Source organism: Wolffia australiana, chromosome 12 (assembly GCF_029677425.1).
Source record: "Wolffia australiana isolate 7733 chromosome 12, ASM2967742v1".
Lineage (NCBI taxonomy): Eukaryota > Viridiplantae > Streptophyta > Magnoliopsida > Alismatales > Araceae > Wolffia > Wolffia australiana.
This window is the reverse complement of record NC_135846.1, coordinates 2,716,652-2,780,559: the sequence shown is the minus strand read 5'-3', so window position 1 is coordinate 2,780,559 and position 63,908 is coordinate 2,716,652. Positions and strand designations below refer to the sequence as shown.

The window sequence follows — 63,908 nt, the reverse complement described above, 5'->3', positions numbered from 1 at the left end:
CTTCAAATAATTCAAGATTGTTATTTAAAAATAACCATAATGTGCATAAATAAGAATTTATAGCTTATGCATAAATATTTAGTTAATCGAATAATAACATGATAAATTTCCAATAAATAACACCAAAATCATCTAATATGTATGCAATTAACCATTTATTTTGTCATGTTATCATTTTTACATTTTGTGAAGCAATCACACCAAGTCAGACTGCGATTAATTTCATAAGACAGCTGAGGTCCGTACATCTCTTCTGATGTTATGTATATAAGAACCTTATTATTTGAAAATCTGAATTTAATGATTATAGATAAAAATTTAATTGAGTTAATCAAACTTAAACTTAATATTATTTCATTAAGCTTTAATTTTTAGGGAAATTTTTTGAGAGGGGAAACTAAAATTAATTTATTTTATCCAAAAAAAATATATAAGTATTGAATTTATATAAATTGGGTTAAATTTTAATTTAAAATTTTTAACAGCTCCTAGTTTGAATCTCTTAAAACTCAATCGCATGAATTTTTCGAGGCTATTTAATGGAGGTCAGATGGCCAAAGTAAGTTGTGGTCTTCTCCTTCCTCGATTATAACTATTCAAACACAAACTTAGGATTCACAATCCCAGGTCAGATTGGTTCAGGATAAGGGGATCCTTTTCGATCAGATAGGAAGGTGTGTTGCACAAAATATAATTCAAATTTAAATTATTTTGAAATATATATTTGAGTTTTCCAGAAAAAAATGTCTTTTGGAACAGGTAAATTTAATTCACACATATTTTTCTTAAATTTTACAGCATATTTTAAAATTCAAAGGACTTCAATAAAATACAATGTAATGTCAATTAAGTCTCAAAAATTAAGAAATATATAAATCTGACTTAGTGAGTTAAAAAAACCAAAATTTGTGTTATTCAATGTAATTTACTACCAATAAAAAATAGATAATGTCATCTTTCTCAATATTTAATTAAATTAATTTTAAATAAAAATATATACTGCTAATGAACTCCTAAAATTAGGAAAGGCATATCTTTTACTTATTTATGAAATAATTTAGAGGTTAAATTATGCAGTTTTAAATAACATACGTTGTATCATTATAAAGTATTAAAATGAGTATTTTGTGATGTTTTAGCATGATTCTAAATTTTATTTTTAGCAAAAAATTTTCATTGGATTTTTCTTTCTTTAAGAATTTAAAATTATTTAAAATAGTTAATGTTATTCTATGGCATTTTCGATGCAGTGAAAACCTAAAAACCTTGATGGATTAATCCAGGATTACTGAGGTATAGTTGACCAATGTAAATTTGTATCGGGATTGTATATTTTTATTATAAATCATAGTTAATATATAAAGTTACATATAAAACCTAAAGTGACATTTGATTATATCCAATGCATGATTTTGTTGTATAGATAATCATATCCTTGGTTAAGTCACATTTCAATAAAAGATATTGCATAGGCCTTACCCTGAAAGAGAAAAAAATATTAAATAAGCTCAAATAAAATTTGAGCGATAATGCATTTGGTACAAACTTAAGGATCAGCACTCCAAATTTAGAGTATTAGGATCCTATAACATTAAGTTGGTATTGTTTTGCTACCACAAGGCCTGCTTACTTGGGAGGAGGAACTTGGGATATGAAAGTCATTTTAGATCATTGATTGACTTAGAAATGTATACACAAAATAATTACCCCACGGGTTGTTGCATCTAAGTTAATATTGTTTTAAATCCCTTGATTAGGGACTCATAGATTATATTCAAAATAAAGACATTCATCCACATCATGTCCAAGGTCTCTCAGGTTTAAGGACAGCATGCACACTGTGACATTAATTGACCTGGTTGATACTTACGTTTAAACAATATGGGTATTCATTGCTACGAATCCACTAAAATCTTTCCAAAAAGAGCACCATCTATCTCTCTTGAGAATCCTTACACAAATGGCTATGAAATTGATCATTCCCCTCATACGAGAAAGAGTAGATATTGTTATTCTATTTGAATATTTTATGTCCTATTTCTCAAACATCCTATATATATGAATTTATATAACACGAATAACAGTGAACATGATTTTTATTAATGAGTTTAAATGAGATGTGTATGTGAAATTGGCGTTCAGGAAAATACAATTTAATCAATCTTCTACTTGGAAAAAATACAATAAATTCTAGCGAATAAGGTCACATGTTTTCATGTTGTGTTAAAACATATTGTGATAATTGAATTTTTGAGATCTGTTAAGAATTTTGTTCATAGAACTCTTTCCATTGTAAGGCCTGCTCTAGAAATGATCTCATAATAAATTAAATGTTTATCATAATGTAATACACATTCTGATGACAGCAGTATTTTTTTTGCTTCTAATGTGTATAGGAATACAATAATGAATTATATCAAGATTTGTGATAAACTCATTCAACCATACATTCTCCTTGGTGACATTAGATCTAGCATTATAGTCGGTTTAGCAGTTGAGTTTGTAGAGGTAGTCTGCTTGAAGCCTTTTCCATCAAGTTGTACATCCTTTAACTTAAATCGTAGTAAGCGAGTGATCCTTAAACATCCATACTCCATATATCATTGGTATGAGACTAATCCTAATGATGGTATTTATGTAAATAAATTGGAAAAATACAAGCAACTTCCATTGATTTACATAGATCAATATTCCAAAACTTTATGTTGCTTCTCCCAAAATATCTTTAAAAGAAGCTCTTTGATGGCCATTTATTAGTTAAGTAAAACATTCCTAAACGTTCCCAATGCTTTAATTTCATCTATATAAAGTAGCATGAAATGATTTTATTATGTGAAAAATGATTTTCATTTTTATGTTGTATCATTTACACCTATTGAATAAGACAATCTTAACACCAATTTATCAGATCTGGTAATCATTTTGTGCTTATCAACAATAAAATCTGGTTGACTTTACTATGCCAACAAGAGAAAATATTTTTTCATTGTCAAGTATTTTTTATTCGACCATAACCCTTTTCCACCAAATTTTCCTTGAAAGTTACAGCTGGAGAATTAGTGAAAGTCTTTCATTTAAATATCCAGTTACACCCAATGAGTATCATACCCTCATGAAGGTTTACCAAGTTCCAAACTAGGTTTTTGTGAATGGATGAAACTTCAGGTTGGATGGGTATAGGGTATTTCCTAAAAATAGAAATGTGTGCTTGGCATGGCCAATTGTCTTACATTCCACGACTTCACATGACCTTAGAAAATCATAGCTCATCTAGGACAAAGTATAACATTGAACAATATTTCAGTGATCCTTAAACTTTGATGATATTTGACATCAGTGACTCCCAATTAGTGTTCGCCCGTCCCACCCCAATATCGGATGACGATATTGGGATGGATGCTGAACCAAATCTCATAAATGTGCTTTCCAATATCCATCCATACCAATATCCTGATGATGGATGACAATACTGGATCTTGGTTGCTACAGAACCCATATCTAATACCGTGATATCTCCTGATGTCAGCATCTGTCCTCATCTCAAAGGTTGGATGACGATATCGGCTATCGACGTTGGACATCCGTTTTGTCGATACCTGAAATACTAATCCAAAATATGTTTCAAACAACTTTTCATACTTAACTAAGATACTGCAAGTCAAATATACTATTTCGTTTAGTATTTTATTTTGAGAGGCTTTAATTTAGATTACACATGAAATCACACTTAGTCTGGACTTGTACAAAATGGGTCTGATTTCTGTCACAGCAGACCACATCATAGGCCCATATATTTCAAAAGGGGATGCATCTGGCACATCGCATTAACTTTTTTAACAACTTTTTTACCAAAGTTATTTATACTATCAAAAACTTTTGATTTGTTCCATATGGGACAATATTTCTCTTCGTTTAAACCTATATCCAGATACCATTTTTTCTGTACGGATTTCGATATCTGATATCCAGATAATGATATCCAATCAAATTTAACATCCGGTACCAGCATCCGCCATGTCTGAGCCCCACGATACCTGTATGATATCCGATATCAGAACCACACTGATTTCTACCTGTTATTGGATATAGGTTGTCTAATATCAGATATCGGACCAGCAAATCACTACTCTCAATGTTGGCTCAAGATGAGTGATAACATCAAATAAGTACTAATAATTATGAACTTCTATAATTGATTTCATCATGTATGGTCCATTCTGTATCAATATAGTCGTTATTTACTGTATATGTTTTAACATATGAATTATTTACTAATTCTATTTTTGTATTTATTGAATTGTGGGACGAAGCCAACTTGAATCCGTCCATCAAGTAGAGTAATTGTTGTGTTTTCTTGAGTTTATTTGAAATACAAAAAATCTTAATTGGATTTGTATTCATGGCTTCAAAGTGCAGAAGAAGGGGAGCCCAATCCATGGCATGGATCTAAATAAGAGGCCCAATACTCAACGAGAAGAAAAATCTCAACTTAACCCACATGAGAGAATATATTAAAACAAAACATTTTTTTGTGAAACTAACATTCTAAGCTTCTTTCTTATTTTAGGATGAGTGAGAGAATCTGTATCAAGGATGAATTCACGACATCTCAACCCTTCAATTATTAGGTTATTTGAACTTTGAATGACTGTCTAAAAATAATTTATGCCAAAAAATTGAATTTGATTAAACTATGAACCATGGTAGGCTCACATTATCTTGTGTGAAGTGATTCCAATCTATTTTTTTTCATAGAAAAGTACCTTCCATCTGTTCATGTGTCTGACGTCTATTGGTTTCTACATTGTTTTTTGGAATGATGCATATCTTGCCGAAGTTCTTTAATCATCATTGAAGATCTTCAAATCTTCAAATCTCATCATAAGAGGAGAATCATGATATGGGGAGAATAAAGGGATGGTGCCTTAGGCTACCAGGGATGGGAACCTGAAATGTGTGTCATCTTTTTTATATTTAATTTATAAATTTTCAAAAAACCACTTAAAAAGATTATTTTGTCTACCAATGTCAGTACATATTACGCATGCTACCCTTTTAGCCCATGTATCACACTAGCTAATAAATTTAAGGCATAATAAAATTTATTAACCAACCTAATAAACAACTATTTCATCACAAAAATTAATTAAGCACGGATTGATTAACATAACCAATAGGTTATGTTTCTTCCAGTCGCGTTAGAAGCCACATCTCATGCCCTAGAAGATAAAGATTAGGAAATGAAATATCTCATGGAACTGTTACCATAATTGGATATCTTTTCCCCTGAATAATATAAGTATTATTTATCTTTCATAATTTTTCTAAAATATTTGTCTTGCAGCCTCTCTCTATTTCTGTCTCTTATTCTCATATCACCTCTTCCTACACTCTCACTAAATAATAAATTTCAATTTTTTTTTCTCTCTGTCTATCTTCATTTCCCTCATAAGTCTCCTTTTGGACATCATTTTCATCAAGAAAATCATATTTTAAGTCTCACACATTCTCCAATTTATTTTTCAATGTAATAGGTAGGTGAATTAAGGCAATAAAGTTTCGGTAGCCCTTTCAACGAAATGTGAGGTTAGCCATCTCTTATGACAGTGATGAGACAAAAATGACAATAATTATCTGAGGATGAATCTTAAATTCATATTATAGACATATTTTCCCAAATTCTCTCCCTATCACAACTCTGTATCTCCCTCCCTCCATTGCTGCCTTTCTCCCCCTATATCTCTTGATGTATTTGTCTTTTTGCATTTTTTTGAAGTCTCCCTCCCTTTATCAATATAAATCCAAGTGTATCTTTTACTTTTTCTTCCCTTACACCTCTCCCTCTATCTGTCTCCATCTAATTTTTCTCTATGTATCAGACTACATTTAATTCTCGTTCTGTGTCTTATCTTTTATCTCTAGGTGTATTTATCTATTGGTATGTTTTTTATATCCTTAAACTTACCTTACTCTCTCCTTTTCCTCAATCTCCCTATAGTGGTATTTATTTCACCTCTCGCTTTATCTTCTTAGTTCTTTTGTAATGTCTCTTCATCTTATTATTCAAATTTTGTTTCTTCTGATCATTGCTTTTAGGTATTCTTTGTACTTATAATTGGGTGTTTTTTCTTTTCCTGTTTACTTCTGCAATAGGAATTTTAACCTAGAACTGTTTCCTTTAAATTTCTTAGATTTCTTTCTACAAATAAAGCTTTGCTAAAAAAATGAGTCTTGAAGGCCACACTTTTCAATTGAGCTGTATTTTTCAATTGGCAAAAGCCACATATGAGAAAATAGATGCCGAAAGTATGGCTTAAAAATGATAAATGCGATATCATAAATCTTGAATGATTTATTTCTTGATTTAGTGTGATCTAATGTTGACTTTTGGCACAGTTCATTCTATGTAAAACATTTTGTGCAATTTAATTTCAAATTTTAACTTTGCTCCTTGACCAGGGAAGAAGGTTATTCAGAGATACAAAACTAGACAAGGGGAAGAGCCAAAACCAAGAGACAATCACAGGGGGATATAGATAATCACAGGGGGGGAAGAGAGAGAACAACAAAGATAATATACTTTATACATAAAATGTAGATATATAAGGGGAACGATCTTGATAGACAGATAGCATTTTTTAACTAGGTTATAACAACATCTATTCATTATTACATAGATGTCATTTTAGTATTTTTTAAAGGAAAATCCACATACAAAAGAAAATAATTATCATTATTCCCATCATTCTCCAAACCTAATCTCAATTTAAAGAAAGTCTGACCAAAGTGGCAAATTCACTGAATCCCACTTGTAGTTCTGGATCGTCCAGGACGTGGTCGATGGACGGGAGGGGACAAAGATTGTCTCGTCTGATGTGTGAATATTTCAACTTCCTCCAAACCGTCCCGTCCACGGATTCATCCATCAAAGAGAAAAATCATCTGCGTCCTCACTTTGCCAGTTTCATCCCGTCCGGAGAAAAACCATCCCGTCCCTCGTCCCGGACAAAAAAAAATCACGTTTTAATTTTTAATATACTTTTTCTAAGTTTATCTATTATATTTAATTCTCGTCAAGGAATTGATTAAGCGATGCCACGTGGCAAGATCTCAACTGTCGGAAGCGAATTTGACAGAGTTTTGTCCATCCCTTACCATCCATCATCTGAGACCTCTGAACGGTACGGTTTTTGTCCGACAATACGAAAACCGTCCCATCCGTTTGCCCCGGGACGAATTTCCGTCCATATTTTCGTCCAATCTCAAGGACGGGACGATCTTTTCTTCATGGAACGAAAATACTGTCACGTCCGCGTCCCTGCACGATATTAATGTCCCCACTAAAGGTTAAAATCTCTAATTTATCCTCGCACTCTTCAATATTTGATTTCTGTCCACTAGATTAGGGCATGCCTATGATCCTTGCTATAAATACTCCTTCCAGCTCTCACACTGTCTCTAACTTTCTCTCTCTGTCTCTCACACTCTCTCTCTAAATTAGGGTAACACATTAGAATATTTCTCAATTTCTCCGTTGGTTTTTGGCAATGAGGAAGAAATCTGTGCCGGAAATCTGTGTTCAAAGAGTGCAGTCCGTGATGGTAACACAACCCTCTAAGAAGTTCTGAGCCGACCATGGATTGTTGTTCTTCCTTTCCGTAGATTTATTCTATTCGCGCTTGATTTTCTCATCTTGATCGTTAATATTCTCTTAATTTTCTCACCTTGATTGTTAATACTCTCTTGATTTTCTCATCTTGATCGGTAGTACTCATTGATTTTCTAATCTTGGTTGTTACTATTCTCTTGCATTTCTCATCTTGATTGTTAATATTCTCTTGATTTTCTCATCTTAATTGTTAATATTCTCTTGATTTTCTCACCTTAATTTAATATTCTATTGATTTTCTCATCTTAATTTAATATTCTCATGTTTTTCTCATCGTGACTGTTAATATTCTCTTGATTTTCACATCCGTTCTTCCTGCTCTGTTTCGACGGCGAGATGACGATGAATTCTTTCATTATAGTCTGTCAATCATCTGATGCATATTGATGTTACTTTTGAATCAGTTCTGATCGCCACAGATCGACAAATTCCGATGAAGTTTCTTCCCGATGTTAATAAATAATTTAAGTTTGCTACGTTTCAAGTATAAGTTCGTCGATTATCTTGCGCAGTTCGTGATTCTTTGCAGGATTGTCCGTGTATTTCTATGATTTCTAATAATCTTTTTCATGTCATCACCTCTGATGTTTTTGAGTTTTAACTAACTAATCATGTTTAATTTCTATATTTTTGTACGAAATCCTTATTTAATTGCTTTATTTGTATTCTTTCGATCCACTTTCTTCGATTTTACTGTAGATGTGTTTTAGCTTTAAAATCGATTAGTCGTTCTAATAAACAAAGAAAACAATTCGTTTAAATCCTATTCGGATTATTCTAGCACTCAGGCATATGATAGATTAATGTCCCCCCCCACGACTCGGAAGTCATATATCTTTTTTTATGATGATAAGATTTTACTAGTCTCAAGTGGTTGATATAATTATCTAAGCCTCCAGATTCACATAATAACATAGTAACATTAATTAATAATAAACAATGTACAAAAAACTTAATTGAGACCCTTCTACAAGTGGCGGAAAATGTGAACTAAAATAGGGATGTTAATTTTAGAATGTCAATCCTAATTTCACATACTATCGACTTCATCCTGAGCATTCGCAAATACTATGTACATAATGATTACCAAGAAGTTATAAAAGAGTCCTACCAACATTTTTCTACATAACAAACCAAGATAGACACGAATAAATCAGAGAAATTAGGTGAATATATTACAGAATATTCACTAACCAGTCACTTTCTAAATTTTAAGCAAGATAAACAGTCTCTTAAGATTTCTCTCCACAACAAATCAAGAGAAAGAAAATAGAAAACTAATTTAACTCATCAATTCACCAAAAGTTTCATAAAGAGAGATTACAGAAAATCCATTAAAGATTTTAATCCGTAACAAGAGAGATAAATTGACATGTAGAGAAGATTCTAGAGATATAATTCATTACATCCAAAGTAGCCAACTATTTTAATAAATAAAAATTCCAGAAAAAAACCCATTCAACATTCTTATCGACAACAAAACAAGGGATGAAATCCAGATAGATTACAGAGATTTACTTGATTTTATCCAAACTAACCAAGCCTTTTAATAAATAGAAATTCCAAAAAAATACTCATTCAAGGTTCTAATCCGTATCAAAAGCAAGAGATAGATAGATATCCAGAGAGATTGCAGAGAGCTAGTTGATTTCATCCAAACTAACCAACCTTTTTAAAAAATAGAAATTCCAGGAAAAAAAAACCCATTCAAGATTCTTGTCCACAACAAAGCAACAGAGTGATTAGTAGACATCTAGAGAAATCTATTACACAGTTTAATTAATTACATCCAAACTACCCAACCTTTTTCATAAATAGAAATTACAGGAAAAAAAAACCCATTCAAGATTCTTGTCCACAACAAAGCAACAGAGAGATTAGTAGACATCTAGAGAAATTGATTACACAGTTTAATTAATTACATCCAAACTAACCAACCTTTTTCATAAATAGAAATTACAGGAAAAAAAACCCATTCAAGATTCTTCTCCACAACAAAGCAACAGAGAGAATAGTAGACATCTAGAGAAATTGATTACACAGTTTAATTCATTACATTCAAACTAACCAACCTTTTTAATAAATAGAAATTCCAGAAAAAACACTTCTCAAGATCCATCTCTACAGAGCAAGACAGATATGTAGAAATCTAGCGAGACAAGATGATCTCAAGTTGAGCTTTCTCTTACCCAGTTCTGTTTAACTGCAACCAAGACTTCTTCAACGGAGGAACCGCCATCGAGATAAGTCATCTTCACGGTCCACCGCACCCCGTCAACTATTTTTTTAACTTTATTAATAATTTCAATGGTGTCTCTGATCAGTACTGCGCCCTCGGGCCGCAAAATCCTGTCCATCTCAAGCAGAATGTCCTCTATTTCACACCTGCACAAAGTGAATGGTTGCACAAGGAATTATTTTAATTAGAAAAATGGGTAGGCCTCTTTTTCATATCTATATGGAACAGTTATAAGATAAATTTTAGGGTCCCTGATTTTAGTTCGGCTAGTTAGGGAACAGATTATTCAAATTAAAATTGAAATCTTATTACATGCACAAAGTGAAAGGTTGCACAAGGAATAATTTTAATTAGAAAAATGGGTATGCCTCTTTTCATATCCATAAGGAACAGTTATAAGATAGTTTTCAGGCTCCCTGATTTTAGTTCGGCTAGTCAGTGAACAGATCATTCAAATTAAAATTGAAATCTTATTCAATAATCATGAAAATACTTCCCGCGAATTTTAAAAAATGTCAATATTTTCTAAATTTGAGTGCTCGTTCACAAAGTGGAGGGTTTTGTTGATGCTCGTTAAGAAGGGCGTGTACGGTTGGAGGACCAGTTTGGTCCGTCTTGTAATTCTAGTTTATATTTTATAGTATCAGGTTGATTACCAATCTTGGTTGATCTTCCTTTTTCCGTAAAAAAATTAGTTAACTATTTAGCCATCTTTGAATATTTCAACTGGATGAGCACAAAAAGCAAATGGAAGAGAATAATTTAATTATTTTTTCAGAAAATAAAATAACAAAATACCTGTTTTCATACAAGCTGAAGACGCCATCTGCATGAATGAGATCGTATGTTCTTGGGTAAGTCGAGAATGCTTCACACCTGAATGAACCGCGAAACATCATTAAGAGTTGTATGAATATATTCGATTGAAAAAGCATTGTAAATTCGTCCAAATATTTTTGGTATTTTTGGTTCTCCAAAATAGTAAAACCACTGACAACCCTCGCGACCATACACAAGATGGCGGTTCAAGCAGGTATGTCACATATACGAATAATATGCAGACTATCGGCAAGAAATAAGTAATGTATTGTCTTATGAAAACTTATAGAGGAAGGCCTAGAGAGAGAGAGAGATGGTGGTGCAATTGACCACCTCTAAGGCGATACAATAGCAGAGGAACCTCAGAGAGATATATAGAATTTTATGAGCACAGATGAGAGGGAGGTGATGCATGCTACTATCAACTAAAAAGCAGATTATTAAAAAGGATGAGGATAAGAAAATAAAAATTAAAAGAGTAAGGTCCTTTTGTAAAACCAAGTTAAATAAAAGCTTGGAACTCGTGATTGTTCTTTGGTTCTCAACATAATAAAATGCAGATGAACAAAAAAAAATAAAGAAAGAGAGGGAGAAAATGAGAGGATGGGGGGTACTCATGGTAAGATTAGTAATAAATCTGATGATAGTGAGAAAGATTAACAGCACCCCGACATACCAACAGATGATTCCCCGAGTACAGAGAGATGAAGGGCCAACTAATTATGATAAATGGAGATAAAACATTGCTGATGGATGATGCCGAAGGCATCACAGGAGAGAAAAAAATGTGTTGAGAGAGAAAGACAATGGAAGAGAGATATAGGGCCACCGATATGCATCATTATCAAGATGAGTATGATGGTGAGGATGAGAAAGGCCACCAGCAGAAAATGTACCTAATTTAGAGAGATGATGATGTACATACAGAGAAAGAAGAGAAAGAACAAGGGTGCTACGATCATGATATATGCAGATCAAACCTTGCTCTCAGATGATGCACAAGATATCCATAGGAGAGAGATATTGAGAGGGAGGGCTATCAGAATGCAGCAAAACAGAGAAACCACTAATCCCAAGTCAAAGAGAGCATATATGTGTGTGCGCGTGAGATGTTAGAATCTAAAGTTTTCCATTTGTCTTTGCTTTATAACCCTGATCTTTTTCTTGTAAACCCACGCAACGTCTATTAATGAGTGTCGTATTAACCTAGATTCGGATCTTAGGATCCAAACTACTATAAATCAGGCACTTGCCCAGATGAATTGATTGATGGTTTTATGCCCATGCCGCTTGAGCCCTAAGAACCAAATCAGGTACTTGCCTCTCTCACTCTTCTGTCCTAAGAATCTCTCTCGCACAGTCATCTTCGGCTGCCACTGATTGGTCTCAGGAATTCCATCATGGTATCAGAGCTTCTTCTGCCAGTGCTATTTCTCTAACTCTGTGATCCTCAGCAGCAGCTCGTTTCTCAACGTAGCCTTCATCATTATTTCTTGTTCTTGAGGGAGATCTTCTCTATAGATCCGTAACCCTATAAGTGGTTTGGGAAGAGTTCCAGTATAGAGCCTCAATCCCTTGTTGATTGTGGAACCAACTCTGAAGTGAGCTGTGGACCCACATTCTTAACAAGAAGTTAACGGACAATTGACTCTTATGGCTTCCGATTTACCCCATCTGTCATTACTTCTGGTTCTTCCGCTGTGCATGTAAAAACGTTTTTGAACTTCTTAAAATACCTGAGCTGTACAAGTTAATTAGCTAAAAACTCCTGGAATGGCTGACAATGTGAAGATGATCCTACTCGGTCATCACAAACTCAAACACCTCATTGACCTGAGCAAATCCAACCAGTTACATGACAGTTGATCGGGAAGCTGATGCCCCTTTTAAGGGCTGGCTGTTAGACCCAATCGAACCCATTATAGGTTGTCATCTCTTACAACCTTCCTCCATTAAGAAACTACAGAATCGAGTACATCAGATGCACTCCAACAGTAATGCTAAATCTCTCATCACTTTCCCCGTAATGAAATCGATCAGTTTGACCCAAGGTGATATGAGTGTATTTAAATATGCATCAGCTTTAGAAACTATTAGGAATGAATTGGATCATCATTGACCTGTCAAGAACCCGGGTCTGATGGTAATGCCCATGTATTAGAAGATCGAGTACATAAATTTGTTGCAGGGCCAAACTCACAATTTAACATCTTGTATGGAACAGAGTACTCCCACCTTTCCCAATGCCGTTAATGTGGCACTGCTGGAGGAAAGTAAACTCTGAGTGGCCCTGAAATTACCCTGGCAACCTCAGCTTTTTACTCCAAGTCAGTTGGTCAAAACTGATAAAAACCTTGATCTAGGTTCGTATCGGGAGGAGGTTGGAGGACAAGGTAAGGTAGAAGTTCCCGGGGCAGAGAAGAGAAACGGGAATGGTCGGGGGAAGGCCGAGCAGAGGGGGTAGGGATCGGCCGAGGATGAGCCGCCTGAAGATGCGGTGAGGAGAAGAGGGGAGACAAGCGACTTCTTCTTTCTTCTTGGCTGCCCTCCTAAAGGGAGGGCATCCCTATTTAAAGGGAAATACATAATAGCAAAAGTCTAAAATGCCCCTGTAGGCTAAATGACAAAACTACCCCTAGATAGGTTTTGGATCTTATCGAGGATCCTATAAAAAACCCATCTTGACAAGGCCAAACCTCGTCTCGAATCCAGAACCAGGCCAGAGATCTTCAGTTCCCTCAGGTGGCTTTCAACCTTGTGGACAATCCCAAGGCTAAACTCTGGTACTCCTATTGTCAGAAACCTAGATATGTTAGAGAAGCACGTTGAAAATTACATGGTAAACCTCAACTTGGATAGAGAAAATGCTTCATGACTTATTAATCACTGAGAATGGCCTTGTCTTCTTGTGAGCAAGATGAAAGGCAGCTGGATTGGGTTCGTTGCTGAAGAGAGGCAGCCCCTGTATTATCTGGTGGAACACGAAACCTTGGAGGAGCTACAGCTGACCCAAAAGGCTCTCCACAATACCACACCCAGAAACCAGAGGGCAATTTCGCTACACTGTTGACTTGGTCATCATGCATTTCCAACTTTGCAACGATTGTTTCCTCAGCAGTATCCTATGCTAAAAATTTTGAATTTATTTGAGAGATTTGTTGGAGAGCTAAGCGTACCTGTGGTAGCTACTCCCCTGGATTCCATCGATCTCTTGCACCCGTTATATTATTTCACAATGATATCTAGGATACATCCCAGAAGACAACATGTGGGGGAAAGCAACGTTATTTTCCTTTAATGACTAATGCTCATGAAAGATTTGAGTCTATTTTAATGAACCACAAGTCAGAAATTACATAGATCATAATTAACCTATTTATGGTGATCAAATTACCATTAAATATAGGGATCAGACGCTATAGATCAGACAATGCTAAAGATTAAATGAATAATGACATTTTTCCAAAAAGAAAAACCATTTTTGAGGATAACGGATCATCCGTGAAACATCATGTGTTAACACACTGATAAGGTACTATACATCTCATACAAGAGAAGACCAAGGAAGAAACAGTTAAATGAGAACTTAACTAAGGAGATGACGGTCAACAAGGGGCACAGTGGGGGTCAACCAAGGGCTGACCCAAAGTCTACTGCATAGAAGAGATAGAGGAACGTCATGTGGATCGGCACATGACGACCTAGTAATAAAAAGGGCTAAATCAGGCCCATTAAGGAAGAGGGAAATAATTGCCCATTAGTGAATAATGGCGGGAAGGAAAATAGGATATAAGGTGAAGGGGGGCCTTTGAATAAGGGACACTTCGAAGTAGATCAAGATTCGGTTAGACCTCTCTCCCTACCGGCTCCGGGTTGCATTCGACCAGGCTAAGAAAGAAGCAGCGGAGATCCAGATCTTGAGCTTCATTAGAGGTGGATTTCGTCAGGATCGCCATACAACTGATACAGCTCGGTGTTGAATCACCGTCAAACCAGTTGAGGTACGTACTGTTCTTTGATTGATACATTTTCGAGATATTATTGTATCACACACATACAAAATGGGGTGATCGAGAGGAAAAACCAACAACTCGATCTTACTCGGGCAGTAATGGTTCATAGTCTCCGCTTACCAAGGTTGTGGGCAAGTGACAGGAATCTCTCTATCTGCTTCAGAATTTTGTTTCCCGAGAGAACTTGTCTGGTCAGTATCAGGCATTTCTATCTAAAGGTAGATCTGGTCCACTTCCCACAATGAATCAGAGGCTTTAGACAATTTAAATTGGAAGGTCGCCACGGGCTCGGAGCTCCACCAGTTGGCTATCAAGAATGACTTCCTTCTTGGACATTTAGAGGGAAAAATATATATGCATATTCTCCAAGGATTCAAAAACGACCAAAACCACCTCTTGGACTGGAAGTTAAACAAAGCTTTACATGGGCTCAAAAAGTCAGGGCTTGGTTAGGAGAATTGACCAACACTATGAAGTCTATGGACTATAAACAAACTAATGGGCACCACACTCTATTTATCAAGCATACTTCTAAGGGAATAACCTTGTTATCAGTATATGTTGACGGTATGATTTTGACAAGGGACAATTCGAAGGAAATTCAGGTGGATGAGCACCTGCTATTGAGTTTTGCATCAAAAGGCTGGACAGACTGAAGTATTTTGTTAGGCCTCCCAGTAGACTACACTACTCAAGCCATAGTTCTTTCCAAGCTCAAACACAGATTTGACTTGTCAAAGGAAACAGGCTCGCTAGGGTGTAAACCATCACCTACCCCAGTTGATCGAGACCATAAACTACGTCTTGGCCAGGAAAGAGCCCCAATTGATCAAGGATCAAGGGTGATATTAAAGATTGGTTGGTCAGTTGATACACCTGACTCACTCTAGGCCAGATATATCTTCCGTTATTAGCTTAGCAAGTCAATTCATGCAGGATCCCGGGAAGTACATGAATGTGGAGTCCGTTGCATACTCAGATCTCTGAAGAGAACACTGGGACTGGGCATCCTTTTTGAACCTACAGACTATAACAACCTTCAAGTTTATACCGATGCTGATTATGCAGGTAATACTGTTCACCGACCATCTACTTCACGGTACTATGCATTTCTTGTAGTTATCTCATCTCCTGATAGAGCAAGAAGCAGATAGTGCTGTCCCAATCCAGTGCATAGGCAGAGCTTCAGGCACATGCTCTTGGCATCTATGAATCTTTGTGGATCAAACATCTGCTCGAGGAACTCCCAATCGTTCATACAAGTCCAGTCGTCCACCATAGCGATTGTCCACAATCCAGCTCACCATGACGAGAGAAGGCACGAGGAGGTTTACCAACATTTATAAAATAGAAGTTGGAAGGCGACATGATTTGTACCTCTCATGTCAACTCTGCAGAACAATGTGCAAATATTCTCAAAAAGGGCATGCACAGTCCTTTGTTGAAGTGGCAGCTCTTCTAGCTGGGAATGGAAATCATTCATTCCCTGCTTTAGGAAACGCGATAGATCTGCAGTTTTCTGTTTGTTTTTGCTTTATTACCCTGTTCTTTTTACAATCTTTTTGTATACCCATGTAACATCTAAGGATCTAAGGATCCAAACCCGATATGTACTATAAATCCAGCACTTGCCCTAATGAATTAATTGACAGTTTTATGCTAATGCTACTTGAGCCCTCTCTTGCTCTTCTGCCCTAAGAACCTCCCTCGCATGACCATCTCTTGCAGCTTTTGATCGATCTCTAAAATTCCATAATATAATAATGATGCGCTAGTCATTATAGATGCTGATCAGAGCACATGTATGGAGAGAGAGCGTGAGAGAGAAGAATGACGTACCAATCATGATATATGCCGATCAGACCTCGCTCAAAGACAACCCCCAAGGTATCCTTGGGAGAGACTGTGGGCACAACATTCATAACCCATGAATTGGAGGACTCAATAGCTGCCGCAAAGCTGCCTAACACGGCATTCATGTCCATTATATTCCTGTATCTTCCGGAACCAAATTCCTTGTTGACCTTCTTATAGGCATTGACCCGCTTTTTCCATAGACTGCTGTCTTCTTCAAAGGATCTGGCTGTCACTCCGTCTACATCACCCTCCACTATCCTGGGTGGAACTGAGAATAATCTTTGCGGAAACTTCTTCAGTTTTCCCCCAGATACTTGATCAATACGCTCTACCACTGGAATAGGGGTTCTGCAGAGCTTCATCTTATTGTACCTGAACAATGTATAGAAAGTCAATGACATCTTATGAAGTCAACAAATCTGACAAGATTTTTTATTTCTTTGATCTCAGTTATTTATATTTCTGCTAGATTCACTGTCACAAGTAGGGTTCGGCACATCTATATTATATTTCTGCTGGATTCACGTCAGAAGTAACCATCAGACAGCCAGCCATTTATATTTTATATTTATTTTTAAAGGAGTATTCCATAGTGGTTATTAAATAGCTCCACCTCCATGAGTTTCTTTTATCCAGTTAGCATTAATTTCCTCTAGAAGTTGTGTGTTTTTAAAAACTAATAAATACCAAATGAAGAAAAAATCCTAAAATTGATCAAAATATATTTAAAACCCAAAATCTGTAAAACTTACCAGATATTGCCCTCCTCATCAGCTGGACACATCGTTATTGGCACCACATTGTTTCTCTTCCGGCAAAGATTAGAATTGATTTTCTTCCTCCAAATGGCAACATCTCCCCTCTCGTACTTCTTCTCCCAGCACAAGAGTTCTGCCATTTGCTCAATTCTTTTTTGTTCCTTTTGGAGGTCCTCCTCTGATCGGTTCCAAGTTCTGAAGTACGTCTTCCAATTAATTGGGGGCCCAGATAAAACCCAGTAGCCGCCGGGTCTGAGCACTCGATCAACCTCCATCATGTACATCCCCCCTGCACCAAGAAATTACGCGTAAGGCTCAGGAACAGGAGGGATAAGATCTAAGTTATTACATGAATGAGTTAGAGGTAGCCCTCCTGTAGCTGAGAGACAATCAAAGGAGGCAGGAGATTATGGGGTGTAAAGGGGAGGAGAGAGATGAGAAGAGGAGGACAATCAAAGGAGCTAACCCACACAGGACTTCAACTTCTATTAACATTCTTGGCTGACCTCCTAAGAGAGGGCTATCATCATTTAAGGGGAAACATCCAAGAAGTAAAAGGCTAAAGTACTCATATTTCTGTAAAAAATGACGTGAACACCACTGGACAGTTCTAATACCCTATCAGAATATACCATACTTTGACAATGTGCTTCAAAATTTGAAAGCAAATGAATAATAGAATTTCTCATAATTTGGGATCCCTAACCCATTCTCTAAAGAATTAGATATATATAAAATGCATGATATCAACCTGACTAATATCTAACAAAATCTGATGGAAAAATAAGGATTTCTTTTAAGAGACACATTTCTATTACGAATGTCACAAACATTTTCACGGGTGTTCTTCAAAAATGCAAATGGTGAAGCAGTTCCAAATAATGCATAGTGTTGAAGATATGGGCTAAAAAAGGTGCCGGCAAATTGGGTTTCTCCTCCATTATCGGGCCCTATTAGATCCCCTATCAGGCTCTATCGGGCCCACTAACAACAGCTAACGGCTAGTTAAACTAGCCGTTGGCGGATTAGCCGTTAGACAGCTCCTATAAATCTAACGATGTACGATTGTAATGTTTGATCTTTTTAAGTGCAAGTGTTAACTTTTCTCTAAATCCTTTCTCTCCTCTACCTCTGTCATCCTATCTTGTTGGATCTCCAGAAGTTGTCACATAGCATTTAGGATTGAAGGTCTCAGGGATTCCCTGATACACTCTCAAGAGTAGTTATAATTCAAACGCATGATTACAGCCTGATATAAAATGATAACGTGCTCACCAACTCGTTGGGTGATTGTCCCTTTTAATGTTAAAAAAAAAGATTATAGTGTGCTTCAAACAATATCTTTTCTCACACTAGTATCAGCACACTAGTGTACCGGATCCCATTAGAACTCCGAAGTTAAGCGTGCTTGGGCATGAGCAGTACCAGGATGGGTGACCGCCTGGGAAGTCCTTGTTTGGTGACCACAGCATGGGCATGTAATCACAGTTCAAAATTTCAAAAAAAAAAAACAATATATTTTCTCAATCCCACTAAACTTTTCAAAGACTTGATATGAACACTGCATGTTTTTACAAGACCTGCCAGCCTGGGATCGACCCATTAAGGAGGAGTCCCTTTAAGAGTCAAGTCGACATCATAAATATGAGAAATATCACATCCAAGCAACTGGACAGTTGTGAGTTCCTCCACTCTTGAGCTCTCCCGCTCTCCCTCTTTAACTTTCTTTCCCTTGCATAAGACGTCACATTCCTGCATAAGGCCAGCAATGGCATTCCAGAGACATAGCACTCCGGAGGTTCTTTCAAAAAAAAAAGCGTTCCGGAGGTTGCTCCTCCTTTCCGCTGTGGAGACTTCCCATACCGTAGAGTCATCTATATTCTCTCTCTCTCTTTCCCTTCTCCCTTCTCTCTCATGTGACAATTGAGACAATCATTGAAGAATTCTATGAAATACCTTGGGGGAATTGTTCGGTAGACATCGAAGTCGCACCCTGACTCTTCTCCAAAACGGCAAATAAAGCAGAAGTTCCCAATAAAACATGACATTTACCATTGGAGGTCCAAGGGATCTCCCAGATTACTCATGTGTCCGTATCAAGCATTCATCTCTAAAGTTGGATCAGTCACCATACCTGCCACCTTGACAAAAGCACTTCATGATAGGCATTGGAAGGCGGCCATGGAGGAAGAAATAAAAGCATTAAACAAGAGTAATATTTAGACCCATGTCTCCTTACGTCCGGGAAAGAAACCAGTTGGGTGTTGCTGGGTTTTTACCATTATAAAGCCCAACTAGTAGCTAAAGGGTATCCTTTGGTACACACTACTAATCCTAATTTCTCTGGTTGTTATCAACGAGAGGGCCTTACATCAATTAGAAATAAAGAATGCTTTTATACATGGCACTCTTGAGGAGGAGATATACATGTGCATTCTCCCAGGCTTCAAAAATGACAGGAATCAGAACCTATTGTGCAAACTAAATAAGACCTTATACAGCCTCAAGCAGGCACCACGGGCATGGTTTTGGTGAATTAACTAAATCCATGAAGCGCAGCAGTTATAAACAGAGTAATGGTGATCACACTTTATTCTTAAACCATATGTCTAGTGGAGTAGCCCTCTTGCTTTTCAAAGTATATGATATAATTCTAACAGGCGATGACCAAGTTGGGATACAAAAACTAATGACCAGCCAGGAAAGGATTTTGAGATCAAGAGATTAGGTAAACTTTGATACTTCCTAGGAATATAAGCGGCATACACAAGGGGGAGACAGTATTATCTGAATGAATGATAGGTTTCCTCAGATGAATGACAGCTCAAATATCACAGCCAGGAAAGGATTATCGTCATGTTTCCATGTTTCCTTTCCCTCTATGTTGCCTTTAAATAGCACAGCCCTCCTTTAAGGAGGGCAGACTGAATGTTTGGAGTTTAAGTGATAGTTGGTTTTCCCTTCCCTCTCGTCTCTTCTATATCCATGCTCCATCTCCCTCCACGATCCCCGTCCTCGTGATCGTCTCCGCTTCACCACATCTCCAGGCGGCTCGTCCCTGGCCGATCCCTAACTTCTTCGCTCGGCCCTCCTCCCACCATTGCCGTTCTTCTCTTACTCCTGGGAACATCTCTCCCTCTCTACTCGTCTCAAACGTCAATCTATGGAACGTGAGTCCTACTGAAATACAATTTGGAAGCCGTACATCATGCAAGATCTGTTTTCAAATCGGGACCGTATCAGTGAAGCAGGGATGACTGGCTGCAAACCTGCACCCACACTGTCGATCCTAATTTAAGTTGGGGAAAGGGGCGGATAACTCCCCAACTGACAAAGGAAGATATCAATGTCTAGTCGGTACGCTTATTTATTTGTCGCACACCAGACCTGACATTTCATATGCTTGTCAGCCAATTTATCCAATATCCCAGGGAATTCCATGTGCAGGCCATTCTTTGCATATTCAGATACTTGACGGAGACACGGGACATGGGATTACATTTGATAAAAATACTCATACTAATGTTGAAATTTACACTGATGCTGATTATAAAGGGACATTGTGGACCAACGATCTACCACTGGATATTGCACGTTCCTAGGCAGCAATCATATATCCTGGAGGAGCAAAAAAACAGTCTGTGTCACGGAGCAGTTCAAAGGTGGAGTTCAGAGCCATTGCGCACAGTATCTGTTAAAATCCATCCAGAACTGAAAATCCCATTCAGCTGTGGAGATTGCTCGGATCCTGGTTCAACCTGACAGAACCAAGCATGTGGAAATAGATAGACACTTCATCAAAGAAAAACAGGAGGGTTTAATAAGAACAACTTATGTCAAGTCAGAGGAACAGTGTGCTGACCTGTTAACGAAAGGCCTACACATCCCTACACTTCAAAGGCTCATCTGCAAGCTGGGAATGAAGAATATACACTCTCCAGCTTGAGGGAGGCTGTTGGTGAGAAGAAAATTATTTTATTTAATCTTTACAATTGTATCCTCAAAACTTAAGTAATTACGTAGATGTCCCTGCATTATTTGACCATCATAACTCCAACCTAATGAGATCCAGATCTCTCTAACGGGTAAAGGATCCAATAACGTTGCATAAATTAGGGTTTCATCCGGGAAATGACTTGGGATGTTTCTTTATGTCATTTCCCTCTTTTTCACCTGTCTTCCTCTCTCTCTCCCGAAGCTCCTCTCCTATGGCTATCTAGAGTTCTGAAACTGCTGAAGTATGTAAAGATCCTCTGTGCTATCTAGAGCTCCCTCTTCCTCACGCGACATTTTACATTCTCTCAGTTATATTTCAAACGCATGATGACAGTCTGACTTAAGTCTAACAAAAAATCTCATAAAAATGATGATTTCCTTGAACCGATATGTTTTTGTATCACTGTTACTAAAGTTTTGGCAGAGATTCTTCTCCAAACCGAAAATAGAGCCGCATTTCAAAAGAAAGCATGACATATACTGTTAGTGAGACACTACTCCACATGGGCTAATGGGCCCTAGCCTATAAGCCCATTAGCCCTATTATCATTCTCCTCTCTCTTAGGGTATATATACCCTCACATGTACTCTCTTGGTGTTTATGTCATTACCTTCCTTCTTCCTTCCTTAACATGGTATCAGAGCTCCAGAGCTCTTCCACATGGGGTTTGACATCACCCTCTCGCTGCTCAGCGAACCCCGGAGCGTGACCAACGGATCAGCCACAGCCCGATCATAGCCAGGCCGACGAACCAGCCAAACCCTAGGTTTGGCCAGCCCATCGTCCCTGTGCAGAACGAGCCGTAGCCAGCCCGCGGAGCTCCCGGAGAAACCAGCCGCAGCCGCACGCACAGCCGCAAGCCGCAGCCGCACGCGCCGCCGCAAGCCACAGCCGCAAGCCGCAGCCGCACGTGCAGCCACAAGCCGCAGCAGCACGCGCAACCGCACGTGTAGCCACAAGCCGCAGCCGCACACGCAGCCGCGCGCACAGTCGCAAGCCGCAGCCACGCGCGCAGCCGCAAGCCGCAGCAGCACGCGTAGCCGCAAGCCGCAGCCGCAGCCGCAGCCGCACGCGCAGCAGCAGCCGCAGCCGCAGCACCAGCCGCAGCGCCAGCCGCAGCGCCAGCCGCAGCGCCAGCCGCAGCGCCAGCCGCAGCGCCAGCCGCAGCACCAGCCGCAGCCGCAACGAGAGCGCCAGCCGCAGCCGCCGCCGCAGCCAGTCAGCCGCAGCCGCAGCAGCCAGCTGCAGCCACTGCTAGCTAGCCGCAGCCGCAGCTGCCAGCCGCAGCTGCAGCCAACCAGCTGCAGTCGCAGCCAGCAGCCCGCTCCTAGTACGATGTCGGAGGAACTCCACTCCACGAGTCAGACACGTCAGCCGGTCTCCACAGCCTCGCTGATGTCCGGGGGCTTCACGGATGCAGACTTCCAGAAAGAGCCGTTGTCACATAAGGTCACTCATCCCCTGCCCTTGGTTCCCGACTCGACGTGTCTCCAGGGCCCGAACCTGCTACAGTGGCGTCACTTTGTCGAGACCACTCTCAAGGCCCGCCAACTGTTCAAGCACTGTACGCAGGATCCTCTCCTACAGACCCATCCGCACTATGCTGCGTGGGAAGCCGAAGAACACTTTGTCCTCGGCTGCCTCTACACGAACTCCCTGGCGCCCTCGTTCCGTGAACGCTTCCCTCGCTGCTCAACAGTGAAAGGCTTTTGGGACCAGGCGAACACCTTTTGCGGACGAGAGGGGGACAATTGGCGTCTCTTTATGCTGGTCGCAAGGGCCAACAACCTTCGCCAGGGAGCAATGTCCATCTTGGACTACGCCTTGGAACACAAGAAACTGTGGGACGAGGTGGATTACTACTTGCCGACGGATGATCCGACATGCAAGGCGTTCCAAAACACCCTTCGCCTTCGTCTTTTGGGATTCCTCCATGGTCTCAACAAGGAGTACGATGACAGTCGTCGACGTGCTCTACACCGCCAGGAAGGCCTTCCCACGATTGCTGATTTGGTGAAGGAACTCCAGGAGGAGGAGAGCCACTTTCAGATCCTTGGCACTCTCTCCCCGGAGGCGTCTCGTGACTCGACCGCCCTACTCACCCGGCCTCCCACTCCAAACCCTGCTCCCACGGCGGAGCCGGCAGCCTCCGGGCTGGTTTGCACATACTGCAACAAGCCTGGACACCTTCGCAAGTGGTGTAAGAAGCGTCAATACGACAACCGGAAGAAGAAGGAGGCCACAGAAGGGAAAGCTATGGTCGCTCAGTCTCCAGCTTCCACCTCCAGCGGGATGTTTCTGTCTGACAAGGTGGGCCGGACTACACCAATTAGGCGGGCGAATGGGCTGCTGTTGTTGGACGATGGGGTTCGCTCTCAATGCTTTCTGGTGCATCGCCATCTCCGGTCGGTCGATGCGCAGCGCATAGGACGTCTTCAGTTGGCTCACCAGCGGCTGGGTCACCCGCCCTTTCCTGTTTTACAGCGTCTCTTTCCTTCGATGTGTACTGGATTGGATCTTCAGACAATTGTGTGTGACGTTTGTCAGCTGGCCAAGCATCGTCGTTCCTCTTTCTCTCCGTCCACCTCGCACTCATCGACTCCACTGCTTCGCATCCACAGTGATGTTTGGGGACCCGCCCCGCAGGCCAGCCTCAAGGGACACCGCTACTTTCAGATTTTTGTTGACGAGGCTACCCGCTACACCTGGGTATACTTGTTGACTGCCAAGTCTGAGGTCGCACCAACAGTCCGTCACTTCTGCACCATGGTTCACACACAGTTTGGCCGGGGTATTCAGCGCTTCCGCTCCGATAACGCCCGGGACTTCGTCAATGCCGATTTGGCCACGTACTTTGCCGATCATGGGATTTTACATGAGTCCTCTTGTGTGGCTACACCTGAACAGAACGGGATGGCAGAACGTCGGATCGGGTATGTCACGTCGACAGCTCGTACAGTTCTGCTGCATTATAGTGTTCCGTGCGCTTATTGGGGTGAGGCGGTTTTGACGAGTACTCATCTCGTAAACGGTCTCCCCTCCCAGCCCCTCGGGTTCAGCAGCCCCTTGGATCGGATGAACACGGCTTTCCCACAACTCTCGCTGCGGACTGAGCTTCTACCTAGCATCTTCGGGTGCACGGCGTATGTTCACGACACGGCTCCCTCCCGCACGAAGCTCGATGCTCGAGCTCTTCGGTGCGTTTTTGTCGGGTACGCTTCTCTCCAGAAAGGGTATCGTTGCTATCATCCTTCGTCTAGGCGATTCTTCATCTCGGCAAATGTCACCTTTGCCAAGCATGAGCCTTATTTCGGTGACTCTACCTCGTCCCGCCTTCCGCTGGATGAGGTTTCCTCGACCCCTTCCTTGGAACCCTTCCCGTTTGTGGAGACCACTACTCCAACGTCGCCGTCTACCTCTCCCGTGCCTTCCCCTGAGAGGTCCTTTGAGCCATCTTCCCCTTCTCCACCTTCCCTTCCGGCCCCCTTGCCACCGCCTACTACTGCTCCGCCATCTACCACCTCTCCTCCCAGTGCATCATCTCCTTCTCCTGGTGCACCATCTCCTTCCCCCGGGGCGCCCACTCCTACCCCCCGGGAGTTACCCTCTCCTCCCACATTTGCTTCCGCTCCTCCGTCGAACGATCCATCCCCCTCGTCTACTGATGACGATGCTCAGTTGGGAGGGCCTATTGCCCTTCGGAAAGGGGTTCGTCAGTGCACTCGCACACCCCTCTACCCCTTATCTCACTATCTCTCCTTCGACCGGCTGAGTCCTCCCTACCGGCTCTTTCTTACTCACATCGCGTCGGATCCTCTTCCACGCCGCCTCGCCGATGCTCTCGCTTCTCCTCATTGGAAAGCGGCGATGGATGAGGAGATGCAGTCCTTGCTCAAGAACCACACTTGGGATGTCGTCCCCCTCCCCCCTGGCAAAAGGGCGGTGGATTGCAAGTGGATCCATGCCAAGAAGCATCATGCGGATGGTACTCTCGAGCGTCTCAAGTCTCGCCTTGTGGCTCGGGGGTTCACTCAGTCTTATGGCGTGGACTACTTCGAGATGTTCTCTCCTGTGGCGAAGATGGAGACAGTCCGTCTAATCTTGGCACTTGCGGCTCACTCCCAGTGGCAGATCCGGCAGTTTGATGTGAAGAACGCCTTTCTACATGGTGACATGACGGAGGAGGTGTACAAGCAGCAGCCCCCCGGGTATACCCTTGGCCCTCCGGGTACCGTCTGCCGACTGCGGAAGTCCCTTTACGGACTGAAACAGTCGCCGCGGATGTGGTTCGGCCGGTTCTCTTCGGCCATGAAGGCCGAGGGCTACACTCAGAGCAATGGGGATGCCTCCCTATTCTTCCGTCACAGTCCTGTTGGTGTCTCTATCTTGGCCGTGTACGTCGACGACATTCTCATTACGGGGTCCGATTCTGCCGAGGCCAGCCGCCTTAGCTCTGCGTTGGCCAAGGAGTTCGAAATCAAGGCCCTCGGGCCTCTTCGCTACTTCCTCGGCCTTGAGGTGGCCTACTCCCCCCCGGGGATCTTTGTGTCACAGCAGAACTATGCCGTTGACTTATTGGAATTGACCGGCATGACCGAGTGTGCACCGGTGAGTACTCCCATTGACCCTAACGTCAAGTTGGGTAAGGGGGAGGACTCAGCCCCGGTGAACGCCTATCAGTACCAGCAGGTGGTGGGGAAACTCCTCTACTTAACGCACACCCGGCCCGATATCAGCTTCGCCGTCAATCTCCTCAGTCAGTTCATGCACTCTCCGCGGGAGATCCATCGCCAGGCTGCCAACCGGGTACTCGCGTACCTAAAGGGCTGCCCCGGGAAAGGCTTGCTCTTTCCTCGGAGTATGGAACGGACCGTGAAGATCTACACCGATGCGGACTTTGCTGGCTCCATTGTGGACTGTCGTTCTACCACGGGGTACTGCAACTTTGTCTTCGGCAGCCTCGTCAGTTGGAAGAGTAGCAAGCAAGACAAAATGTCCCGCTCTAGTGCTGAAGCCGAGTACCGAGCACTTGCCGATGGGGCCTCTGAAGGCCAGTGGATTTACGGGATCCTCCATGACCTCCGTGTGGAGTACTCTGGCCCGATCCACTTCTACTGCGACAACAAGTCGGCAATTGCTTTGGCAAAGAACCCTGGTCAACAGGGCCGGATCAAGCACATGGAGCTCCACTGCTACTTCTTCAAGGAGCGCATGGACGAGGGAATCTTTGACCTGGATTTTGTTTCTTCAGCTGATCAAGCCGCCGATGTCCTCACCAAGGGACTCTCTCGACCTCTCCTCCAACATGCAGTGTCCAAGCTCGGCATGGATGACATCCATACTTCGCTTGCGGCGGGGTGTTAGTGAGACACTACTCCACATGGGCTAATGGGCCCTAGTCTATAAGCCCATTAGCCCTATTATCATTCTCCTCTCTCTTAGGGTATATATACCCTCACATGTACTCTCTTGGTGTTTATGTCATTACCTTCCTTCTTCCTTCCTTAACATATACCATAGGAGTTGCGAAGAATTCCCCAGTGCACTCTAAAGAGAAGTTATATTTCAAATGCATGATAACGGCCTTACTAAAGTCACACTAAAAATCGCACTAAAAATAATGGTTTCGTTCTAGCAATATTTCACTGTAACCTGATAGGAACCTCCCTCGTTCCTATCCTATCAGAAGAGGCATGCCCTGAAGATGCAAAGCAAAATTAACAATCCAGAGGGACCTGTGTGGGGTCAAATGACCAAGATTGGTGGGAGTCAAACTCTATCTATAGGCTGGAGATCTCAGTCAAGCACCACCGACTGAGATTTGAATTGTGGTACACCTAGGTATCTAGAGTATGGAAATCTCAAGGCCAGAGTGCTCACAATGAGATCAATCCATGGACATACTGCCTTTCAACCAGCATTTCCATCTTCCAATATGCGTTCTCTACAAGCCCAAGCACCCTCCATGAGACACGAAATGAATGTCGCCCGCTCGTCGCCAAGGTCTTCTGCTCCAAGGATCAACTTTATGAAAGATATGACACCCTCCTACATTCGTCTTTCTTTATTTTGTTGAGCTTCCTACTAGTTAGGTTCGGACCTGTTCTTGATAAGTCATCACACTCACCATCTTTGATGACTCATCTGTGAATATTAGCCTGTCATTTGGGTCCACCTGCCTCCTGGTAAACTGATAAATCTCCTTGGCCTCTTCTCTTCTTCTTTCTACCGAATTCATGAAAATTGTCGCTGAGGTGGACAGGACTTTGGGAGATCACTCCCCATCTGGAGGGGAGTGAGGAGCCGATTCTGTTGTCCTCTCCATTTCTTCTTCTGATCTCTTCTTCTACCACAATTATTATGTACTTCGTTCTTGACACTTGGCTTCTTATCCTGAGATTGATCTGTATTGCTTTCACCAATAGACAATGCAAAGAAGAACAGTAATTGCAATTGGTTTTCTACACTCTCAGTGATAGATCCAGACAAGATCATATCATAATCCTGTCACTAAAATTTTCACCAAGATTCTTCTCTAAAACTGTAAAAGTGCAGCAGTTCCAAATGAAACATGAAATTTACCATTGGAGGTCCACGGGATTAAGCAACGAGAACAATGGGCCATGTCAAATGCCCTGGGTGGATAAGGAAGACGTATGGTTCCCAACACCCCAATAACAGCAGGAACTCCACGCTCCAATGCAAAGTGCACTTGAGCCTCGTGAGAATCCCTTGGCGCAAAGGACATAGTAAGTACATTCCGTTTCAGCATATATGCACCCCAGCTAGCAACCTGATACGGACATAACGGATATTATAATATATAGAAAGAAATATAATGGGTGTCATTGCTTGTATGATGATGATACGATCCTGAAGAATGAATAAATACATGAGTAAAAATACAAGCTGGTACATACTTCACAGGCTCCTCATTCTCTCCTGCTTACTCTAGAACTTATCGACTCCATCTAAACAGAAAATGAACAAACTACCCCTTATCTCAATATATTCCATCAGAATTCATCTTATCAGAGAAGCCACCAGCTCAACCCACAGCAAGTATCTTAGGCAGTTCCAACTGTCCCAGCTAATAGTGGGATGACAAAAACATAAGAAAATAGAACATACTTCGCTGGCTTCCCCATTCTCTCCTGCTTAACTCAAGTACTTATTGACTTCTACCTAAATCAAAAATGGCCAAACTACTTGCTGGAGGTGAGAGAGAAGGCAGGGCGATAAGAGGAACCCACTGCCCAGGGAGAAAAAGCCCCTGATGCTAATGTTAGAATTTTCTCACTTGGTAGGAAGGTTTCATTTGCCTTCGTAGGCAGATAAACTCATAAAACACGCTGCCGAAGTAGGGAATAACGATTCTACCCTACCTTCTAACATGTTCAATTATAGAGCATCCTATAATAGAAGCGAACTTACCCCACAGCCAGTGTCTAATGCAGTTCTGACTGTCCCATCAGATAGTGGAATTACAGATGCAAGCTCATCAATATATGCATCAGCTCCTTGAGGAAACATCGTCCCGCCACCTGGAAACTTGAACACATCGCCTTTGAGCTGAACCCAGTTTTGTACTGCCTTCTCAACAGTCAATGTCTTGTGTGGAACATTAGCATAGGGCACGTAGTCCCGGCTTTTGGGCCAAGGAAATGGGGTCACATAGCCCTTGGGGGTTGGGATAAGACATCGTAATTTCTCGCTTGGCGGAGGGCAATGTCTCTCTCTGTAAATCATGTTTTCTCTAGCAAAGGTCATCGCTCTCTTCTGGTCTTGGCAAGGAGTGTAGTCTGAGTAGCGAGACGCGCATGGCTTGAATACTTTGCGCTTCAAATTGGAATCATCAGGGGGAGAGGATTCTATGGGAGGATGGGTCTGGTAGATCAGATTAGGAAGGATAGTGCAATCTGTTCCTCTGTTGATAATCTGTGCTATGCTGTCGCCCTTTCCAACCCCACTCTTCTGCCAGGCACCGAGAACGTAGAAGAAGCAACAGAGGCCAACAACAAATATTATGGATATGGAATTGCGAGTTCGACGGCCACTTGCATTCATCTTCGATCCCATTGCATTCCTGGATGAGAACAGCATCACCAGAAAGAAAAGTTAATGGCTGACAGACATAAAGAAACAATGAAAAATAAAATTCCCTTTATAGAAAGAAGGCACCAAAACGAGACTCAGGGGTTAGAATTTAAGTAAAATCTTTATCGATTCCGGTAATTAAATTTTTGTAATGAAATACGAATTTATAATCACGAATCATCTAGAAGGTTATTGCCACATCCAATTTAAGTGTAGACTTATAGATGTATATCAAAATATTTAATACGCAAAGAAATGACCTTAAATGGCGTTGTTCTAATGACTTTGAAACATCAATCCATTCCCTGGTTAATTAGACGTCATTCTTGATTAATATCAAAAGAATCTATCCGTAATTGCTTCCCAAAAAAATTCTCAAAAGAATCTAACTCCAAGTGTGAATAGAAAAACGGATGCACTCGAAAACATCACAAGATCTCAAAGAACAAATGATTTCTGCTAATACGCAAGTTTCCAAGAAACAGATACAAGTTTCCAAGCAATAACGCATTGTCAACGGTTAACCTCCTTACAAGTAAGAGATGCAGTTAAAGAGATGAGTCCATGAAATAAGCGAACAAATGGATCTGAAATTTCACAACGTCCCAACCGAAGAAGGGAAAGACTGAGAAAGATCCTCGACGTCATAATGGAAATTTTACGCGCTGCACGAAGGAGATAATCATCTAGCAGGATTCTCTTAGTCGGAGACGACCCAAATACGCTTCGACAAAGCCAATTTCAGTACATAATAACAAAGTCCAGATCATCGATCTAGATTTCCAACTAACACGCAGAAACGATGAAATAGCAATCCCAGAGGACTTGCCACGAGAGATCATCCTCAACTTAAACGGACAGAAAGCTTAATTTCAACAATTTCCTTCCACAAACAGAATTCGCACACATTTCAGAAAAAATCCAAACCTCGATCTTCTCCAGACAGAAACAAAAAAACAGACACATCGCCAATAACTACGATACCTAAAAACTCACTCAATTCCGAGAAATCCGAAGCGTAGGCATCAATCCGTCACGAGGAATCAAGATTAAGATCCACAAAAGGAAAAATTACAACACTTACGCTCACGATCGTAGATCGAGTGGAGAGAAAATCAAAAGTCCTGATCGCGCGCTGCACCGTTAATCAATGCAAGTTGCTCGAGAGTGGTTTAAAGTAGGATTTGCAGTGTCTGCTCTGAGCATCTGTAGAAAGAGGACGGGAGAAGGAGTGAGGAGCGGTATTTATACTGCGACGATGAGAAAGGGGCTAGTGATAGAAAGAGAAAAGAAACATACACGAGAGTGTAGACTATATTCATAGTAAATTATTAGCAACTTGAAACTATATCGGACGCTATTTATAGAATGTAGAGAGAGAAATAATAGAAAGAGCGTGATTAATAGAGAGAGGAGTGACAGAAAGATAGATAGATAAATAGATATATAGATAGATACACATGTTGATGTTGGGTTCTAGAGGCCTGGATATGGATGAATATTAGAGCTGGAGGACGAAAACGAATGACGTTTTTGGATGAATGGAACGGAACGTAACGGATTTCCGTTCCAATATCCGTCCAATGAAGTTTTTGTCGTCATCTCCGTCATTCGTCACAGTTTTGTCATCTTAACGATTCCGTCATTTGTCCGTTCCGTCAATCGTTCATTGAAGTAAACGGCACGGAACGAACGTCCCGATGATGAAACTGACGTCCTTGACCCCCCCCTCTTCCAGTCATTTTCCCTCTTCTATTGTGGCCGCTCTCCCCCGCTTCGTCTGTCGCCTCTCTCCCCCTCTTCGACTGTCGCCTCTCTCTAGAGTTGGAGGATGCCAACGGAGACGCCGAAGCTGTAGGCGAACCCGCTCATCCTCGACGCGTACATGGAGCTCCCCGCGGCATCAATCTCCTGACCTTCCCCCCAATTGATTGATTGGTTGGCTGATCGGTTTGATCTGGTCGATCGCGATCGCCCGGCTGATTGCTGCAGCAAGCAGCGTCCTCCTCTGCTCGCAATCGAATTTGACCCTTGTAGAGACCATCGGATATGACCCTTCCACCCAATGTCAATGCCATCCTCTCCCCCCCCCAACCTCTCCTGCAACCTCCGTTGAGACTTGAGACAATCCTTCGCTCTATATCAAAATATTACTATGAAAGCAAGTAAGCAATTGTGGATTTTTATTTAAATGCACATTTGAATTGGTAAAAAATTTCACAAATTTTTCAGTTTTCTAATAAATACATTAAAAAATTCGTCACTGGTAAAAGTCATCCGTCATTACCGTCGTTTCGTCTGTCATTTTTGTCATCCGTCATTCATCACAAATGATGGATGACTAATGAGGTATGACGGAAATCCAACTGTTCAGTCATCCGTCCATCGCTACGGACGGTGACGGATGACAAATTTTAAGCAGACGAATGATGAAACATCATCTGTCCTCTAGCTCTAATGAACATAAGGATTCCATGTAGCGGAAGACTTACAACGGAATCGTAACGACATCAACAAAACATTGAAACGAAGCACATGTGTAAGGCTTCGTGATTTCTTGGATCATAGAGCGAGACGAGTTGAGCTACTCAAGTGTGCAGCCTCTAGACATATCCACGCAGTCCATGGCAAGTCACATCTCTTTCTTCACCTTGACCAGCTCCATTCACCCTCCATCATTGTCATCACATTGTCCTAATCGCATCAAGAGTGGAGTGGTCAAGAAGAGAAAAGAAGCGGAACGCCCTTGAAAAACTTTGGCCTAGGTGAATTTTGTTCAGGGCCTTCTCGTATTTATGCTAAGTGGGTATTTTTCAGAAAAACCCCCAAAACTTATGTCTTTGAACGTTCAAAAAACTATTTGTGTGTGACCCTCTAGGCCCACGTATCAGTTTAGTTAAAGACTCTAGTTGCCGAATAACCTTATTTGCCTTCCAAATTAATTAACTATGTCATCATGTAGATTAATTAATATCGAATTGATTTAATTCAACTAATTAATTGATTCTCCAAGCAACACCTTGTGCTCTAAAAGATACAGAGGAGTGTGTATCGATTCACTCATGGAACTTATTTACCATTGGTTATTGTGTACATACAGTCCCTCATTAACTTGATGCTCCTAGGATGACTTAGGGTATGGTCAATTGTAAAATTCTTATCAGTCATCCGAGTTAGTACTGATGCATTCGGAAATCATCGAAGGACTCTTCCTTGATATTCCATTACCTTGGTCAAGGATTTCATCACATTGCCTTCCGTGAGCAGTCACCTTTTATATCGGGGTGGATGATCCCATCTTAACCACACAATCATCTTCATGAACTTCTCAATGCACACGAACTAAGACCGTTTAAAACCCCATGATTAGAGACTTGTTGGTCATAGTTAAAATACAATTGTCTGTCCACAATACATCTTTTGTGTCTCATGTCTAAGGACCATTTACACAACCATGATGTGAATCAACCCGATTAACAGTTTGGTATAATACCATTCAAGTATTTGTATGGATCAATTCAATGAACTCTTTCCACTAAACAACACCCACTATCTATCCTTAGTGTCTCCACACTAATACTATGTGAACAGCCATACTCATCATATGAGTGCATAGATAGTGATAATCTATCCAGATCCTTTGATGTCCTTCTCAAGTAGTGTTCGCCCGTCCGATATCCGTCCGATATCCGGTATCGGACAACCGATATCCGATATCCGGAAAAAAAATAGGATGGTTCCGGATGTCAGAGATCGGATATCGGGCGATATCCGTCTATCAGGGGTTAGACGGATATCGATATCCGATACGGGGAGGTGAGGACGAAGACGGTACCGGATACCGGATATCGGAAAACTGATATCCGGATATCGGTTTCGCGATATCCGGTATCGGATACCGTTTTCGGTAAAATAATCATTCCTCTCGCTTAGTTTAACTTAGTTACATTATTATACGTAGATTTCAATGTGTATTTTATGCCCGTTATTATATAGTAACAATTCTTTTTTTATCTTTCCATATGGGATAAAGGGATTCCGAGTTTACCACAAAACCCAGATCCCTTTATCCCATATGGAACAAATAAAGAAACGTAATCTGTATATAATGACTTGGATATATAATCAAATAACTATTTCTTTTAGTGACCTTTGCCAACGCTAACTCTGAGAGAAATGAAATGTCATACGCACATATTTTTAGAGAAACTTATTAGTCGTGCTTCTCATATTTTTAAAGAGCGAGGCATGAAAAGCTAGAGAGAAAGGGAGAGAAGGAGGGGGAGGGGGAGAGAGAGAGGATGAGAGAGAGAGAGGACGAGAGAGAGAGACTGAGAGAGGGAGAGGGCAAGAACGAGAGAGAGAGAGAGAGGACGAGAGAGAGACTGAAGAGAGAGGGAGGGCGGGAACGAGAGAGAGAGAGAGAGGGGAGAACGAGAGAGAGAGGGAGAGAGGGTATACGATGTGGATATCGAAAACCGATATCCGCATCCGATATCCGATAGCGTCATCTGTCCCCCTGAGACGGGAGACGGATCACGGTATCGGACGGATACCGGTATCGGATATCGGCACTATAGCAACCGATATCCGGTATCTGGATATCGAAAAAACCAGATACCGGAAATTTCCGGTACCGGCATCCGTCCAGCATCCGTCCCGATACCGGTATCCGGTACCGGCATCGGGACGGGCGAACCCTATTCTCAAGTATCGTTTGAATAGGAATATAGAACACATGATTAAAGACTAGTGATCTATGTATTACGATTTCATCATAATTCACTAAGTCTGATCATATATTCATGGACTTCATTATAAGCATCACACGTGCACTACAATCATTATAAGCATCACAATGAACATGAAACGAGATATGAAATGTGTGATTGTCTTGCCAAACACATATTTCCATCAAGACGAACATAGATATATAGACATGCGAGTATGTAGATCTACATATACATCCACATGACTTACCAAAGTAGATACCAGAGGTCAAGAACACCAAAGTGAGGCGCGTTCGGTAGAAGCCATTTAGGATGGGTGACCATGCAAGAAGTTTGTCAAAAGACACCATCAGGCCAAAGAAGTTTCAAAAGAAGATTGATCACACAATGTGCTAATACCAATCAAATGTAAAAGTTATCAACAAAAAATGAATATCTACAAGAAGCCTACATTTTTTTTTAAAGATAGATAGATATATACAAACATACAAACATATAGATAGATGTATAGAGAGAGAGGGAGAGAGAGATAGAGAATTAAGAACAGAGCGGAGAGAGATATGGGAGGGAACTACATGGCGAGAGAGTATATGAGGTAGTGTAGGATTTAGACAGAGAGAGAGAGAGATATGAGAGAGAGAATTTGAATGGAGAGGGGTGATTAGAGAGGGATATAGATGGGAGACACAAGAAGAGAGCACAGGGAGAGGATAAAGTGCATGATCTAGTTGAAGAGATCGAAGGTATAATGTTGAAATAAGAAGAGGGAGAATGTAGTGCAATGTTTAGAGAGAGAGAGGCAGGAGAGAGTTTCGTGAATGAAAGTTTGGATATTAAATAAGCAAGAGAAACATAAAGTTATAAATATTATGTTGATTTTTCAAACAAAATAATATCATGACTAATTTTTTTATAATGTAAGCATTTTACTAGAATCTTACATCATTGAAATAAATAACTTACTTCAGAATTGAGCTTAGCAATGTGTTAGGTAGAAGAGACGACAAGTTTGCCACACCTGTATAAATACTGATGATAATGAGTAGTCCTCAAAAAATAAATCTTATCCAGCATTTACTGTCACACTCGCATATCAGTTTTTCTAATATTTCATTGCATAATTACATTACCTAATTATGGTAAACTAATGTACGTGATTCTACTATATCTCCTAATAATGTAAAATTCAACTGGCATGTAAAAAATAACATGTTAATGGTTTTTCAACTGGACTTAATATATTGATCAAGTAAAACCACATACATAATTATTCCAGGCAGACAAAAGATTCCCAATTGATGGGGAATCATCCACCCTTAAAGGCATATCGTCTATGTTTTGCACGCCCGACGTGTATCCGTTTTTTTCCCTCATTTGGGCCCTCCCTTTTAAACTTTTGGGCCTTCTCCCCTTTTTCTAAAGGGGAATGCCCATATTTCCCCTATAAGAGGGGGGTGTTCATCGTAACAAAAAAAGAGTGCCAACTGAAAAAGAAAGAGTCAAAATGTAGTCCATTAGTATTTTCCTGGTTTTTTTGTGTTTTTCTTAGAGTTCAAATATTATCAAAATGCCCCTGAGAGAGAGAGAGAAGAGTTAGGGTTTTCAAGGTGACTTCGCTGGAGCGCCGCCAGCTCTGTCGCCTGCCAGTCTCTCATGCCGCCATCAATCGCAAATAAGCCTTCCATTGTCGGCCGCTCCCGCTCGACCGCGACAGCCGCAGCCGCAAGCCGTGGCTGCAGCCAATCCTGACCGCCACCCATCGCTGCCGCAGCCGGCCATGACCACAAGCCATAGCCGCAACGACAGAGAATCACGATCTGCGAGCTGCGACCGCCGTCGCACATCGCACCCGTAGCTGAGAGCAGCGATTGCAGCCTCCGCTGCAGCCTCAGCTGCCAGAACGGCTGCATCTGCTGCACCGACCTCAGCCGCCGGAGCGGCCGTAGCCGCGAGAACGCCCCTAGCGGCCGCAGCCGCCGGAGCGCCCACAGTGACCATGGCCACCGCAGAAGCCACAACCACAGCGACCATGGCCGCTGGATTGGCCGCAGCCGCTCGTAGCGTCCGTAGTCGTCGTCCATGGCCACGCAGCTGGGCAGCCGTAGTCGGGCAGTAGAGCACTCGTGCAGCCGCACCACTGCGCAGCGTGCAACCGTAGTTGTGCAACTGCACAGCCACGCAACCATGCAGTTGCACAGCCGCGTAGCTGCATAGCAGCCGCATCCGCATCCGCACTGCAGCAATCGTAGCCATGCAGCCACACAACCACGCAGTCACGTAGCAGCGTAGCCGTGTAGCACCTGCAGCAGCAGCCGCCTGCCTGGGCTGCATCTACCATCACGTTGTGTCGCCGTGCCGCCGCTACGCCTACTTGCGCCACCGCCGTCCTCGTCCTTGTGCTCGCCTCTGAGCCCGTCACCGCGGCTAGTTGCGTTGCCGTCCTCATCATCGCACTTGCCTGTGAGCCCATCACCACACCTAGCTGCGCCACCGTCCTCATCATCGCACTTGCCTCTGAGCCCGTCAGCGCACCTAGCTGCGCCTTGGCCGTCCTTGTCACTACATTCTCCTTTGAGCCTGTCACCGTGCCTAGTTGCGCCTCAGCCATCCTTGTCACTGCGCTCGCCTTAGAGCCCATCATCGAGCCTAGTTGTGACGTCATCCTCACACGGCACTTGCCTCCGAGCCCATCACTGTGCCTAGCTGCACCATCGCTGTTCTCGCCACTGCGGGTTGCCTCCGAGCCCGCTGCCGTGCATACATGCGCCTTAGCGCTCCTAGTGTTCTCTAGAGTAGTTTCGAGGAGAGCAATCACCAGACGACCCGCCACCGCCACTTCACCTCCGCGAAGTACATACCCTCACAGGATGAACCGCCATCGCCGTCGCCGCCGATGCCTACCTCCGTCCGCTAGTAGTTAGCTTAAAGCCTCATCGTCATCGTAGCGACACCAGACATCACCATAGTTGAAGTTTGATAATACCATGATGCAGCAGCTCTATGCTGCTGCGCCTTTACACCGTCCCATGCCCGCTGCTACAGTCTCCTAGAGTAGCTTCAAGGGAGACGATCGCCGGATGACATGCCGCCGCCAGTTCACCGCCGCAAAGTACATGCCGCCGCAGGATATACAGCTGCCGCTCTACACCGCCCATGCCTGTCTTTGTCGCTTATAGCAAATCGTAGCCGAGGTTCACCCAGTCACTGTTACCGACGCACCCGCCTTGTGCTGCCGCTCCACTAATCAGCCCTCAACCCCTTGTGGTGTAACACGAGCCGTTCGATCCCGGCGCGTCATGTTACATCACCAACATAATTAGACATTATAAATTTTATTTTTTAAAATCGCTTAGTGGGAATGGCTTGAATGGCTGATACTAGATCCCCTGGGGAAAATTATATGATTTTGGATATTATATTTTCCTACTATTTGCTCACATATTAATGGTCTTCGTTTGGTTTATGAGAGAAATTAATTGGAATGTATATCTGATGTACGTGATTCTACTATATCTCCTAATAATGTAAAAATCAGCTGGCATGTAAAAATAACATGTTAATGGTTTTTAAACTGTACTTAATATATTGATCAAGTAAAACCACATACATAATTATTCCAGGTAGAAAAAAGATTCCCAACATAATTAGACATTATAGATTTTATCTTTTAAAAAAATCGCTTGATGGAAATTGCTTGAATGGTTGATGCTAGATCCCCCGGGAAAAAAGTATATTTGGATATTATACTTTCCTGCTATTTGCTCAAATATTAATGGTCTTTATTTTTTTTATATGAGAAATTAATTGGAATGTATCTATCTTAATTCAAAACAATAAATGATATACTGATATATAATAGTGCCATAATATTTTTTAACTTAACCAAAAACAACCCTAATATAGTGAATTAAACCTATATGACACCATTGATATTCAGGGTCCATCATATCTAGATTAATATGTAATGAATGCAATTTACATGATGACATCATCGTGAATGATTACCACATCCTGCAACATGTCGCATGTATGGAGGGATGACAAATTATTGTTACCTCCTAAAGCCATCACATTGCATCATCATGGGTGCAATGGGCAATATCAAGAAGCCAAAAATGAAGAGCCTTGGACATGATGGGAAATCTGTAAACAATATCTATTTTCCTCTCTCCTTTCTTTTTTTCTCTTTCCTGTTATATTTATTTTTCTCTCCCCTTGCTCAGCCACTTTCGTTTACTTTTCCATTCCACTTGACCTCTATCTCTCTCTTTTCCCCCTCTCTTTCATTCCTCATCTACCCACCATCCTTGGCTATTCTACCATTCTTTTACCTCAATATTTCTCTATATTTTCTACAACAATCATAATTTACTTTTCTCAAAATCTCTCTTCTCTTAAATTTCTCCATGATATGCGTGACCCTTTCCATGTACATCATCACTCAACTTTTTTTTCTCTGCCGCTCTCTCGTAACCCACCACGTTTCATTGTCTCTTTGTAACTGCATTTTTTTGTATAGAAGGGTTATGATCCTTTACATAAAAACACATTTGCTTGAAGTTTTCTATGAAGTGTTGTTTCTTTGAAGAAGTGTGATATTTTCGCCAAAACAGCAATGAAAGTGACCATAGCAGCATCTGTGATCACCATGTCTTCTACAACAACCAGCTCTTCTTTGTTCCCCCTCCCTTTTTTCAATTACTTGTCTTTTTCCTCATCCTATTTAACATCTGACTCTTAACATCATCAACCTTACATCCACGCCTCACCCCTTGCTCTCCTTCTCGCCTCTCATTTTGCTTTCATCTTGATGTCTTTATCCCTTTTCTCGACTTATCTCATATATATTGTTGGTTTACATTCTTCCCTTCTCGTCCCCCCCCCCCCCCCCCAAACACACACAACATGTGATTATATTATCTCATTAACCCAATTATTTCGATTCCATCAGCATCTTAACCAAGCCCCTCAATCGTTAGTCATTTTATTTCCCATCTTATCCCTTCTCCTCGAACCTTCTCTATCATTGTCCTATTTCTCTCTCTTCATCTTTGTTTCCCACACCTTCTCTTTTCCCTTCTTACCCTTCGGTAGAACTGCAGATTAACGTCAACCCTGTGCGGCTCTTTTTTGCGAATTTTTTGTTCGTTTAAAACGAACAGAACAGAACAGAACGACCGTGTCTACATGTGAATGATTCGCTCGATTGGTCATTGCTAAGTCTCTAGCTCACGGAGTCAAGTCTCGTCCTACATGATTAAACCCATTTAGATCACCCTTGAAGAATATTTTATTCATAATCCATGATACTGACTAATATTTGCACAAACCAACATGTTTTTTTCCACATCAGCCTTGGACATGTGTAGGATAAAAAAGAAAGTAATGTTTTAATTAAATATTCACATGTCACTTATTTACTCATCCTCTCACTCTCTACATAGAGATTAAACACTTGTGGAGCCTACATGTGTATGTTTCGTCCATGGACGAAATAACCGTCTCGTCCTGAGCTGCGGACAGCCGACGAGACGGTTTCTGCATCATGCGGGAGTCAAGTACCCGCGTGAGAGCTCCAGCTGGAATTAGACACATGTTGTGCCATTTGTCAAATTCCGAATGGCCTAATGCACTGCTTCATCCTGGACGTGGGATGAAAGAAAATGTCTTGGACAGGACGTGGACGAAAATATTTGGGACGAGACAAACTTTGGACGGCATGATTCAGACAAACCTCAAAAAATTGGGACGGCGAATGGGATGATCTTCGTCTCGTCCCATCCTTCGTCTCCATCCTGGACAATCGTGCACTATAAAGATATGGAGGATTATTAAATAACCAACCCAAGGAAAATACCAAAGTCGTCGTCATCAGCCTCGTCACGTCCTTGTGTCGTCGGAGAAAGATAGAGAATGGAGAAGAGGGGGATGAACTCCATTAAAAAACCCTAAAATGAAACCTCCCAAAAACAATAGGTGAAAAACAAGAAGATACAAGGCATTTAAATATACACATATTGATAAAGGAAATTGGAGTTCTGGATTTTCTAAAAATAAAAATCCTCCAGAATCCGGGTCAACGATTCGGACGGCTGAGATTTGATCTCGCGGTTGGATACTTTCTTTTTTTTTTCGGTTGGATAATTATATATTCATGTTTTTAGAGCTTCTGCCATGAACAATGGCTCTTCAAGCTCCTTCTCCATCCTGCAATCTCGTCGGTAGGTCGGGATTTCCGGCGCCGATCAATTCTTATAGAAGGGGATTCAATCAATCATGCGGTTTTCCTAGTAGAAGTTCGTATTCAATTTCCTGGGGATCGTCGTTCTGCGGATTGAGCATTGGTCAAGACTGTTCTTCCGTTGCCCCTTTTCAGAGAAAAACCCAGGTTAAAGACCTTATTTTGTGTATTTCTCGTATATTTATACTGTTGTGGGTTTCTGCACTCCAGCGTGGATGTAATTGGCTCAATTCTCTGAACTAGAAATTAATTGTTTTGCGTTCAGGGAGGTTTTACGTAAAATTTTGGAGGGTTCGTTTATTTTTGCTTTGAATTTTGTCTATCTTTCGCGGGAGTTATATTTATCCAAGAAGCTCTCGTTAATTGATGAATTAATTGTTTTGATTCCACTGTGCGAACTAGATTAAAAATGAATCAACGGATTTGTAGTTCTAGGGCTCGGGAAGATTCAATGTTGTTCCGGAAGTTGAAAATTTGGTCTACTGCACAAGAATCATGAATCTGTTGATAATTCTGAGCTCAAAGTATCTTTTTAAAATGTTTTTCTTGATCTCAAGATCTCAAATTCGATATTTCGTGAGGATTCTTGTTCAGTGACACTTAAAATTCGAGAATAGTACCTCATCTTCTTAGAAATAAAACATAAAACCGGAAACTTCCACGGAGAATGATTAAAATAGCAACATACCTTCATCATGATGAATAAAGAGACGAGGAGGTTTCCTCGGTTGCTCATTTTCTTATCAAACACATCTCCAAGACGTATAAAATTCCCTATCTGCCCGGTCTTATTTTTCTTTTTTATTCATGAATAACAGTTCTCGATGAAAATTTTCCGTCTTACTTTTATTTCCGAATTCTCATTTCATTTCTCCTACATGATCCAAATCCTAACCTACAAAATTCACACATCTCGAAACTTTCGAGATCGTCAATATTTCGAATCTGCTCATTTTCTTTATCTCTCTTTATCCAAACTCTATTCAATTCATTATCCTTAAGACATTCTTTTTTCTCTTAATTTCATCATTGACAATTCTACAGGAAAATTCTCCGGATCAATAAAATGAAAAATCTTTAGAAATCTCCAAACCCTCGGCTCATTCCACCAACATGCAGCACAAACTTCCTTATGAAAGTCATAGAGGAAAAACTTTCAAGATCTTCAATCTCAAGAATTCACCCAAATTATATTTGATTCATTGTCTTACCGGCATTCTTATTTTCCTTTAGAATCATCGATAACAGTTCTCTAGTAAAAAATTCCGAATCATTAAAATAGTAAAGAAACTTTTGAGATCTTCAACACCAACAATCTGCTCATTTTTATTCTTTTTTCATAAAAAACCCGTATAATGGGCATCCCGAACTTTGCAAGAAAGAAACGAGAAACCTTCTACCTCTGATCATTGAAACACCTTTCAGAAGACAGACATGTTTAAAACCCTAGAAAGGATTCGTCTACACTGAACTCTACAAGTCCCATACCTGTAGAACATTTTTATTAACCTTTTTTTTTTTAAATGATAAAAGGCGGACACCCGAAAAGATCGGTGACCACCCAATGTATACATGACTCAAGCCCTAAGGCTCAATTACAAAAGTGATTAACTTCGTCCCCCTCCAATCCCGACTCTGGGAACCATCCCTCCATGAGACCCTCCACCTCATGGATTAGCCGGTCCGTAGAGGCTGTTCCACCTCAAAATATCACTTCGTTCCGGTGGCGCCAAATTCCCCAAAGCACTGTCATTGCTTTGCCCCTCTTCATTTCTACTGGCAACATTTTTATTAACTGTAGGAACTTTATTTCACTAGATTAAACTTTAATTAAAAAGTCAATGGATCTTAATCTTCATGTTACGAAGTCAATGAATCTTCAGATAAAAGTGACAGAGTCGTCCGCAGGTCAGCATAGTTCGAGCTGCATGGACACGAAGATCACGAAAGGAGGCGGCGGAGCGGCCCAATAAGAAATCATGGAAGCAGAGGACAGATATGTACATGAGGCCATTCCTCTTAAACATCTTCTTCTCCAACAAATTCATCCATGCAAAGGTCATGCACAGAGGGACAAGCAAGGTGATATCAGTGGCCAGCACAAATGCCAAGGACTTGAGGAACACTTTGCCGTCTCTCGTCGATAACGAGGCGTGCCGGGTGGTGGGCCGGCTCATCGCTGAGAGGTCGAAGGAGGCTGATGTCTACGCCATGGCCTACGAGGAGAAGAAGGGGGAGAGAATCGAGGGGAAGCTCGGAATCATCATCGACACCATCAAGGAAAATGGGATCATCTTCGTTGACTAGGTTAGTGTTTTGATGTGATTATTATTTTTTTGTGATTTGCTCAGTTGGGAGATATTAACGAGTGATGTTTGTGATGTTTCTCTCTCTAGTTTGGGGGAGAGAATTGAGGGAAAACTTGGGATTGTCATGGACATCATCACAAGAATGGGATCATATTTGTGGACGAGGTTAATATTTGATGTCATGGTTATTATTTTTGACACTTCTTTTGTGATCTATTTAGTTGGAAAAGATTAATTAGTTATAAATGTGATCTCTCTCTCTCTCTCAAAAGCTTGGGAAAGAATTGAGGAAAGCCGAACAAGAGGGCCAATTAAGTGGATTTCATTAAACCCTACAATGTTACAGAGAGTGAGTGAGGGAGATGATTGTCCTCATTGTCATTGCTTAATGACGATGGTAGAGATAGATAAATAGATATATATATATATATAGAGAGAGAGAGAGAGAGGACAAGAGAGAGGTAGAGATAGAGAGAGAGAGTCAAAGTGAGAGGCCGTGAGAGGTTGAGATAGAGAGAGAAGCAAAGAGAGAGAGAGAGAGGTAGGTTGAGATAGAGAAAGATGCAAAGAGAAAGGGAGAAAGAGGTAGAGATAGAGGGAGAGGCAAAGAGAGAGGGACAGAGGGATAGAGAGAGAGGGGGAGAGAGAGAGAAAGGTCAGGTAAAGATGCCTTCTAATGATATAGGATCACCCTAATCATGTGATAATGAAGAAATTGATCTACAAGAATACAGGGGGGAGAGAGAGAGGTCTGCTGAAGAAGTATTATGATGAATGAGATCATGAGATAGAATCCCCTTAATCATATAATAACAAACTTGTAATACAAGAGTAGACAGATAGAGAGACAAATCAGCTGAAGATGTCTTATGATGAATGTGATCATGAGATAAGATCCCCTTTTATGAATGTTATCATGAGATGTCTTAAGATATCTTATGATGAATCAGTTGGTGTATATCTGGATAACATTGGCCTCCACTTTTTCTTTTATGATGTGGTGTTCAATTTTGACATGCTCGATCCGGTCATGTTGAACATGATCATGGACAAGGCTAATGACAGATTTATTATCACACCTAAAGATGCCATTTGAAGATGTCTTAATACGAATGAGATCGTGAGACCTGATCCTGCTAATCATAGGATAATGAAGACATTTATATATTTTTGACTATAATACAAAGCGGGAGAAAGGAAGGTCAGCTGAAGATGCCTTATGATGAATGAGATTATGAGACAGGATCCCCCTAATCATATGATAATGAAGACACTGATATATACTACAATACACGAGTGGAGAGAGAGACACAGAGAGAGAGAGAGAGGTCAGCTAAATATGTCTTATGATGAATGAGATCATGAGACAGGATCCCCCTAATCATAAGACAGTGCAGAAAGTGATATACACTATAATACGAGTGTGGAGAGAGAGAGGTAAGCTAAATATCTCTTGTCATGCATATTCTTCATCATCGTATGATTAAGGGGATCGTATCTTATGATCTCATTCATCCTGAGACATCTTCACCTGACCTCTCCCCCCCCCCCCTTGTATTACAGTATATATCAGTTTCTTCATTATCATATGATGAAGATGATGAAGAATACACGGGAGGATAAAGAGGTCAGCTGAAAATGTCTTCTGATGAGTGAGATCATGAGATAATATTTCCATAATCATATGATAATGAAGAAATTGATGCATACACAGGGGGAGAAAGAGAGGCCAGCTGAAGATGTCTTATGATTAATGAGATAATGATATAAAATCCCCCAATCATAGGATAATGAATTAATTGAGATACAAAAATGTACAGGGGGGAGGGAGAGAGACAAAGAGGGAACTATATATAATATGCATATATATATATATATAGAGAGAGAGATTAGATCACCAGACATGCTCTCCAAACAGATGATACGAAAGGGAGGAACTCTTCTCCTTGAAAACCTTCTCCATCTCCTCAGCCAGTGCCTCCTTGCGCCTCCGCACACAAGCATACGTCTCCTCATCCTCCAAACTCCTCACGGCGAGCCTCACAAAATCATGAACCAGAGATCCGTACCGATGAGAGAGAATGTCCCCTTCTCTCTCATCCCCCTCGCCACAAACCAACCTCACATTCCCAGCGCATCTTGTCCACCTCCTCAATATATACTTCTCCGGTATCGATCTCACCCTCTTGATTAAACACTTCAACACATGCCCACATAAAACTCCCACCCTCTCAAACTTGAAACAGCTGCAGCTGAGATTCTCTTCCTCTAAATTCACTCGAACTTGATGCTTATAACCCTGCCCATCTTCCACAGCCAGTACCTCTGCCGACCCGTCGTTGTTTCTCTCTCTAATCAGGCACTCCAACCCGGCCACGTACTCGGCCATGAACATGTCGAAGGCAGCGCTGGTGTAGACTCTGGCTGCCTGCTGGATTATGCTCACCGGGGGAGCGCACGGGGAGCTCTTGGTCATCCTCGTGTTTGCTTCCAACTCCTTGCCTCGTCGGTCCTCTAACAGCTTCTCAAAACCCTGGAGAAATCTATCCATGTCCTTGCATGATGAGAGATGCTTTCTGAGCTCCCTGTTCATTCTCTCTCTAAGCTGTGCACTGAGGATATCCCCAGAAAAGGCCGTCTTCCCATATACCGGTGCCCATCTTTCTCTCTCTATGAACCTCTGCCTCAGCCATGAGTTCTCCACCAGGTTGTACTTCTCCAGCATGGAGTTCCAAGCCCTGACAAACTCATCCTCGACGTCGTGCTTGCGTAGGCATCCGGCGAAGTCTTCCTCGAAGTCCTTGGAGCCGGTGAACACTTTCGCCAGGTTACGAGCGGCATCCTGGTAGAGATGCCAGGCACACAGCCGGTGGAGGGTCTTGCCGAGCTCCGATGGAAGGGAAGAGACGATGGAGGGATGGTCTTCAGTGAAGAGTGTCGCTGGTCGCTTGCCGCTGACCACCTTCAAGAAAGTGCTGAAGACCCATTTGAAAGAATGGACTGTTTCGTCGTAGAGCAGAGCGACACCAAAGATAATCATCTGCTTGTGGTGGTTGACGCCCGTAAAGAGAGCAACTGGGTGGCTGTAATCATTCATCCTGTACGTGGTATCGAAGCAGACGACGTCCCCGAACCGTTCATAGTCTGTCTTCATCTTCCCATCCATCCAGAAGACATTGGTGATTTTCTCTTCGGCATTGAGCTGGAAAGAGTAGAAAAATGATGGGCTCTGCGCCTGCTTGCTCCTGAAATACTCCAACAGAGCATCCACGTCAGATTTCATCATTGGGTTCGGCCTCTTTGTCGGCAGATAATTCCTTGCCTCGGCAGGGAGAGATTCCAAGCCTTCCATCTCACGAGACCGAGAGATATCACCAGCCAGTGGAGCTTCAACATCCCGGATCTCAGAACTATCGGTTATCGTCCCTGCGGCAATCGAAGATTTTCTCTTCCTTTTAGGCTTCCCCGAAGCCGAGACTGAGGCACCAGGGACCCTCTGCATGATCATCACATGTCCGGAGCCCGGGGTATTGGCGCTCTTCCCACCAAGGGGATGATTCGGCACTTGCTGGGGACTGATGGGCAGAAACACGGCCACTGGATGGTTGTACGGGACGTGGCTTGGGCGTGGGAGAATGCCCGTAACCTGGGCAGGAGGAAGGGTGTGAGGAATGCTGGGCACGGACATTGGGACCGGGCAAGCACCAGGGACCTGATTGTAAATAACAACATTTGCAAGAGCATAGTTCAAGGGAGCCTGGCTTGCCAATGGATGGTTGTGGGAGGGGTTGAGCTCTATGATCCTGTACTTGCCGTCGCCAGCTAGCTTGATTTTCATGTAAGCAAGACAGCCACATCTCGTCTCCTCTCGGTGGTACTTGGCCTGGGAATGGCGCTTCTTCTGGCCATCGCCGCGCCGGCCCTGCTTGCTGCAGACGAACCGCCGAGCCAGCGTGACACCAGTTCTACGGCTCAGAGTCCGGTTGTCCCACCGGACAGTGAACCCCATCTTCTTCGCGTACTCGTTATAGCAATCAAAGGCGGCATTCTCCGTCTCGAAGGCAAGCCCAATGGCTGGTTCCATGACACCGTGATGAAGCCTCCCATGACTATCTGATTCCTTTGTGGGAGGCATAAATTTCAGATCAGTGAGCTGGATTTGTGGAGAGCATTCATTGGTTGTTGCTAGACAAGGGCTGGACTTCCCTCCAATTATACTGTCTCCAACAGAGAGATCTGGCAGAACTGGTGCATCATCTTCTTCGCGGTGCTCTTCTCCCTCCATTGCTTTGCACTGTAAAATCAAGGAAATGATTATATAGTGGTTCATGAAATAAGATCAGTGAGAATTTTCTATGCGCTAGAATTCTACGACAGTTGAAACTTATGAAAAACCAGCTAACACTGTCCACTCCAATGTTTCAGACAGTGTTGAAATGAGATCAGTGAGAATTTTCAATGCGCTAGAATTCTACGACAGTAGAAACTTATGAAAAACCAGCTAACATTTTGTCCACTCCAACGTTTCAGATAGGGTTGAATAAGAAAGTTATTGCGCCTTGTAATATCAAAAAACTAAAAAATTGGGAAAAATCAAGGAAAGAATTATATGGTGGTTCATGAAATGAGATCAGTGAGAATTTTCAATGCGCTAGAATTCTACGACAGTAGAAACCTATGGAAAACCAGCTAACATTTTGTCCACTCCAACGTTTCAGATAGGGTTGAATAAGAAAGTTATTGCGCCTTGTAATATCAAAAAACTAAAAAATTGGGAAAAATCAAGGAAAGAATTCTATGGTGGTTCATGAAATGAGATCAGTGAGAATTTTCAATGCGCTAGAATTCTACGACAGTAGAAACCTATGAAAAACCAGCTAACATTTTGTCCACTCCAACGTTTCAGATAGGGTTGAATAAGAAAGTTATTGCGCCTTGTAATATCAAAAAACTAAAAAATTGGGAAAAATCAAGGAAAGAATTCTATGGTGGTTCATGAAATGAGATCAGTGCGAATTTTCAACGCGCTAGAATTCTACGACAGTAGAAACTTATGAAGAACTAGCTAACACTTTGTCCACTCCAATGTTTCAGACAGTGCTGAATAATAAAGTTATCGTCTTCTCCGATTTTATTGTGCTCTATAATATCAAAATACTAAAAAATTGGGAAACATCAAGGAAAGCATGAGCACAACTTCAACAAGTGCTCGCCAGAGATTGAATAAATTTCACTTTCGAAAATTAATTTCGGTGAAACCTGAGTCCAATGCGATTAAAAAGGAAGATGCGCTCGATGAAATAAGCACATGAACATGAACGTCGGAGACGAAAGGCTTAAACAATCAGAAATCAAAATGAAGATCAACATCAGATTAATGTTCTTGGTCAAGAAAAAAATTCAAACAACGACTACCCACAGTCCTCATCCATTTTTTGCCAAATTCTTCCGTCGGACAAGAGCACTCGAGCCAAGATCAGTCCAGAAAAAAGAAATCCTTTGCGTGGGTAAGAATCATTGGATGCAAAGTTACCCGCTTTACACATACCGCCGTCAGCCCGATAAACCCTAATTCTTCTCAAATCCTCAACGAAAGATACAAATTCCAATACGCGCTGAAATGGCGGTTGCTTCTTCACCCCGTCGCTTCCGCTTCGCTCGATCGTCTTCTCCGATTCGCTCGATCGAATGTAAACCTTTGCAGGGGACATCTACTGAATAATAAAATAGGAGGAAAAAGTAAAATAATTATAGCCTTGGAGGAGTTTTTCTTACAGAAAAGCCCTCAATTCATGGAAATTTATTGGGATGGGAATTGGGTTTCTTTGGAGGGCAAATTGTCCCATATATCCCAGGTTTTTAAAAATGTACGCGATCAATCCCAGGTTTTTTTTTCACGCGATCTATCCCCAAGTTCTTAAAACTTCCGCAATCTATCCCCAAGTTTTTAAGACTTCCGCGATCTATCCCCGTGTTTCCGGATGCTGACGTGGCGTCCGACGCGGACGGCAAAATGGGCAGCTGGGCTGACCGTAATAGACGTGGCATCCAAGTCGGACGCCACGTCCACGTCGAAAAACCCTGGGAGAGAGAGAGTGATCGCGGAGAGAGAGAGGGAGGGAGAGAGACCACAGAGAGAGAGAGAAGGGGAGAGAGAGAGATCACGGAAGAGAGAGAACGAGGGGAATAGAGATCGCGGAAGAGAGAGAGAGACTGATCGCGGAGAGAGAGAGGGAGGGAGGGAGAGAGAGGGAGGGAGAGAGACCGCAGAGAGAGAGAGGGAGGGAGAGAGACCGCAGAGAGAGAGAGGGAGGGAGAGAGAGACCGCAGAGAGAGAGAGGGAGGGAGAGAGACCGCAGAGAGAGAGAACGGGAGAGAGAGACCGCAGAGAGAGAGAGGGAGGGAGAGAGACCGCAGAGAGAGAGAAGGGGAGGGAGAGAGAGAAAGAGGGGAAGAGAGGTCGCCGAAGAGAGAGAGAGACTGATCGCGGAGAGAGAGGGAGGGAAAGAGCTCGCAGAGAGAGAGAGAGATCACGGAAGAGAGAGGAAGAGAGAGAGAGAGAGCGCAAGAGAGAGAGAGATCGCGGAGGGAGAGAGAGAGTGGGGTTTTTTCCCGACGACGACGTGGCGTCCGACTTGGATGCCACGTCTATCACGCTCAGCCCACTTGGATGCCGCGTCGGACGCCACATCATCGTCGGAAAAATGCGGGATAGATCGCATTTTTTTAGAACACGGGGATAGATCGCGGACGATTTAAAAAACTGGGGATAGATCGCAGATAGAGGATAGATCGCGGACATTTTGAAAAACTTGGGATATACAGGATAATTTGCCCTTCTTTGGATGATAAATTTGTTTGAAATTTCAGCATTCATGTATGGAAAAGTGTGATAAGGTCAAATCGGAGCTAAGAACAATGCTCTGATTGAACCTGCATCAAGAATATAGTGCAGGGATGTGGACGGGACTGTTTTTTCGTCCCAGGACGAAAAAATCATCCCGTCTGCAAGGTTGGACGAAAATCCGGACGGAAATTCATCCCAAGACCTCTGGAACGGGACGCTTATTGTCCACTCAGACGAAAAAACCGTCCCGTCTGGACGTCTCAGACGAAAAACTGTCCCGTCTGCGTCCATCGTCCATGTCCAGGACGATCTGGAACTATACTAGTGCAGGGACGTGGACGAGACGGAAATTGCGATGGAAATTTGTCCCCAGACCTCCGGACGGGACGGTTTTCATCCACTCGGATGAAAAAAACCGTCCCCTCTGTAGGTCTCAGATGAAAAAATCATCCCGTCTGCATCCCTGCACTAATTTCGAACATCGGACGGGATGATCTTCGTCCCGTCCCGTCCATCGTCCACGTCCCAGACGATTCGGAGCTATGATCAAGAATGTTTGCGCAAGAAAGTTGAGCAGCCTTCACTTGTGCAACAGAAATCTCTTGGGAATGCTTGAGATTGCTTAGGGATTAAGGAGGTATGGCTAGACCATTAGCAAAAAGCTAATACGATTCATTTCCACACGAGAAAAGATACATCGGTGGATGTAGCCATTACATTAGGCAGAAGGCCAACAGTGGAATGTAGAGACCAGGCATAGTCCTTGTCGTTGGGTAGTGGCGCTCTAGTGGCTTGAGGCTCGCGACCTTGTGCGCACAACCGGTGCAGGAGTGCCCACGAGCCAGGCGTCGCGTGCCCATGGGCCATGGTCCTCAAGTGCTCTTGGCCCCTCTGCAATGGCCGGTTAGTTGTAACACACACCACAACATCCACCCACATCACCACCGCGTTTGAGGCCCGGCCATGATGCTTCACGTGCCCCCAGCATTCACGCTGACACCTCTGCGGCTTTGGTCCGCATTGGCACCATTGTGCTCGACACCCTAAGTGTTGGCGCCTGAGCATTGCAACGCCACACGCAGGGGCACACCAAGAGCCCCCGAACCGTCTCAACGCTCCGCGCGCCATCACTATCCATCGTGGCATCTGCATGCCTTAGCCCCTTGTTGGGATATGGGCCCCCGCGTGGGGGATTAATCTCAGACCGCGGCGCAGGCATCGGCGACCTGCATACACAGCCTTGGCGGCCCATGAGCGCGGCTTATCCTGATCCGTCGTGCATGTGTGCCAGTAAGCACGAGAACCATAAGGACATTGGCTTTAAAAATCAGAGATGGGGATCCACACGTTGAACTCGGTTTCCTATCCCAAGTCCAAGTATGTTAGGTTTCCCCACAAGCATGTGAGTCTTGCATACTCCGCACAAATCACTCAGGTGTGTGTGGAGGAGTAAATGGCTGCTTTGGAGCCTTAAAACAAGTCATAGATTTTCATCCCCTTAGAATGTAAAATTGCGCATGACACATCTACTGAATAAATATAATAAGAAAAAAATGCATAGTTTTTGTAGCAATGGAGCAGTTTTTGTTACCGAAGTCTTAAATTCATGCAAATTTCTTGGCATGGGAATTTGGGTTTCTTTAAATGAATTTTTTTTTGATATTTTCAAATGCACGCATGGAGAAGTCATAGATTTGCATCCCCTTAGTATCAAGATGGCTTTATTGTCCAAAAACTGTTATTTCATGAGCGTCCTCTTATTTTCTTAAAGTTAACTGGATTAATTTTTTATGATTTTTCGTGAAAATCAATTATTCCCAAAGTTAGTGGTATTTTCATTAATATTATTACATTAAATAGGAAATTTTAGTTGTTGAATTGAATCTAACAATATAACAAAAGTCGTACTTTTCATTTTCAGTATATACCACCGAATGTTTAACTCTGGCGAGTTTTTATTCTTATACTATTTTAAATGTGTTAAAATTTTTATGCTATGATTAGGGTTGACCCTCTGATGAACTTAAATTTATAACTTAATTAGTCATTGATAATTTTGTTACTCAATAAATCTTACGTAAAGAATTAACTCTTAAAAGTTGGATACCGATGAGCAAGAGTCTTCTCCACAATATCTGTAATTGAGGTATTAAGGAAATTTTAAATGATTATTAGGGAGTGAGAATGGATATTTTATATGATAATAAATAAAGATAAATATATGCAAGATGATAAGGTGATAATAATAGATATTATATGCGGAAATATGGAGAATATAAAAATGGCTGAAAGATGAGGGAGAAAAGGGTAGAAATAAGAAAGGAAAGCAATTAATGTTGATATATGGAATTAGGGGCATGATGAATGATGATACATGAAGATCATGAAGGCTAAAATAAATATAGAAAGATGAATGTGGATGGATGGACAGGTTTCGGGTAGAAGAACGACAATGTACGTTCAAGGAGCTTCCCGAAAATCCTTATGTTCTGCCACGATCAAGGCAATTTGGTGATACAAAAGAGCCCCTTCATCTATCTTTTTTTACTCCAACTTCAGTTAACCATCTCCAACAAAAATTTCATGGCTCTCAAAATCACTTTATATTGATGGGCACTACTAATTTAAGAGAGCATTTAATATGATTTTATACATGGATAAGATGTTCTTTTTAATCCCAAAATTCCTTAATGGATTGTTAGACATCGCCTTTTGAAGTTGGATGGTTCAAAGTTGTTGACTTTATTCCTATCCCTGCCAGTCCATGTGAAGATTATTTACATGTCTCAAAAATCCTTGAAATGGTCAAAGATTCAATAGTATTTCTGAAATAGCTCATGATTGGTTTCTGCATCTGGATGTTCCTACAAGAGATTTAAAATATACTGCAATCATAATTGCATTTAATACCTTGTCTATTGCCGAATCATGCTCCGCACATGTGCAAACGTGTGTCAGTGAAATGTTAGCATTTTTATGATTTCAATTGGTTCTCTTTTTATATTGATACATTTTTTGCATGCCCATCACATTTTATTTGATTTAAATATGTATAATTCTTTACATTGTCAATTTTTAGACACCCCAATTATCATTTATTAAAAGTTATGTCTGCACTTTCTTTCATATGCCATGTGACCACGACTATAAAAGGGGAAAAATGTCAGGATTTGGTTGGTGCATTAAAACATCACGGATTGCAATTCATAATGGCACATTTTCGTAATGATATACGTAGTCAATAATTGGGCATATCTTCAGACTGGCTGCAATTTGCGATGAGGCTTTCTTTTTTTGCCTCAAATTTCAACTTCAATTAGGTTATTATTTTACACTGATCTTCATTCTCAATTTATCATAAAATGAATTCTATCTTTAAATAAATATGACTCCAAAACTACTTGGCCCACTAAATAATTTTATGGGCTCCAAGCAGACTTCTCCTTGTCAGTAATTATTATCTTTCCTCATGATTTATCATAAATATATTTTAGATATTAACCATGTATTCCCAAGGATATAAATAAATTTTATGAAACATGTTATCTAAACGTGGATACAATACTTTAAAAGTCTCCCTCTAAATTTAGAGTTTATTTTGTTTCCACTTTTGGTTGCCTCTCTTTGATTTTAAAAAAATCTGCTCTATTGATTTATTTATATCATTATTTTTATGTTTATTTTTTTATTCTAAAGGCCTTTATTTGGACGAACAATTTAAAATGATCTGTAGTAGAAAACTTTAACGGAATCGTAACGCCATCAACAAAACATTGAAACAAAGCACATGTGCATGGATCGCATTTGTAATTTCTTGGATCTTGGAGCGAGATAAGTCGAGCTGCTCCCAAGGATATAAATAAGTTTTATAAAAATGTTATATAAAAATGGATAAAGTACTTTAAAAGTCTTCATCTAAATTTGGAGTTTATTTTGTCTCTACTTTTGGTTGCCTCTCTTTGATTAAAAAGCTTTCTGCTTTATTGATTTATTTATATCATTATGTTTATGTTTATTTTTGGGTTTTAAAGACCTTGATCTGGATGAAAAATTTAAAATGATCTGCAGGGGAAGACTTTAACGAAATCGTAACGTCATCAACAAAACATATAAACGAAGCACATGTGCACGGATCGCATGTGTGATTTTTTGGATCTTGGAGCAAGACGAGTCGAGCTGCTCAAGTGTGCTGCCTCTAGATGTATACCAGTGATCCTCGCCACTTCGAATCTCCTCCTTCACCCTTGTGAAGTCTGTTCACCCTCTGACATTTTCGTTATGTTGTCCCACTCACATCGAGAGTGGAGAGGAGGTGAGGAGAAGGGAGAATAAGGGGAAGGCCCTTGAAAAATTGTTGCATGAGTGAATTTCTTTCAAGGCCTTCCCCTATTTATACTAAGTGGATGTTTTCATAAAATCCCCCAAAACTTAAGTATATCTTCGAACGTCCAAAGACCATTTGCGTGTGACCCTCTAGGCCCAGATATCGGTCTAATTAGTGACTCTAGCAGCCCAATAACCTTTCCTGGCCTTATAAATTAATTAAAAATATCAGCATATAGATTAATTAATGTTGGGTCAATTTAACTCAATCGATAAGTTGGCTCTCCAACACGTGGGGTGCCAAGCTACCCTCGTGCTGTAGAAGATACAAAGGAGTGTATATTCACTCTCTCATGGAACATGTTCATCATCGGTTACCATGTACATATAGTCCCTCATCCACTTGACGCTCCTAGGATGACTTATGGTATGGACAACTGCCAAACCCTAATAGGTCATCCGAGTTAGTATTAATGCATTCAGAAATCAATGATGTGCTCTTGTCTGATATTTCACTGCCTTTGCCAAGGGCTTCATCTAGTCATCTTCCTTGATATGTCACCTTTGATACAAAGGTTGGATGATCCCATCTTGACCACTCGATCATTTTAACGAACTTCTTGATGCATCCGAGCTTAGGCTATTTAAAATGCCATGATTAGAGACTCATAGGTCATAGTCAAAGTACAACTGCCCCTCCAAAAGATGTCTTTGGTGCCTGGAATCTAAGGACCACGTACACAACTGTGATGTGAAAAAAATTGATTGATAGTATGGTATCATACCATTAATGGATTCATACTGATCAATTCAGTGAACTCTTTCCACTAAAGAGCATCCACTATGTATGCTCAGTGTCTCCATACTAATGGCTACGGGATCGGTCATACTCATCATATGAGTGAGGCTATATAGTGCTATTCTATCTGGATAATTTGATCTTCTTCTTGAGTATCCTTTTAATAGGAATATTTAAAATACATGATTAAAGACTGGTGATCTCTGTATAACGATCTCATCATAATTCACTAAGTCTAATCATGTATTCATGAACTTCATTATAAGCATCATACGTGCACTATAATGATTATGTTCTATTAATGAACATAAAATGAAATATAGAATGAGTGATTGGTTTGTCGGTCACATATATTTCCATCACTTATTCTTATTAAATTCCCATTCGACACTAAAAAATGTAGTTATTTGGAAAAATAATACCTTAAAATATGGAGGTTAGACTCTGATCTATCTTATTTGGATTATAATACCCAAAGTTTGAATTAAAATCACACTAATTTATTTATAAACAATGTGAACATTTAGTTACACTAGACAATAGCCTTATCCTTATTAAGATGTTTTACTTAATTCACCTTTTCATCTTATCGTAGTTTTCATATAGTGTACTGATATAAGAGATTAAAATCAAATCCCAGTAAGAAACTGAATTTTAAGGTTGGGAGAGAGAGGAAAAAAAGGATAGGAGATAGATATTAAAATTATTCATATTTTTATTTAGTAGATTCCCTTTTTCACCATATCCTACTAGATCCTTTAAAATTCACACATACTAGGGTTTTGCAACCTAAAAAGAAGAAATCAAGTAAAACAAAAGTGGATGTGGAGCATGCATGTTAGGGGGCTTGCGTCATTGGTGCAAGAGCTTGGAGGTGGTAGCATGGGTCCCAAATTTTGCGGTGTTTATGTGTTGAGTTTTGAATGCATGAGGGCATGCAATGCCTTAGAATGGGTGAGCGAGCACACAACAACATCTGCATGACATGTAGCCAGGCCATGCTATTGGTAGCACCATAGCACCTGTGATCTCTATTTGCTCTAGCTATTTTCCATTCACTAAATTATAACACATCATTAAAAATCAAAATAAAATTAGAATCAACCAGTTAGCTCTAGGAAACTTGTTGGACTGAATTATAATAAGCATCAATACTTTTGATGATATCATAAGGAGGATTTATATCAAAATGGGATGATGCATAGAAGATGTTTAGAATAGGTGAAAACATGGACATTCAGATATTGAACTCATGTAAAATGGTAGAATTTAGTATAAAGATTATCATCTAAATATATATTTTCACTAATATAAAACATCATCCTACTAGTACATTGGACAATACATTCACTTGATTATAAAACTTATGTTTTAATATCCTCACAACGAAGTTGATTGTTACCTTATGTGGCTAAGGTATGATCTCAGGGGTATCCAACCCAAGGTGATGATGAGCCCTTATCATTTTTTTGAATCCCCCCAAGAAAAACACTAGGAAATAAGATGTAAATATATACTAATAAAATAAAAGGTTTGTGAAGCTCTATCATCCATGACCCCCAAGTCTTCCATGGAATGACAATGCTTGACTTCCTTTGAGTCGGCCTTGAAAGCCTCCTCTTATTGAACCCTGATAGCATTTACATTGTTGAAACCAGAAGCCAAATAGTATCCACTTAAATTTTGTTTATTTTCAAAAACACCTTCAAACTCTCATCATCTCTTGAAGTGCTTGAACAAGAATGAATCTATCTATATTTATCTTCTCACATATTACCAAAACTAGGGTAAAGGGCACGGTATTATTATGGGGAAGATGTGGAGTATGTATACGCTAAGGAAAGTGCACCTAGGATCTTAAGTTTAGCGGCATTACTTAAATGGATGCAAACAGTTCATTATTAGAGTGCCCATTTAAATGAAAAATATTAATGGAAGTCCCCTTAAAGTGTAGAGGATTTACTATTGTAGGGAACCTTATAAATAGGTATGGAGTACCCTTTTCCTTTTATTTTTCTTCATTAAACATTGCATCTATGATAATATTTATTACCCAAATGCTTGTCATCTTTGTCAACTTCATTGACACATTTCTCCTAAGATTCTTCACCATATGTTTCTTAGCTATATAGCTTCATTTATTTGAATGATCTAAGTTAATGAACTAGAAACACTCCACAAATATATTACTTGTATTAAGCCCAATCATCAAAGCAGTAAATGAGTTTAGTAAAAAACTCATTGGTTTTTTAAAATATTCAAAATTTTGCTTTAGTGAATATCTCATTCAACACATAAAAGGATAATTCCTTGATGACACATGAACACTTTCATGAATATCCAATTTTAAATGTATATTTTAAGGCACGAATTCTCTTAAGAATCATGATTGTCAATATATGATCATTCATCAATAAAAAAATTTTGTGTTGATGCTATGCATCACTAACTTGACTTGACTTGACATGGTTGCTTTATTGACATGGTTGGTCAATAAAACAATCTCCAATGGCATGATCTGATAAATTAGATAAATCCAAAAAGTGGGCCATCTTAGCTATAAGCGGCGAAATTAATGTAGTGATTAGCATTCTTGTTCCTTTCAGGGTTTAAAGATTCTGAGAAGCCTAGAACTATCAATCCAGGGCAAGAAGTTTGGAGCAAAGAATACGCGAATTGTCAAGGTTGTGATTTTTTTAAACAAAAATTCACTTTTTCTGATTACTTTTTCACTTATGATATGGGTCATTATTCTACTATTATGGCACTAATTTGAACGCTGATCCAAAGTACTTCATTGGATTTCATAGGAAAAGCTTTTGTAGGATTGGAAATTTCTGCAATTACTCCTGACTGGACTCCATTCTACCATCAAGAATGACTTTGAAATCATTACCTAAAATCTTCTGACAAATATGAGAAAGCCTATAAATATGAAACTATTATTATTGTATTGTTAAAGATTGATATATTGTTTAAAGTTGATGCAAAAATAGATAGAATTTCAGAAAATAGATTATTTCTGTATTTACTTCATAATGTTGAACTACATTTCATTTACAAACTTAATCAGATAAAGTCCCTTGGACTCGGTTAGTAATAATGAAATTACTAACCCGATAGTGGATTCCACCGCTTCCACTGTTGGAAATTGTGAAGTAAATGATTGAACCATCATATCATCCAAATAAATATAAATACCAAAAATTTTGAATTAAATACTATTAAAAATAACTCAATTGGCCCTTTAAAGAACGTGGAATGTCAGAACTAATAATGATGTAATTTTGTATCCCCAAATTTTAGACTTAATCACCAGCTCAAGTTTTAGCTCCCACACTAAATTTCAGCCTTTCCTAGAGTTTGGAGATTATTGTTTCTCATTTACCTATGATGTAGGAGCCACCCCACCAACCAGGTATGTGGACATGGTCTATAAAGCACTGTTACCACAAATGATCCACTTTGAGAAGGACTTATTTGCTTAGTCAATCATAATGTGAAAGAAATATCATAAGGGCCCAATATCTCAGCATCACCCTGGCCTAAAGCTTCACATAAACATTTATTGCAGAAACAATACATTAATTATAAAAAGCTATTGTCTGATAGGCTCGTTGGAATTGATATACAACCAGATTTACATTATATGTTATAGAAACACCTGAAACCTCAAGTTTTCATATTTCATCGTCTGGGAGTGAAATTTTTTTTTTTATCTTTTGGGCTTGATATGCAGGGTAAAACGTTCATTTTCTTTCATGAGTATGTGATTCATAATATTGCATATGCTTATAAAAGATATATATGGGGTTGGTGAATAATATCAATGAACCCTTTTTCAGCTCGACTCTTGCATGAAGACTCCTAAATACATCGGATTCTCTGACGTGTTTCCTGGCTCCTTATATTGAAATTAAGAGGTGTCTTTGACTTCATTACTTTGCTCCATCACGCTTTCCACTGCTTGTAAACTCGTGCCTTATGCTCCTAAAGCCATACCTTCTAAAAAAAGTCTCTCGTGAACTTGGTATCTGCTTGAGGTTAATACTTTTATGCATGGTGGATTTCTCAAAAATCTGTAAAAGGAGAAAATTATTGAGTGTATTGATGTAATGGGAAATTTTGCTTCCCATTCGGCAGAATACATATATTGTTTCAATTTTTGTGTGTGAGTTTTTTTCAGTAACCATAGATCAACATTACTTAGTTTTAATGTTAATAGTTTTGTTAGTTAGTTGGCCAAGGAATAACCTAAAAGGGGGCGGTGAATTAGATTCTCCATTTATATTATATTTTTATTTAATTAGCCTAGGAATTTTCTACCTAAGAAGTGAGGTAGCAGAAATGGGAGACATAATTATTTTTTTAGACAGCTTAGGCTAACCCTTAATGCAATTCGGGGGTATCTGTCTCGAGGTGATGATGTGCCCAAACCAAGTTTGTGTGAATTCCCCCCAAGAAAATCACTTGGAAAGAGGGCTTAACAGGATACCAAGAAAAAATAAAAAGTCGATGAAGCTTTGTCATACTCAACCCTCAAAGGCTTCCACAGAATGACGTTGCATAATCTAATTCAACTTAGCCCCCAAGCCTTCTTCCTATGGCCCTCAAAGCCTTAACCTGAGTGATCACAAAGATCTAGCAATAGCAGTATATTTCTGAATAATGTATTATCCTCAACAACACTTAGTATTGATGACTACTCAAAATAGTATTCAAGATAAGGACTAATTTTAAGTATTTCAACAAGAAAAATTTTATGTCAAAATTTTATTAATTCAGAGATAAAGATTCACAAATATAATTATGACTTCCCTTTAGAAATACCTCCTTGTTTGTGGTCGTTCTTTCTTCAGTCCTCTTCTCCTCCATGTTTTTCTTTGGATTAAATTCTTGATTCGCGTTTGACCTTTGAAGCTTAAAGCTCCAATATCTTTTTCAATCCAACACCAAATGTAATGACTCCACCAGGAACGGTTTCGTAACACAATTTCACACAATTTTTATTGTACTTAAAGTATTCAAAAATGAATCGGAGAATTATCCAGAGATCAATCTTTCAACGTCCTTTGTTTATCGCTCGATTCCTTCGTGTTCAACTTTAAACCCTTCTAACTCTTTACAAATTCAACCAAATGATGGAATTCAAATTTCTTTGGTTTTGTATGGATGTTAGAAACTATTCATATGTTTATTAAAAGCTCAAAATCAATATAAAAAATATACTAAAAATTATAAACTTATCACAGGGTTGAGGATGTGCAAAGTTTGGACCCAGTCTTCTTTTCTTTGAATCTTGAAATACCCTGCACCAAAAACCACAATTCTAAGTTCTATGGACTTTGATTGATGTTCAAAAAATGATCTCCTCTAAGAATTCTCAAAAACTTGTTGAAAATTGCTCCAGGAATTGAAAAGATCTCTCTAGCTTTTGGACTGCGATTGTTAGAGGGCAAGGAAAAGGGGATTTGAAATTAGGGCTCAAAACTGCATATATGGACCTCAAAATCCAAAAGGGCTTAATGGTAGTCTTTCAAAAGTTCAACATTCATATTCATTAATTATGATTAACCAATAATAATAATAATAATTTTAATTTCAATTTTTTATTTTTACAATTTCACCATCAATTCAAAATACCTTTCAAGAGTTAAGAGCAAAAACTAGACGTTATGCCAAGGACTTGAGATTTAAGATAATATTAAACTTTCAGATATGTTTACCAAATCATTTAAATAAATATATCACCATTGGATAATGATATCTTCATGTAATTAATTTTCATTAAATCATCAATGAATTCAGCCTTAAATACTCTAAGGTAGTAATTAAGATTTTGAATAAGTTATTCAACAAAGACAACTTCACACAAATACCTGAACAGTGGTAAAAACATTTTTTATATTTATTTCATAAAAATACAAGTCCTAAATACATGATTTGACTTATTCAGTGTATGGTCAAACTAAGTGCCCTTTTAATATAAATAATTAAGTGTAAGGTTCTTATTTTATCTTCACATACAATCAGTCAACTACTTGACTGAGGGCCTATTATGCTTTTATCACAACCCATATTGAGGCATGCATCACTTTGAACATTCATCAAAACATACGTTAAAGCATTGTGCTAAAAATGTCCTTAAAGCTTAATCTTCAAGTTTCAAAGTAGATAACATGTTTCTTAAATTTATTATAGAAATTTATTTTGGATCGTGGGTATCATGCATCATCAAGAGACAATCTAAAATAAGTTTATAACTTTTCATCGAAACATCATCATTCAAAGTAACTAGTTAAACTGAGCCCAACAATAGATCAATTACGGAAAACCTATTAGCAACCCATAGCTCTTCCTTACCTTTATATGGATTGCTATCTTTGGAGGGAGATCGATTTTAATGATATATTGGGGTTTATCATTATCCTCTCAAAATAATTTTTGGTCAGCTTCTAGATCCAACTGAAATATGTTATTTTGGAAAGAAATCTTTACTTTCAATAATAAAATGAATAATTGTGATTATGTTTTTTTGTCTGAGAGATAAAGAACTTTTGATAAGTTAACAACCAATAGCCTATGTGTTTTTCTTGGAGACAATATGGATCCATTAAGAATATTTAGTCCTTTCTTGAAGTTATGACAAGCTCATGGAATCTTATCAACATTTTAACACTAGCCTATTAAATTGGTAGGCTGTGGAGAAATAATATAATCTGAAGTCATATGTGCTAGTGAGTGCTACAAATATCCATGAAGAACCTGGTTTTTGATCTTCCAAGCCTCTAAAGAACATCACTGCAAGAAGTATAAAGAACTTTATTGATCAAGTGAAGATATTTAGTGATCCAAACATTTTGATTTTATGCATAATAAACTTATGGCTTATGATCTGAAGGATACAAGGATTTTGCAATCCTTTGTCTCATTCCCAAATACATTCTGAAACTCAAGTTAAATGACGGAAGAAAAACTAGTTTAACTATGGCCTATTATCCTTGATGCTAGATAGATAGAAAAGTTATAAGGTGGATAAAGTTCAGTTCAAATTCAAATTTTACATATTTTAGCATTACCAAAATAAATGCCTTAAATATTTTCTAAATTTTAATAAGGCCCAACAAAATCCAGTTTTACCCATCTTGTAGCTGTCAATAACAATTGATTTTGATCTATGTCAAAGTCAAACGTAATAAATTCTTAGTCAAATTTCAAGTCTGACCTATTCTAGTATTATCAAAAGAAGAACCTCCAACATTTTCCATCAATCCAAATTTTGAATGAAATCCAAGGAAATCCAGGCTATCCTCCTTGCAGCTATTCACATCAAGAAAGATTGACTTTTGATCTATGTCAAAGTAGAAGGGTAATTAATGATTCCTTAAGTTTCAAATTTTTTACCTATTTCTGTATGACAATAATAAAAGCCTAAAATATTGTGTGTGCGCCTAAAAATTTAATGAAACCCAAAAAAGAGAATCCAGTTTTACCCACTTTGCAACCTATTTCGAATGATTCCTTAGACATCAAACTTTTAGTGATCTTAGTAGTTCCAAAATAAAATCCTTGAATATTTTCCATTAATCAAAAATTTCTATGAGGCCCAAAAAAGACCATTTTAACCCAAAATAAAGGCCTTAATTGTTTTCAAATTCAAGTCTGCACTACCAAAATTTAAAAAAGCCTTCAGTAATAACAGTTGACTTTAGATCAATACAAATCCATTTTAAATTCCAAAATTTCAACTATTTTAACACAGCCAAAAGGAAAGCCTCAAGTATTTTCCACAAACCTAATTTTTTAAAGAGACCCAACCAGATCCAAAAACTGACCCATCTTCCAAAATTCTCTAGATCAAGAACGACTGCTTCCTAATCAATACAAAGTCAAACGATCTCATCAATCTAACCACCCCCCATCTCTACATCAGAACAGTAAATACTTCACACAATCAACCGCCGTCCACATTCAACCCTGCATGAAAACACACGTAAAGAAGAAGAAAAAAACGCGCGTTAACCAGCGGCAAACATCGCCATTAGCGGGCGCCGCAGTTTCAAGTCAACGGCGACCCACACGTAATTCCAAAGAATCCCAGCCGTGAATCCCCAATCGGACGGCCGGCAAGCCCTCCGGAAGAGCTTCCCAGACCAGGAGCGGGTGGAGAGCTCACAGAATAGCGAGAGAACTGTGGGCTTTGAACGAGAGAAGCTCGCTATAATAGAAGAGAAGAAGGGAGAGAAGGGAAAGACCAAGGCTAGATAACTGTTTCTTGAATTGGGTAAAGATTTGTTCTTTGCGAGAGGAGGGAAATGCCAGTGATGGTGGCGCCGCCGGTGGGAGCGGCGGAGATGGCGAAGGGGAAGATGGGGAAGAGTTTGGGGGGGATAGTGGAGAGATGGGGGGAAGAGAAAGGAGGAGAAGAGGAGAGCAAAGTGGAGTGGTTGAAAGGGCAGGTGGTGGGAGCGGAAGCGGAGTTTGAATCTCCGTTTGGCCGGCGGAAAATCACGTACTGTGATCATACGGCTTCCGGGAGATTTCTCCGCTTCGTTGAAGATTATCTGATGACGGATGTTCTTCCTTTCTATGGTTAGTTCGTCTTCGCCCTCTTCTTCTTTTTCTTCTTAGTATGATTGTGAGTTAATTCTGCCTTCTTCTTCTTCCTCCTCGTTTTGTTCTCCTCCGTATTCTTATTATTATTATCCTCTTCTTCTTCTTATTCGTTTTTCAATTATTATTATTACAATTCGTATTATCTTCTTCTTCCTCCTCCTCATCTAACTATTATTATTATTATTTTCTTCTGCTTCTTAGTCTAAATCGTATTAATATCTTCTTCTTCTTCCTCCTCCTCATCTTACTATAATAATTATTATTATTATTTTCTTCTGCTTCTTAGTCTTAATCGTATTAATATCTTCTTCTTCTTCCTCCTTCTAATCTTATTATTATAATTATCTTCTTCTGCTTCTTAGTCTTAATCGTATTAATATCTTCTTCTTCTTCCTCCTTCTCATCTTATTATTATAATTATCTTCTTCTGCTTCTTAGTCTTAATCGTATTAATATCTTCTTCTTCTTCTTCTTCTTCTTCCTCTTTCTCATATTACTATTATTATTATTATCTTCTGCTTCTTAGTCTTAAACGTATTAATATCTTCTTCTTCTTCTTCTTGCTCCTCTTACTATTATTATTTTTATCTTCTT

The 63,908-nt window shown here is 40.4% G+C and overlaps 4 protein-coding genes, 2 non-coding genes and 1 pseudogene across 9 annotated transcripts in view; 5 read left to right on the top strand and 2 right to left on the bottom strand.

The window, feature by feature from the left end:
* Window positions 1-7,542: 7,542 nt before the first annotated feature.
* On the top strand, window positions 7,543-7,632 carry LOC144710792 (small nucleolar RNA U61). Its single transcript, XR_013583424.1, has one exon. It is a non-coding gene; the product is annotated as a small nucleolar RNA U61 (small nucleolar RNA).
* A 368-nt stretch (window positions 7,633-8,000) lies between these two features.
* Window positions 8,001-8,083, top strand: LOC144710793 (small nucleolar RNA snoR14). The gene has a single exon (XR_013583425.1). It is a non-coding gene; the product is annotated as a small nucleolar RNA snoR14 (small nucleolar RNA).
* Window positions 8,084-9,670: 1,587 nt separating this feature from the next.
* Window positions 9,671-30,687, bottom strand: LOC144710739 (putative methyltransferase PMT2). Its single transcript, XM_078584580.1, has 7 exons — window positions 30,534-30,687; window positions 28,787-29,438; window positions 27,935-28,145; window positions 17,350-17,644; window positions 16,580-16,969; window positions 10,707-10,784; window positions 9,671-10,054 (listed from the first exon to the last, which is right to left on the bottom strand). Exons 2-7 carry the CDS (start codon window positions 29,429-29,431, stop codon window positions 9,838-9,840), a joined length of 1,836 nt encoding a protein of 611 aa, XP_078440706.1. The 5' UTR covers window positions 29,432-29,438; window positions 30,534-30,687; the 3' UTR covers window positions 9,671-9,837.
* LOC144710755 (5S ribosomal RNA) lies at window positions 18,701-18,821 on the top strand (annotated as a pseudogene).
* Window positions 30,688-40,331: 9,644 nt separating the features above from the next.
* LOC144710747 (uncharacterized) lies at window positions 40,332-42,929 on the top strand. The gene is made up of 3 exons (XM_078584594.1): window positions 40,332-40,567; window positions 42,329-42,727; window positions 42,817-42,929. Exons 1-2 carry the CDS (start codon window positions 40,361-40,363, stop codon window positions 42,725-42,727), a joined length of 606 nt encoding a protein of 201 aa, XP_078440720.1. The 5' UTR covers window positions 40,332-40,360; the 3' UTR covers window positions 42,817-42,929.
* Window positions 42,930-44,456: 1,527 nt separating this feature from the next.
* LOC144710746 (protein FAR1-RELATED SEQUENCE 5-like) lies at window positions 44,457-48,517 on the bottom strand. 3 transcript variants are annotated; one of them, XM_078584591.1, is made up of 2 exons: window positions 48,149-48,517; window positions 44,457-47,023 (listed from the first exon to the last, which is right to left on the bottom strand). In XM_078584591.1, the coding sequence occupies exons 1-2, from the start codon at window positions 48,155-48,157 to the stop codon at window positions 44,624-44,626; spliced, it is 2,409 nt and encodes an 802-aa protein (XP_078440717.1). In that variant the 5' UTR covers window positions 48,158-48,517; the 3' UTR covers window positions 44,457-44,623. The 3 variants fall into 3 exon arrangements, with proteins under 3 accessions (XP_078440717.1, XP_078440719.1, XP_078440718.1); XM_078584593.1 differs by having other exon boundaries at window positions 48,263-48,516; XM_078584592.1 differs by having other exon boundaries at window positions 48,278-48,514.
* A 14,221-nt stretch (window positions 48,518-62,738) lies between these two features.
* LOC144710438 (uncharacterized) overlaps window positions 62,739-63,908 on the top strand; it is a 5,299-nt gene continuing 4,129 nt past the window's right edge. The window contains exon 1 of one of the 2 annotated variants that reach the window (XM_078584207.1): window positions 62,739-63,290. In XM_078584207.1, the coding sequence (XP_078440333.1) occupies window positions 63,014-63,290 (277 nt within the window). In that variant the 5' untranslated portion in view covers window positions 62,739-63,013. The remainder of the gene's footprint in view (window positions 63,291-63,908) is intronic. The other variant, XM_078584208.1, reaches the window with a different exon arrangement.

Bases quoted from the DNA above. Each gene is read 5' to 3' on its own strand.
- LOC144710739 (XM_078584580.1), bottom strand. From the start codon at position 29,431: ATGGGATCGAAGATGAATGCAAGTGGCCGTCGAACTCGCAATTCCATA. The intron at 17,645-27,934 runs GTAAATTTCATG...TTCTTGGTGCAG, and splicing joins AATCCCGTGGACCTCCAATG to GGGGGATGTACATGATGGAG. The intron at 10,055-10,706 runs GTATTTTGTTAT...CACTTTGTGCAG, and splicing joins TTCAGCTTGTATGAAAACAG to GTGTGAAATAGAGGACATTC.
- LOC144710747 (XM_078584594.1), top strand. From the start codon at position 40,361: ATGGCTCTTCAAGCTCCTTCTCCATCCTGCAATCTCGTCGGTAGGTCG. The intron at 40,568-42,328 runs GTTAAAGACCTT...AGTCGTCCGCAG, and splicing joins CTTTTCAGAGAAAAACCCAG to GTCAGCATAGTTCGAGCTGC.